At 36.2% G+C, this 72,089-nt stretch overlaps 1 protein-coding gene and 3 pseudogenes across 1 annotated transcript; all 4 read left to right on the top strand.

The window, feature by feature from the left end:
- Positions 1–28,566: 28,566 nt before the first annotated feature.
- Positions 28,567–30,280, top strand: LOC143544024 (UDP-glycosyltransferase 91D2 pseudogene; annotated as a pseudogene).
- Positions 30,281–35,414: 5,134 nt separating this feature from the next.
- On the top strand, positions 35,415–36,896 carry LOC143544012 (uncharacterized). Its single transcript, XM_077036195.1, has 3 exons — positions 35,415–35,529; positions 35,841–36,021; positions 36,101–36,896. Exons 1-3 carry the CDS (start codon positions 35,415–35,417, stop codon positions 36,894–36,896), a joined length of 1,092 nt encoding a protein of 363 aa, XP_076892310.1.
- A 7,166-nt stretch (positions 36,897–44,062) lies between these two features.
- LOC143544003 (UDP-glycosyltransferase 43 pseudogene) lies at positions 44,063–45,614 on the top strand (annotated as a pseudogene).
- A 24,165-nt stretch (positions 45,615–69,779) lies between these two features.
- On the top strand, positions 69,780–71,425 carry LOC143544023 (UDP-glycosyltransferase 43 pseudogene; annotated as a pseudogene).
- Positions 71,426–72,089: the final 664 nt, after the last annotated feature.

Below are 72,089 nucleotides of genomic sequence, written 5' to 3'. Positions count from 1 at the left end.
CTAGCCTTATTCTTTATGATAAGGACAATAGACTAATGTAGTCCCAACTCATCTTTCTCATCACATACGGGATAGGTTCATCCCTTTTAGACCCATTCATTGGGCTATTTTCGGACGAGATCCTCTTTCGATACCTGGCTGAGGTAGATGATATTTAGTTCCCATGACCCAGTTCTCTTGATAGTTTAAATCTACCATGACATAAATACACAATCCCTCTTCTATATAATTGTCACACCCCAACCTACGGGGGAAATGCCGGGGCACGAACTGATTGTCACAGCTCTCAAGGTACTATCATACAATATTTAAATGACAATATCTATTAATTAAATTAAGTTTTCAAATAAATCAAATACAACAAATACATAATCCATAGTCATACAACAATACAACTTATATCACAAATGATCTTGATTAATTATTTTCTAATTTAAATTATTTACTAAGTTTTCACCAACCTGCATTAAATTCTTACGATAACATGCATTTGCGTATTAAATAGAACTTTATCGTCAACACATGTTGAGTGAGCAACACACCAGTTTAAATATACATATAGTATATATATAAAAATAAGTATTGCAACAAGTCATATGAAAATAACAAATTAACCAAATGAGCAAGTATAACCGAGATGTCGAGAAGCACAAAGGCTAACGACTGGCGTATGATCATACTATTATGAGATTATACTGGACCTCTCCGAATGCGGAAGCATATAAAGCAAGTAAACGCATAAGTAAGGTATAAGTTTTTAACACATAAGCCAATAATTGCAATTTTGAGTATAAGTATATATAAGAAATATAATTTACGCATATGTCCTCAAAACGTGAAAAACGAGTAAAAAGAGGGGAATGTGGTACTCACCTCAATAGGCTAACAAAAGTGAATAGATAACAATAAGAATGACGAAAGTGGATCACGCGCGTTGACGATAAGGCTTATAAAGGAAGATAGAATATAGATACGCTAAGTTAATGAACTAGATCGGATAAGCGAGTTCGGTAATTATTATAAAGATATTAAGTCAAGTTATATTCTTTTTAATCATAGTTAATATAATATTTTATTTTATATAAAAATATATATGAAAAATTATTAGTTGCTAATTTACAAATAAAGTTTATTATAACACTTTATTATATAACAATATTGTATAAGTAAAATACATCTTCAAAAATATTTATTACTTTTATAAATCCATTTAAAAGTATGTTATGATATTTAATATAATATATAAAAATATTATATGAATAATATACATCTTTAAAAATTATAAGTTCGTTAAAGCACATAAATATATTTAAAGTTTGTCCTTTGAATATATATATTAAACCAAAAATATGAGTTTTATATATATATATATATATATATATATATATATATATATAAGGATCCTAAGAGAACCCTTTGTAAATTGAGAACTTTAAGAACCATTTTGGATCACTAAAAACACTTTTAAAAAAATATTTAAAAAAATCATAAAACAAAAAATAATACAAAATTTAAAAAAGTAAAAAAGCCAAAATTCTTATATTTCATTCCAGTTTCATTAAAAAAATAGAAAAAACATTGTATTATACACATATGTATAATTTTATTTAATCTTTAGTTACGTAATACACACATATGTACAACATCATTTATCTTAAATTATACACATGTGTATAAAAAAACATGTAAATGTACATATATGTATATATTATACATATGTGTATTTAATTTAGCTGAATCGAGTTTTTTTTATGAAACCGGGATGATAAAATAAGAATTTTGATTTTTTTACTTTTTTGATTTTTGTGTTTTATTTTATTTTATGATTTTTTTTATTTTTGGGTTTTTTGTGGTCTAAAATGGTTCTCATAGTTCTCAATTTCAAAAAGGTTCTCTCATGATCCTGATCCTATATATATATATATATATATATAGTTCAAATAAAAAATAATTGTTTTGTGAGAAGTGTGAGAAAAGCTTTAAAATAAAACAAACCATCTAAATATGACACTATACCATGTAAATAGGAAACAATACCATTATTTAGAAACTACCAATCTCAACCACTAGATCATAGATCCAAGGGTCTAGATCTATTCTTATTCTTCTCATAAAAATATTTTATTTACATTAACCCTACCATATATAAACATATATATATATATATATATATATATATATATATATATATATATATATATATATATATATATATATATATATATGAAACTACCAATCTCAACCACTAGATCATAGATCCAAGGGTCTAGATCTATTCTTGTTCTTCTCATAAAAATATTTTATTTACATTAACCCTACCATATATATATATATATATATATGTTTACATACACGGACGAAAGATACGAGAAACATTAATATTATAGGCCGGTTTTTAGTAAACTAACTTATTTAATAACTATAATTATTAGTATATTTAATACAAAATGATATTAATATGTATTTACCAAAAATAAAATGAAAATGGGATGACAGAGGTTCGAACCCGCGACCTCTGCCCCCATAATCAAGTGAGTTAACTAGCTGTGCTACACCAGAGATGTGCGAGATGTACCGATATCAAATAAATATAAACAAAGGCAGATGCAACTAAATTTTATTCATATAAACCCTAGAATTCAATTGACCAAATCTATTTATGTTAATCAGATTAGCCTTAGGGCTTTTGTTTACTGCATCATCTCGATCTTAAACTTGTATTCAATTACCTTTTGTGATGAACGGAGGAGGGCTAACGGAGTAGAACAGAAGCCGAGCTAAAGGGTTAAGAATAAGCAGTTAGAGATCGATCTAATATTATTAAATATAGGGGTAATGTCGGCTATGATATGAGGATCGTATGCGCGTAATTAGTTGAAATATAACAATAGATTACGTGTTCAATGGGTAATTGGGGTTGACGGTTTGGTTCAAAAAGAAAATGGATCAAAACTTGATATTGTTAACTCATTTAAAGTGTCGGTTAGGCCGCATTTGGTAAATATTAACGATTATGAGATTAAAGTCATAAATTACACAAAGATTCGCTAATCAATTTAATGATCTTTAGATTTGGGTACAAGAAAACCCAATTAGATATGGATATGGGTAAATGGATAATCCAGTTTGAAAAGTGGGTTATAATGTTAATTACAGATTGGACCTTGAAGTTTGAAGTTGAATACATAAAGAAATTATAGTTTAGTATAGGGTAGGTTTTGCCAAAATACGAAGGTTATAATTATATAATATATCGTTAATAGGGACATGAAAGTTTCATCTCCATGGAAAATTCTTGGAATGTGAAGTGTTACCACATGAGGCTTTTTTCCTTTCACAACTACTTTGTCATTCTTTAGAAGGGAACTCTTCTTCTTTAAAATTACACTATTGAAATATGAGATGCTGCTGTTAAAAGCTTCGTTCATATTGGAAGGGACTTTTCCACTACCTCATTCATTGGAAAGGGAATTATTTTTCCTTGGAAGTCTCTCTAAAATGGTGATCTCTTTATGAGATACGTCTTCATGCATAGAAGCTGATTAACGGGGCCCCTCTTGTTTTATTGAAGAGCCTTCAATGACAAAAACCCGCGACACAATGATGCAATGTCAAATTAGTCCCCCATCTCCATGTTGGTGTAGGGAGGAGGTTCCTTCTGAATGTAATTGACCTTTACATGTGTCGTTCCCTTCAAACATTCCATCCCTTGGAGGGGGATTATTCTCCTTCAAATAAAATTCTTGTAACGCAAAAGAATTTTGTAGAATGCTCTCATCTCCACAGGAGGGGCTTCTCGAATACCTCCTCCAATGGAAGGGGATTATCTTTCATTGGAGGAAAATCTTGCAATATGAGATGTTGTTTTAGAAGGCTCTCCTTCCACATGAGGAAGAACTTTTCAAATACTTTCTTAATTGGAAAGTGATTATTCTTCTTAAGAAAGAAAATCTAGAAGAGGTTGTTTTCCTTTGCAGGGAACCCTCGCCCAAATGATACTTTTTTTGCTGGAGGGAATTTTTAAATGCCTCATCCCTTGGAAAGGAAATCTTCTTCTTTCGAAAAGATTCTTGCAATATAGAAAGGGGCTTCAGTAGTGATTGTCTGGGAGGAGTGTTTGTAATGAAGGGATTATTTTGGGAGGAGCATCATTATACGGATTGTCTTGGAAGGGGTTTTGGTATGAAAGATTGTTTATTAAGGGACCTTTTTCTAAAGGAATTATATCACACGGGGTTTTTTCTTGAAGGGTTATCTAGTAAGGGGGTTAGTTGGCTTCATTTTGAGGAGATGGTCTTGCAAGGGACCTTGCTTTTGGAGGAGTTATTTTGCAAGGGGCTTTGTTCTGAATCACAAGAAGGGCATTCATATTAAAGTAAATGTCCCAGGACACCACCTCCTGGCAATGGGCTCGCCTTAAAACTTTTTCAATGTTTGGAATATAAATAAACTTTAATAATGCATGGGCAAATAATGGTTGCCCGGAAAGATGTATGTGTGTGGGTTAAGTCACATCAACTTTTGAAAAATGCAGACTTCCTATCCTCTTACCTTGTTAATCGTGAAGCTTGTGTTTGAAGAGTCCAACACACATCCTTCACCATGTGACCATGTCTCTTCTTTTACAACACAATAATATTAATATAATACTTTACAAAAGTGGCTTCCCAACCTTTTATGATAACAAAAACTTTATAAAGTAGGCCAATATAGGATTTGACCTTACTTTTCTTTACTTCTTTATTCATTTACTTTTTTTTTAGATTTACTGTATTTCCATATAGAAATTCATGCTTTGGTGGTTTGGTGGAACTTCAAGTTTAACGATGGTGTAAAACAATTCTTATAACTTATATGATGTGCTACAGTAACGTAACAAGATAGAGAGAACAAACCAATTATTTTCGTTAGGGGTGGAGATACCGGCAGGGAGTCTCCAGCGCCACCGTAAAAAACACTTTCAAAGATACCGGAAAGGTTTGGTTGTCCCTTTGGATGGAGTCCCACGAGAAGACTTGCCTGGGGGCTGGGCATACTAAATAGGCTTGAATGTGAGTGGATGGGGGCTCCAAAAATGAGCTGAAAGGACTCAAATATGAGAAGAAGGGGCTCAAAGTTGAGCTCGCTCCCTGATTTTGCCAATAAGACGTTTGTAGATCTAAATATTGTTGGGTTTTAACAAGATTATCAAAGTGATAAAATCCTTATTTTACCAAAAACGCAGCGGATATAAGTTTTAAATCTTGTTAGTTTTAGTGTATATAACCAATTCAATACATGCAAAACCCAAACCCAGATCCAAATACGAATTACACACTATCAAACACATGCATGTCACTATAAGTTCATGCATGTTAAACTACCTTTCAAGTAACCAAAGAAGTGTGAAAAGGATGATGATTGAAAGGTAAGAACTTGAATATGGAAGCTCCTCAAGCTAGTATACCCCAAGCTCCAACAAGACACCACTTCTAGCTAGGATTTGAACACTTGATAACCCTTTCTTCCTTGCCTTTCTTCCTTGGCCGAAAATCCAAGAGGAAAAGAGAAGAGAGAAACCTTTGTTACTTGTGTATAATTAATTATGTGTTATGAAAGAAGGAAAGAGAAAGACTTGGTTTTATTCAAAAGCATATTTCTCTCCACCAATGATATCCATTGCATGTCTCCACTACCTCAACTTTAATAATAAAATAATATCAAGTGTAAGAGATTCCTTTACATTATTAGTATTGTGAATTTTGTTTTATAACATAAATATATATCCATATATATATTTATAAGATATAACAAAACTTATTACATGTTGGGTGACATGCTTAGTAACCATTATTCACATGTTGTTATTTAACCAACTTAATTAACAACATGTAATGTTCTCTCATAAAACATAAATCATTCATATGATTTGTTTATTACACAAGTACATTTTTATTTAGAAACCCTTTTTCAAATAACTCAAGTGTCAATATTCATTTACTTATGATCATATCATACATAAACAAATATTCTCGGTGTTTGTCTAGCTTGTTATTGGATATGTCCCGACTTGGATCAATACGTACTAGCCACATCAACTCTAATATGTGTCTTGGGCAGATCAATTCCAACAATCTCCCACTTGCACAAGATACATAGAAGATTGATGCAAGTAGCAAATACCGCCTAACTACGGTTTACTACCCCTAATACGCATGACGAAGTGCCATTCAATAACATCATCCCTTTCAAGTCCCATACTTGAAAATGATTTAGGTGAAACTATCATTTATCCTTTTGCCACAAATGTCATGTTAAATCCAGAGACACAGAGTGATCATTCTCTGTTGATTTAACTTGTCAGGCCTTAGACATTTAACTCTCAACGAATAAGAGGGACAAATCCCATATTGACTACATACGTCTCTCACTATCACCTTGTACTATACTTGAGCTTAGCCTAATGTACTGACACATTTCAGAGCAGCGAAGAACTAAGTCAAAACATAATAGTCGATGAATATCAAGACCCAATATGTATCTCAGGTCGTAGGATACTATGAAGTTCTCCTTTACTCAAATTTACTTATGATCACAAATCCCAAGGATTCCATGCAGTAAAATTGAGAGCGGGTCAGTCCAATATTTATCCCATAAATATCTATGAACCTTGGCAGCAACCCTTTGCTATATTCGTACCTCATGAATATCTACCAATCCAATGTTCATAATAGTCTTACTTTCACATTTGTTCCCACAAATATGAACGATTACGGACGTTTAGAATAATTCAAATTATTCACGGATTTAAACATACTAAAATGGAACATAACTCAAGAACATGACCATAACCAAAACCATATGATTGAGTTAAAATAAAATTTCCAATATCCAAATACAAATTTTGATCAAATCCAATCACTAGAATATCGAAGTCCTAAGGCGCAAGTATGACCCTCATGCTTCGGCCTTTCAAGGAGTTTCGTGAGTGGGTCCGCAATGTTTTGATCAGTGTGAACTTTGCGAATACATATCTTTCCCTTTTCAACTTCATCCCTTATATAGTTGAATCTCCGCTCAATGTGCCTAGTCTTTTGATGTGCGCGGGGTTCCTTGATTTGAGCAATCGCACCCTCGTTGTCACAAAAGATTTCTAGAGGGTCCTGAATGGTACGGACTACCCCTAGATCGGTAATGAACTTTCTAATTCATGCAGCTTCTTGAGCTGCCAATGAGGCGGCGATGTATTCTGATTCATTGGTGGATAAGGATACCACATCTTGTTTTGCACTCTTCCATGAGACAACACCACCATTGAGAACGAAAACATATCCCGATTGTGATCGAGAATCATCTCGATCAGTTTGGAAACTCGCATCAGTGTAACCCTTTACAACGAGTTCCTCCTCACCAGAGCCATATATTAGAAACATATCCTTAGTCCTTCTAAGGTATTTCAATATGCTCTTAACAGCCATCCAATGGCTAGTTCCCGGATTTTGTTGGTATCGACTTGTCATGCTCAAGGCGCATGACACATCCGGTCTAGTGCAAATCATGGCATACATGATGGATCCTATAGCAGATGCATATGGGATACCACTCATTTTGTCTTGCTCATCCTTTGAGCTTGGACATTGAGAAGCACTCAACATCGTTCCTCTTTGAATTGGTACCAAACCTTTCTTAGAGTTTTCCTTCTTGAACCTTTTCAAGATCTTGTCTATGTATGCACTTTGATTCAAACCTATCAACCGCCTTGATCTATCCCTATAGATCCTTATTCCCAGAATACAGGCGGCTTCACCAAGATCCTTAATGGAAAAACAGCTTCCAAGCCAGGCTTTTACACCTTCCAAGGTTGGAATGTCATTTCCAAACAGTAATATGTCATCGACATATAATACCAGAAAGGTTATGATGCTCCCACTGGCTTTCTTATACACACAAGCTTCATCAGCGTTTTTGATGAATCCAAATTTCTTAACTTCATCATCAAAACGGTGATTCCAACTTCTAGATGCTTGTTTCAATCCATAGATTGATTTCTTCAACTTGCATACTTTGTTAGGATGTTGTGGATCGACAAAACCTTCAGGCTGAACCATATAAACATCTTCATTAAGATGCCCATTTAGAAAAGCAGTTTTGACATCCATTTGCCATATCTCATAGTCATAATATGCGGCTATGGCAAACAATATCCTAATAGACTTTAGCATTGCCACGGGCGAGAAAGTTTCATCATAATCAACCCCTTGAGTTTGAGTGAAACCCTTTGCTACAAGTCTAGCTTTATAAGTATTCAAGTTTCCATGCATATCAGTTTTCTTCTTGAAAACCCACTTACTTCCGACGAGTTTGGAATTTAGAGGTGGAGCAACCAAGTCCCATACTTGATTGTCATGCATGGATTGCATCTCAACATTCATGGCTTCTAGCCATTTGTCACAATCAGATTGCGACATTGCATCTCGGTATGTGGTGGGTTCATCCGAATCTACCATGTAGCATCCATCCATGAAAAATCCATATCTCTCAGGTGGGGTGCTAACTCTACCAGATTTACGAATGCTTTGTGTGTTTTGATCAACCATTTGATCATCCTCAACAACCTCTTGTTGATTGCTAGTGTCAACCAAACGTGTATCGGCTTGTAGTTCTCGATCCTCTTCGAGTTCTACAGTTCTATCAGTTCCTTCCATAAGGAACCTTCTTTCCAAGAACTTAGCCTTTCGAACTATAAACACTTTATGCTCGCTTGGATTGTAGAAATAATATCCCATCGAATCCGTGGGATATCCTAAAAATATACACTTAGTGGATCGACATTCAAGCTTGTCAGGGATGTAGATCTTAACATAAGCCTCACAACCCCATACCTTTAAATATGAAAATTTTGGAGCCTTTCCATGCCATATTTCAAAAGGTGTCCTATCCACTTTCTTGGTTGGTGCCATATTTAAAATAAGGGCAGTAGAGATCACAGCGAAACCCCAAAATGATAGAGGTAATGAGCTTCTAGCCATCATGGATCGAACCATGTCCAATAAAGTTCGATTCCTCCTCTCGGACACACCATTATGTTGTGGTGTTCCAGGTGGAGTAAGTTGTGAGACAATCCCACAACTCCTAAGATGTTCTAGAAACGTATCATTAAGGTATTCACCTCCTCTATCAGAACTTAGTACTTTGATTGTTTTGTTGAGTTGATTTTGTACTTCATTTTGGAAGACTTTGAACATTTCAAAGGCCTCATTTTTGTGTCTTAACAAGAACACATACCCATAGCGACTATAATCATCGGTAAAGGTAATGAAGTATCTTTCACCATTTCTTGTCATTGTCTTAAAAGGTCCACATACATCCGAATGTATGATACCTAATAAGTTTTTCGCCCTCTCATTTGTTCCATTAAAGGGCTCTTTGGTCATCTTTCCCAATAAACAAGATTCACATTCATCAAATGAATCAACATTTGATTTCAAAAGACCATTCTTTCGAAGTGTATGAATACGATTCTTGTTTATGTGACCAAGACGACAATGCCAAAGAAAAGTATTACTCAAATCCATTTTGAGTCTTTTGGTGTTAGCTTGGTACAACGAGTTATCAATGTATGAGTCATCATGAATTAATTCATAAATGCCATTAAACGGCATCGCTTTAAAATAAAAGACATTATCCATGAAAACATAAATACCATTATCAACAAACTTAAAGTCATAACCAGATTGTCTTAATATAGAAACAGAGATAATATTCCTAGTCAAACTAGGGGAATATAAAATGTTTTTCAAAATAATTTCCAAACCATTTGGAAGTTTTAAAACATAATCTCCTCGGGCTTGGACGTCAACCTTTGCTCCATTGCCCATGAAAAGACTTATATCTCCTTTCTTCACTTCATTTCTTCTTTTGAACCCCTGCAATGAATTGCATATATGAGTTCCACATCCGTTATCCAATACCCATGTGTTAGAAGAAATAATATTAAGATCAATGTGAATCATGAAAGTTGTACCTGAGGTTTGCCCTGCATCCCTCTTAGCTTTCAACTCCTTGAGATAGGTCGGACAGTTTCTCATCCAATGACCTATCTCACCACAACCAAAGCACGGATCCTCAGCTCTAACCTTTAGCTTCTTTGGTTTTGGTTCCGCCTTTGCCTTTCCCTTGAACCCCTTCTTGACTTGCCCCTTGCCAACGGCAACCCTTGCCTTTGGTTCCGGGTGATGCCTTTTGTCTTTGAGCCACCCTCATTGATCGCAAGAACGGGTAAAACCTTTTTACCCATGCAGGCTTCGGCTGTCTTAAGCATTGCGTGAAGCTCACCAATGCTTTTGTCCCATCCGTTCATGTTGTAGTTCATGACGAATGTCTCAAACCTTTTAGTTAAGCCATTTAGGATCAAATCCATGGCTAACTCTTTTGAGACGGGACAGTTAAGCCGTTCAAGCCGATCAATGTGGCTCTTCATCTTAAGTACATAAGATGAAACAGATTGGGTTTCTTCCATATGACATGCATGAAGCGCTCGAACCGTTTCGAATCGCTCAACCCGAGCTTGAGTAAGGAACATTTCCTTAAGCTGGGTAATCATGTCATACGCCCCATGATTCTCGAAATCCTTTTGGATCTCGGGAATCATTGTTCCCAACATGAGGCAAGAAACTTGCACCGAATCCTCGTTGTATTTCAGCCAATCCGCATAGGCATCCAAGTTGTTGACATCGGGTTCATCGGGAATAGGATCGTCTAAAATATAAGATTTCTTTTCTTGCTTGAGAACAATTCTCAAGTTTCGATACCAATCCATGAAGTTGTTAAAGTTTAGACGATCCTTATCCAGAATGGATCTTAGTGATAGATTATGCACGTGTGGGATAATTGCGTTCGGTGCGTTGTTTGCGGCCATCTAAAAGAATTTTAACAAAGTTCAAATTAGTATTTTCGATATTAATAAAATTTTAATCTTTAATACCCTTTAATGTCTCCAAGACAATTATTGATTAAAATCTAGAACCCAACGTTTCATTCAAATAGTAGTTAGGTGACCTTTATCCTACTATTCGAATTAACAAGGTAGTCAACGTTTGACAATTGCAACCCTTTGCAACTTCTAGTTTTATGGGATCGGTTAAACATCATATGTTTAGTTGGTATGTTAAATCCCATCAACACCTTTGAACGCCATGTTAAGGTGATCCTATAGTCATGGTTTCAAATCAAATCGTCCTACTTATACACACGTGTGAGTTTACTCATACAAGTGGTTAGGTAATCCTAATGCCAAAAGTACTTGTAAAATCACCTTAAGATCACAAGTTTTCTTAAAAGTGCTTAGGTGATCCTAACCCACTATCAAGTCTACAAGTGACTAAGTGTCGTATAAAAGGATGGTGTTTAACTTGTTTTTAAAAGGGATTTTAGTTTTCTAAATTCTAGATTGGAAAACTATTTATTGTACCTTTCATTTGCATGCATTCAAATGTATGGTACTTAGTTGAAAAACCCATTTTCAAAATTCATTTTAATAAAACCCATTTTATTATGAAATCATTAGCTATTAATAAAACCAATTTTTATTACCTAATGATTTCTAAGGAACCAATTTTATGCTAGTTGATTTTAAGTTGTTAAGCAAACCATATTGCAAATAATAAGTAAATCAACCATGCAAGCATAAAATATACACAACCACAAGTTCATAACCATAGCCTCCTAATGTTGACCACACTTGTTGACCGAAGACAAGTGTGTCAAAAAGTCTCTCCTAAGGGACCCAAAAGAACATGCACTTGTGTCGGTGAACTTCCACTTGATTCCGCATCCATATGCTCCAAGTGTTTACTCCCGGTGTTGTGGTCTTCATCATTTTATTTGGGCTTCCATCCATGCATCTTCTTTTACAAAATATATCCTAATACATTTTTCTAGTAAAAGAAATACATCTAATCTACTTATTATTACAAGCCATATGAATGAATAAATAGATTACAAACCCAAATAAATATTACAACCAAATCGAATGAACAAACAACCAACACAATCATTCAACCAAACACAAGGCCATGGCTAGGTTATGAACATCTATTACACATCCAAATATGCAATAATACAAGACCAAAATGGTTCCCCTTTTTGCCTCAAAACTTTCGGCCAAGCTTAAGCAAACCGAAAGTTTCGGGTTTTGTCCAAACAAACTAAACAATCATCCAAATGACTTGGTTTTTCAAGATTACCACATTCATGTAAAGTATAACCTTGAAAAACCATGGGGTAACCAAAACCCCTAAAATTTTCGGCCAAATGGTGAAACCCACCATAAAATCGAAAAATTTTGGGTCTAATGAAGCATGCATTCGTATAAGCGGCTCTTGATGCCATTGTTGGGTTTTAACAAGATTATCAAAGTGATAAAATCCTTATTTTACCAAAAACGCAGCGGATATAACTTTTAAATCTTGTTAGTTTTAGTGTATAGAACCAATTCAATACATGCAAAACCCAAACCCGGATCCAAATACGAATTACACACTATCAAACACATGCATGTCACTATAAGTTCATGCATGTTAAACTACCTTTCAAGTAACCAAAGAAGTGTGAAAAGGATGATGATTGAAAGGCAAGAACTTGAATATGGAAGCTCCTCAAGCTAGTATACCCCAAGCTCCAACAAGACACCACTTCTAGCTAGGATTTGAACACTTGATAACCCTTTCTTCCTTGGCCGAAAATCCAAGAGGAAAAGAGAAGAGAGAAACCTTTGTTACTTGTGTATAATTAATTATGTGTTATGAAAGAAGGAAAGAAAAAGACTTGGTTTTATTCAAAAGCATATTTCTCTCCACCAATGATATCCATTGCTTGTCTCCACTACCTCAACTTTAATAATAAAATAATATCAAGTGTAAGAGATTCCTTTACATTATTAATATTATTAATTTTGTTTTATGACATAAATATATATCCATATATATATTTATAAGATATAACAAAACTTATTACATGTTGGGTGACATGCTTAGTAACCATTATTCACATATTGTTATTTAACAACTTAATTAACAACATGTAATGTTCTCTCATAAAACATAAATCATTCATATGATTTGTTTATTACACAAGTACATTTTTATTTAGAAACCCTTTTCCAAATAACTCAAGTGTCAATATTCATTTACTTATGATCATATCATACATAAACAAATATTCTTGGTGTTTGTCTAGCTTGTTAATTGGATATGACCCGACTTGGATCAATACGTACTAGCCACATCAACTCTAATATGTGTCTTGGGCAGATCAATTCCAACAAATATCATGTAGGCGTTTGCCATTTTCTTCTCGCTTTTGCTATTCGATGCATGCTCTCCGGAGAGTATTTCAATATTCAAAATTTTATTTTATTTTTAAGACTCGCTAGAGAATATTTCAAGATTTTTTGACTTCACGGAATATTTTGAAAAGTTGGAAAAAGATTTCGGCAACGGAAAAACGCCGATGAATCTGAACTGGTTTAATGCTTGTTTATTGAAACAGTGGACAAACAACACCAAGAACATTTTGCCGGCGAGACAACGGTGGCGCCAATGTATTTGACGGTGGTCGTCGCCCAAGCCGGAAGTAAACAATATTGGTATTCCTTTCAGACTTTGATCATCCATTCTTCCAAGATTTTGGTGAGACATTCAATCAAGGTCTCACGGATGGCGTCAATGTTGGAACCCTAGTTTAACCTGTGTGATTAAGCAAGGATTCAGTGACAGTTCTAGATAAGAATGGTGATCAATAATATGAGAAGAGTGATTATTATTATGATGAATCAGTATCTGTATTACGAGATTTGACTCCCCTCAAATATACATCAAGTTTCCCCTTATATAAGATTCAAGGCGACACCCCTTTTATCTGTAACATTTCGGGTTTTTCACTTCATCAGTTGTAACCGTTACCCGACCCATTTACGGGTCCGAGCTTCATCATTAATAAACTTCCCGCATTTATCGAGTTACAAATTATTATTATATTTATATTTAAACTATTTAATTGTGATGTTTTAAACCCAAAATATAAAGTTCTATCCATTTCTTTATCCATCTCCAAACTTGAGGGTTCTTTATGTAAAAATTACTATAATCCATTTCCAAGCCCGACCCATATTCAAGTTTTCTTGTACCCGAATCAAGAAATCAATCAAATTACTGTCCATAATTATTTGTAATCAAGTTGTATTATAGGAAATCGTTTGATTTAGTCAATTCGCGGCCAAACCGACACACCAAAACGAGTAAATAACATCAAATTGATTTACTTTCTTCTATTAAACCTTGCCGACACCATTACAGCCTGGTTGATCATCAAATCGGTTGTTATTTTCTAATTAATTAACAAGATATGATTCCCTAACCCTAACCGTCCTAAGCCCCATATATAATTACATTATAATCATCATTTGATTGCTCGTTCATCACCCTGTAGCCGCCGGCCCTGTTCTTCGTCTTTCTTCCTCTTCTGTTCACCAATCAAGGTAATTTATACTATGGTTGTGATCGCATCAACGTATAGATCATAAGCCCTAAACTGTTTTTGATCAATTGTACGTGGATTCATCAATTCCATTTTCTAGGGTTCTTGACCAAAAGGGACAGAACTAATTCGTGTTTTATAATTGTGGAAACGGGTTTTGTTGCAATAGCTGGGTAGCCCAGCAGGTTAACCTATGAGAACGTGGAGTGGAGGTCTCGGGTTCGAACCTCCTACACCACGTTATTTTTGGAAAAAGATCTTTTAATTATTCTTAATCAATAAACTCATTTTAATAATAATAAATATGATTAAACAAAGTCGTTTCACTAAAAAACTGACTTTTTAATACTTTTTTTCGCTCATATACATATATTTTCTAAGACTCGTTTTCATTCATATTTATATATATATATATATATATATAAAGATACTTAATAACTAACGTTTAAATAAATATATATACATATATAAATCAAGTAACTCTATTTATAAAAAAAACTAAGGATGATATTTTATTTATGTTTTCTTAAAAATAATGGGTTAATAATAAATCCTTACAAACATAATGTTATTATAATATTAAATGGTTATCGTTTAACTCGTATCGTGATCCTTATCTCAAGTATATCTGTTATTCTCTTAGGCTTTAACGTTGTTCGCGTGTGATTCGTTTCCTCATTCTCACTATCTTAATCATCCTCGTCCATCTTTGAGGTGAGTACCACATTCCCCCTTTTTACTCGTTTTCATACGTTTTGGGGACATATGCGTAACTTATTATATTTTCACACTTTATCTATACACAAAAAACTGCAATTGTTGTCTTATGTGTTAACTAATCTCATGCCATACTTGCTATATGTTTATGTGCTCAATGTGAACCGCATTCGGAGAGGTCCAGCATAATCTCAGAAAATTGTATGATCATACGCTAGTCGTTATAGCCTTGTGCTTTTCGACATCTCATTTTATTTGCTCTTTGGTTGATTTGTTAATCTCATTTGACGCGTTGCAGCTACGTATTTTATTATATATGTAAACTGAACTGGTGTGTTGCTCACTCAACCTCGTGTTGACAAACTATATTATTTTCAACGCATATGCAGGTCACCGTTTGATGTGAAGTGTGGACTTAGAAGGATTGTTTTAAGGATTAATGTCAGAAGAGTTTATTTTGAGACTATGAATTGTTATTTGAATTATTTGATATTTTGTTTTACTTTGAATTTCTTTTTGTAACGAATAATGGTGTTATTTGAATTAAATAAATAGATTTTGAATTTTAATAATTGCGTGATAGTAACCTTACGAGCTGTGACAATCAGTCCACGCCCCGGTATTTCTGCCGTAGGTTGGGGTGTGACAGATTGGTATCAGAGCCGAAGGTTTAAGATATGTCGTTAGAGATTGCCTTAGACACATGTTTAGGAGCCATATACGTGGTTATCTGCTTACCTTATGTGTTCTAATTGATTGTTACTGCTTTCCCTTAGTTGATAAGTTTTCTTATTATATTGTCATGCACACACGCACTGCTCCGAGGCTATGCCTCAAAACTTAAAATTTTATTTAAATTTAAAAATCAATATTAGATTGCTTTTTATTTGCGAGAAATTCCTTAAGAATTCTCACCTGTTGTTTTCACTCGTTCTCCTTAGAGCTAGGTTATATGGCATGTCCCTATCATAAGAAAAAGGGGCGAGAAACTGTGAGTTGGGCACTGGCAAAACGATTCCAAGAACCAAAGGTAAGACGCTAATCCTTACCTGGGTGATAACCTGACCACAGTACTCAACCCTATGGACCCGAGCGAGACCCATGAATGCCATGTGACCGACACCCTAAGCTGTCAACCGTAACCACACTAGTGGTTGCATTCCTATATACATTTTTAAACCGAATTCACGGTGATCCGTGGCTTAAATTCGGTAACCTTTCGATTATGGTTTTTACGTTATTTCAAGTGGTTAGTCGGGAATCCCGACTATCCATCTGTTAACTTGTTTCGTATTTTTGTCGGATACTCCGACTACCCATATTTTATTTCGGTAGTTCGTTATTTGGTTTAATCGGTTAAAGACGCTCATCGGGCCGAAAAACCATATTGCATTGATAATTCGTTAATTAGTTGGGACAACCAAATTGCCATGTAACGCTCATGGGTTGTCCAACTCAAATGTTTGTTCGTTAATTGTTGTTGGGCCATTTAAATTGCCATGGAAAGCTCATGGGAGGCCAACGTCCCTAGATGCATTTCGTTATATTTTTGTGAAACTAACCTAACAAAAACTTAATGTTTTCAACTAACTTCTTTTCCCCACAAATATTTACACATATGATCCCCTAACTAATAAACCTTTACTCTTATTTTCCCGTAGAATGTCGTCACTAAGAAATCACTGTCGTCATCAACGCTCATCTGGCTCACGCGACCGCCGCCTAGCTGCTAGAATCACGAAAGAGTTTGCTGCTGCTATGCCTGCTATTGTCACCCAAATCGAAAGCCTCAATTCAAATGGTTCGGCCACTTCGGCCACATCCAACAGCTATGATTTCCATAAATTCTTGAGCACCAAACCTCCATCTTATCGTGGTGAGGAAAATGCCACCGTCTTGCTCCAATGGTTTGAAGAAATGGAGAACATATTTATCCACTGTGAATGTCCGGATGTCAAACGGACCAAATTTGCTTCAAGCTGCTTTAGGGATCGAGCTGTAGTATGGTGGAATGCCCTGAGGAACGACCAAGGGTCGGATTTGGTCGTGGCTATGCCTTGGTAGGAACTAAAGGAGGCGATGGAAAAGGAATTTTGCCCAGAACATGAACTGCAGAGGTTGGAAGCGGAGTTTTGGGATCTTAAGCAAATCGGGGGCGATAACTCCACTTATTCTAGCCGATTTCGCGAACTAAGCCGTATTGTGCCGCATCTGGTAATTCCCGAAACCCGCGGAATTCAGAACTACATTCGCGGTCTCCCTCTCGCTTTTCGTGATGCCGTAATGAGTCATAAGCCATTAACATCGGTGAGGCAATGGACCTAGCTGCCTCCCTCACTGATAGTCACGTTCGGGATGGAGCCTTATCTCGCAAGAATTCCAAGCCCACACCCGATAAGACAAAGACCGACTCCTCTACCGATGCCAAAGCTGAGGCCAAACCCTCCAACAACAACAACCGCTTCAACAAGAACCACCAAAAATGTAAGCCCAACTACCAAAACTACTCTGTCAACCAATCCAACAACCAAGCCCCAAATGACCCTAATGCCACAAACAAGAAAGCTTACTTTGGCCCACATCCCCTTTGTGACAAGTGTAACCGCCATCACCCGGTTCAATCCCGTTGCCGGTTGTGCACTCAATGCCACCATTACGGCCACCTTGCCAATACTTGCCGTGCACCGCCTGGTTCTCAAGTTGTCCAAACCCGGTCTGCACCCCCTACTGCTAGACCTGTTGCTAACCCTGCACAGCCCGGTGTTCCTAATACCTGAGCTTGCTACCACTGCGGAGACCCTAATCATTTCCGTAATGCCTGCCCATTACTCACCCATGCTAACCAAGCCCATGTCATGCCTGCACCACCTTATGTTACCCATCCACCTCAAGCCCAAATATACCATGCACCGTACTACACTGCCCAAGCCTACTAAGTGCAAACCTACCAACCTCAAGCCTATGCACCCCAAACCCATGCACCTCATGTGCCTCAGCTCATGGCTCATCCATCAGCATCAACACAAGCTTCTGCAATTCAAGCTCCTCCTTTGAACCAAGTTTCTCAAACCCCTCAAGGGTCCAATGGTCGTGCGTATATGATGAATGTGAATCAAGCTCAGAGCTCTAGCGATGTGGTGAATGGTACGTTTCTCATTGATAATCATCATGCTTCGGTTTTGTTTGATACGGGTGCCGATAAGAGTTTTGTATCTTTGGATTTTGCGTATATTATTGATAAGCCTCGGGATAAGTTGTCTAGACCTTTTATCGTAGAAGTAGCCGACGGGAATTCTATTATGATTGACTCGGTAGTCAGGGATTGTGTCATAGTCGTTAACAAAGTCGAGTTTCTAATTGACCTCATTCCGATACAAATGGGTAGTTTCGATGTAATCGTAGGGATGGATTGGTTAACTCTTAATCGTGCGGAAGTTGTTTGCTTCGAAAAGTTCATTCGTATACCTCTAAAAAACGGTCGTACTCTTAAGGTTTTCGGTGATACTCCAACGTCTAAGATTAATCTCATGTCGTGCTTTCAAGCTCAACGTTATTTGCGCAAGAAATGTGTCGCCTTCCTAGCACTCGTGGTAGAGAAAGAGCGGAAAGAGAAGAAGTTATCCGATATCCCGGTCGTTCGTAATTTTTCCGATGTTTTTCCGATGATGTCACTGGTCTTCCTCCGGTTCGTCAAGTCAAATTCCGAATTGATCTTATAACCGGAGCTAACCCCGTAGCAAAAGCCCCTTACCGTCTTGCACCCTCCGAGATGCAAGAACTCTCGAGCCAACTCCAATAACTTTCGGACAATGGTTTCATTCGCCCGAGTTCTTATCCTTGGGGCGTACCTGTGCTATTTTTCAAGAAGAAAGATGGTTCATTCCGCATGTGCATTGACTATCGTGAACTCAACAAGCTTACCGTCAAGAATCGTTATCCGCTCCCTCGAATCGACGATCTTTTCGATCAACTTCAAGGAGCCACATGCTTCTCGAAGATCGATCTCCGTTTGAGTTATCATCAACTCCGAGTTAGTGATGATGACATCCCCAAGACCGCTTTTCGAACTCGTTACAGTCATTACGAGTTATGTGTTATGCCTTTTGAGTTGACAAACGCATCCATGGTGTTTATGGATCTCATGAACCGTGTTTATAAACCTTATTTGGACAAGTTCGTTATTGTTTTCATCGATGACATCTTGATCTATTTGAAATCCGAGAGCAATCACAAGAATCATCTCCATACCATTCTTGATTGGCTTCGAAAGGAGCAATTGTATGCCAAGTTTTCTAAGTGTGAGTTTTGGTTGAAAGAAGTTCAGTTTTTGGGCCATATTGTTAATGAAAAGGGTATTCATGTTGATCCTGCAAAGATCAAAGCTTTTAAGAATTGGAAGCCGCCTACGACTCCCACCGAAGTTCGTTCTTTTCTCGGTTTGGTGGGTTATTACCGTCGTTTCATTCATAACTTTTCCAAGATCGCATTGCCCCTCACCGCTTTAACACACAAAGGTAAAACCTTTATGTGGGGGTTAAAGCAAGAAGAAGCCTTTGAAACTCTTAAGGACATGCTTTGCAATGCTCCTATCCTTGCTCTTCCGGAAGGAAATGAAGATTTTATCATTTTCTGTGACGCTTCTAAGCAAGGTCTTGGTTGCGTTCTCATGAAACGAGGCAAGGTTATTGCTTACGCTTCGAGACAACTCAAGGTTCACGAGAAAAATTATACGACGCATGATCTCGAACTTGGTGCTGTCGTATTTGCCTTGAAAATTTGGAGACATTATCTCTATGGTACGAAGTGTGTGGTGTATACCGATCACACGAGTCTCCAACACATTTTTGACCAAAAAGAACTCAATATGAGACAACGTCGATGGACCGAGTTACTTAGCGACTACGAATGCGAAATTCGCTATCATCCTGGAAAGGCGAATGTCGTGGCCGACGCTCTCAGTCGTAAGAAGCCATTCAAATCGATACTTCTTACTTGTGTTCTTGTTCAAAATGATCTCGAAAAGCGTGTTCTCGATGCTCAACACGAATCCGTCACCGAAGGCAATATGTATGACGAGATGTCGTGTGGTGCCGAAACCCAACTTGAAACTAAACCCAATGGTCTGCTTTACTTTCTGAACCGCTTATGGATCCCCAATCGTGATGATCTTCGCACATTTATTATGGACAAAGCTCATAAGTCACGATATTCCGTACATCCCGGTGCGGATAAGATGTACGCCGACCTTCGTTATGTCTATTGGTGGCCTGGTATGAAGAAATATATCGCTTTGTATGTTTCTAAATGTCTCACTTGTTCCAAAGTGAAAGCCGAGCATCATCGACCTTTTGGTTTACTCGAGCAACCTCCCGTCCCCGTGTGGAAATGAGAAGGTATTGCCATGGATTTTATCACTAAGCTTCCTTCTACCCGCAAGCAACATGATGGTATTTGGGTAATTGTTGATCGTCTAACCAAATCTGCTCATTTCATTCCCATCAAAGAGACTTATTCTGTTGATCAATTGGCGCGTATCTACGTTGAGAAGATTGTTTGTCATCATGGAATTCCGTTATCCATTATATATGATCGTGATGGTCGTTTTACTTCTCGTTTTTGGAAGTCGCTTCAATCCGCTTTGGGTACTCAATTGGATCTTAGTACTTCTTATCACCCGCAATTTGACGGTCAATCCGAGCGAGCGATTCAAAATTTAGAGGATATGCTCCGTTCTTGTGTCCTCGATTTTAGAGAGAATTGGGATATTCTTCTACCGCTTATCGAGTTCTCTTATAATAATAGTTTTCACTCTAGTATTGGTATGGCACCTTTTAAAGCGCTCTATGGTCGTAAATGTCGATCTCCGATCTGTTGGAACGAAGTTAGTGAATCTCAAATCACTGGTCCCGAACTAGTTCAAGAAACGACTAATCGTATTGCTCAAATCCGTCAAAATTTCCTTGCTGCTCGTAGTCGTCAAAAAGGTTACGCTGATAAGAGACGTAAACCCCTTGAGTTCAGTGTTGGTGATTTTGTTTTACTCAAAGCTTCCCCTTGGAAAGGAGTTGTTCGTTTTGGAAAGAAGGGAAAACTAGCTCCACGTTTCGTTGGTCCTTTTGAGATTATTGATAGAGTTGGTCCTGTTGCGTATCGTCTCAAACTTCTTGTTGAACTCTCTAATATTCACCCGGTGTTTCATGTTTCTAACCTCAAGAAGTGTCTTGCCGAGGGTAATCTCCATATCCCTCTCGATGAAGTTAGCATCGATGAGTCTATGCATTTCGTTGAGCAACCCGTTGAGATTATGGACCATATAGATAAAGTTAGTAAGCGAAGCCGCATTCCTTTGGTTAAAGTTCGTTGGAATTCTAAGCAAGGTGCCGAGTTTACGTGGGAGCGTGAGGACCAGATTAAACTCAAGTATCCTCATCTTTTCGTTGCTAATCCTCTAATTTCGGGACGAAATTCCCAAAAGTAGGGGATACTGTAACATTTCGGGTTTTTCACTTCATCAGTTGTAACCGTTAACCGACCCATTTACGGGTCCGAGCTTCATCATTAATAAACTTCCCGCATTTATCGAGTTACAAATTATTATTATATTTATATTTAAACTATTTAATTACGACATTTTAAACCCAAAATATAAAGTTCAATCCATTTCTTTATCCATCTCCAAACTTGAGGGTCTTTATGTAAAAATTACTATACTCCATTTCAAGACCCGGCCCATATTCAAGTTTTCTTGTACCCGAATCAAGAAATCAATCAAATTACTATCCATAATTATTTGTAATCAAGGTGTATTATAGGAAATCGTTTGATTTAGTCAATTCGCGGCCAAACCGACACACCAAAACGAGTAAATAACATCAAAATGATTTACTTTCTTCTATTAAACCTTGCCGACACCATTACAACCTGGTTGATCATAAAATCGGTTGTTATTTTCTAATTAATTAACAAGATATGATTCCCTAACCCTAACCGTCCTAAGTCCCATATATAATTACATTATAATCATCATTTGATTGCTCGTTCATCACCCTGTAGCCGCCGGCCCTGTTCTTCGTCTTTCTTCCTCTTCTTTTCACCAATCAAGGTAATTTATACTATGGTTGTGATCGCGTCAACGTATAGATCATAAGCCCTACACTGTTTTTGATCAATTGTACGTGGATTCATCAATTCCATTTTCTAGGGTTCTTGACCAAAAGGGGCAGAACCAATTCGTGTTTTATAATTGTGGAAACGGGTTTTGTTGCAATGGCTGGGTAGCCCAGCTGGTTAACCTATGAGAACGTGGAGCGGAGGTCTCGGGTTCGAACCTCCTGCACCACGTTATTTTTGGAAAAAGATCTTTTAATTATTCTTAATCAAAAAACTCATTTTAATAATAATAATAATGATGATTAAACAAAGTCGTTTCACTAAAAAACCGACTTTTTAATACTTGTTTTTGCTCATATACATATATTTTCTAAGACTCGTTTTCATACATATATATATATAGGGGATGGTTCAAGAGAGAAATGATATTATTGCAAGAAATACAAGAAATGAATATGGACCACTAGTTTTGTATTAAGTTTTAAATGCTTAAAGCTAAAGAGTTAATGGCCATTTTCGTCCCTGTGGTTTACTACTTTCGCCACTTCAGTCCAAAATTTTTAATTTTGTCAATTTAGTCCTCATAGTTTTAAATATTAGCCAATTACGTCCCATCCGTCTAACGGCATCCAGCTATGCCGTTAGTTTAAGGGTATTTTTGTCTTTCTCCTTTTAATTTTGAGTTAATGGTCATTTTAGTCCCTGTGGTTTGATATCTTTGCCAATTCAGTCCAAAGTTTAAAAATTTGTCAATTTAATGTTCAGTTTAATTCGGTTTTTTTTATTTTTTTATGTTTTTTGTTTATAACCCTGAAGAGCATAATTCAAGCCCAAAACCATCGAGCAACCTCAAATGATGGTATGCGTTTACTCTGTTGACAACAGTAATCATACCCCCCCTCCCCTTATATTTAGTTTCTAGACATTTCCTAAAATCTTCTCCATGGTGGAATTCAATGGTAAAGTGGTCAAGGTAATTCCCTGAAACCGAATTATACAGAAAAAACTAAAAATTAATTTTTTTGATTAATGTATAATAGTTGATTACGACCCAGATTTTCGTTATGATATGTTAATCTCTAAACCCTAAATATTATGCATTCATCAAAGAAACGATTTTTAGTTTTTCCGTACAATTCGGTTTCACTGAATTGCTTTGACCACTTTACCATTGAATTCCACCATGGGGGAGAGTTTAGGAACCGTCTAGAAACTAAATACGAGAGGAGGGGGTATGATTACTGTTGTCGACAGAGTAAATGCAGACTTGTTTTGGGCTTGGATAATGCTCTCTAGGGTTATAGAAAAAAAACTGACTTAAATTGACAAAATTTCAAACTTTGGACTGAATTGGCAAAAGTATCAAACCACAGGGACGAAAATGACCAATAACTCAAAATAAAAAGGAGAAAGACAAAAATACCCTTGAACTAACGGCATAGCTGGATGCCGTTAGACGGATAGGACGTAATTGGCTAATATTTAAAACTATGAGGACTAAATTGACAAAAATACAAATTTTGGACTGAAGTGGCGAAAGTAGCAAACCACAGGGACGAAAATGGCTATTAACTCAAAGCTAAATAAAGAAAGTATTAATCATTCTCTTTGTTCAATTAATATAACTAATAAACCATAATACTTATTTACTTAATTAATATAATTAATTAAATTATTATAATTGAAAAATATTAAAAACTCATTTATTTTATAACTTATTTTTTGTGTATTGAATTTTTATCCTACACAAGTATAATTTATTCGTACATTAAAATTTCTTTCTATCCAAAACTAATTTCTTCCAACTCAATATATTAATATCCATCAAAACATACTTACATTATAATGAATAATACCAAAAAACTATTTTACATGTGTTTGCATTAAAAATCAACAAAAAACATACAACTTACACAAAAATGTATAATCTACACTTGTTCTAAGAATAAGACAACATATTACCTACACACGATAAACATATAACCTACACACAAATCTATCATCAATAAAATACACACGCACACGAAAACATATAACCTACACACGAAAAACATATAACCTACACACGAAAATTTTATCTTACAAAAATACAATTTGTTCATACTTTAATTTCTTTTTATTCAAAACCAATTTCTTCAAACTCAACATATCAATATCCATCAACACGTAATTACATTGTGATGAATAATACAAAAAACTATCTTACACATGTTTGCATTAAATGTCAATAAAAAATATACAACCTACACAAAAACATATAACTTACACTTGTTCTAAGAATAAAAAAACATATAACCTACATACGAAAACATATAACCTACACATGTGTAGGATATGTGTATCTTTATGTAGTTTATATAATTGTTGATGTCGAATTACATATGTAAGTTGTATGCTTTTTGTATGTTGTACGTCTTTATCGTTCAAAACAACTGTAGGTTATATAAATTTGTGTAGGTTGTATATTTATTGTTTACATTTAATGGACACATTTGTATGATATTTTTTTATTATTATTTATTACAATAATTTATATTGGCATACCAATTGAAAAAAATATATATTATGTTTTGATATTTAGTGTTAAAAAACATGCTAACAAATTGAGTGAAAATTATTTTTTTTAATATAAAGAATAGTATTATATGAATAAACTGTATTTATGTTGAATAAAATGAAGAATGTGTAAATAAAATATAAAACTAAAGTAGTGCTTTTATCTTTTTAATTATTATAGTTGAATTAGTTAGACATATAAATTAGAGAGAGATTTATTATGGTTATATTAGTTGTATTAATTGGAGAGAGAGAGAGAGGGTGCATTTACTGTTGCATTTACATCTTTTTTATATATTTTTAAATATTTAGAATCTAAAATAAAACTAGTGCCTCATATTCAGTTTTCTCATTTTTTGCAATAATTTGATTTATTTCTTGAACTTAGACATATATATATATATGTATAAAGATACTTAAAAGCTAACGTTTAAATAAATATATATACATATATAAATCAAGTAACTCTATTATAAAAAAAACTAAGGATGATATTTTATTTATGTTTTCTTAAAAATAATGGGTTAATAATAAATCCTTACAAACATAATGTTATTATAATATTAAATGGTTATAGTTTAACTCGTATCGTGATCCTTATCTCAAGTATATCCGTTATTCTCTTAGGCTTTGACGTTGTTCGCGTGTGATTCGTTTCCTCATTCTCACTATCTTAATCATCATCGTCCATCTTTGAGGTGAGTACCACATTCCCCTGTTTACTCGTTTTCATACTGTTTTGGGGACATATGCGTAACTTATTATAATTTCACACTTTATCTATACACAAAACCTGCAATTGTTGTCTTATGTGTTAACTAATCTCATACCATACTTGCTATATGTTTATGTGCTCAATGTGAACCGCATTCAGAGAGGTCCAGCATAATCTTAGAATATAGTATGATCATACGCTAGTCGTTATATCCTTGTGCTTTTCGACATCTCATTTTATTTGCTCATTGGTTGATTTGTTAATCTCATTTGACGCGTTGCAGCTACGTATTTTATTATATATGTAAACTGAACTGGTGTGTTGCTCACTCAACCTCGTGTTGACAAACTATATTATTTTCAACGCATATGCAGGTCACCGTTTGATGTGAAGTGTGGACTTAGAAGGATTGTTTTAAGGATTAATGTCAGAAGAGTTTATTTTGAGACTATGAATTGTCATTTGAATTATTTGATGTTTTATTTTACTTTGAATTTCTTTTTATAACGAATAATGGTGTTATTTGAATTAAATAAATAGATTTTGAATTTTAATAATTGTGTGATAGTAACTTTACGAGCTGTGACAGTCAGTCCACGCCCCAATCCGCCGTAGGTTGGGGTGTGACATTATCCACCGGGTCTTTGACTTGGTCTTTTATCCCGCGGTTTCTTTACTTCCCCTCAGGGGGGAGGCAGCCTATTAACCGCTGGATCTTGCTCTTATCCTTTGGACCATGTGTGTCTTGGACCTTTCTCCCTGTCAGGCCAACAATGACCTCACCTCCTATTGACCAAGATTCTTGTCTTGTTATATGTTCTCTTTCTTGGGCTTGGACCTGTCTCTTGGGTCAATAACTTATTTGTAGCTTTGTAGGCTGTTATCCTATTTCAAGAGCCTGATTCCTATGTAGGCTATTCACTTGTGAACACGTCAATTAGGGCTATTTAAATTATCATCATTGTAATGAACTAATGACACTCTTTTTTGTAACCATAACATCATAATTAACCCTATAATTATTATTTGTAGAAAATCAATATAGATAAAATAATGATGATGAATAAGTCAACCAAACCGACCCAAATTAATTTTAGGGGTGTGCATAAAACCGAGTTGACCAACACATAACCGAATTAACCAAATTAATCTACCAATCTAACCGAACCAAGCTAAAAACCATGGGCCAGTTTTCACTTTTTTTTAACCGATATTAGCAGGTCGGTTATGGTTATTCTTATTTCCATAACTGACAAAATGAACCATCCCACGATTTTGTAAACCACAGTTAACCAACGTATATGATACTAAATTAGTAAGTATAACAAATTGCAATTTATGTACAAGGTTAACAGAGAAGGAGAATAACTAACAGATCCTCACCAAGAGTGTTCCAATATATGAAACCATGTAAGCTATTAAACATCTACCATTATTATTGGTGAGATGGATGGTCACTATTACCATAACAAATGTCCCATATCCCCCTTATATTAAATGCGAAGTCTGATTGGGTCATTTAACCATCATACAGTTATCTTATTTGAATTTTTTCATCATCTGTCGAACTGAGCTAGTTTCATTCATGTTGAGGTTGCGGTTAGATATCTGGTTCCTTCAGTTTTTTGTACTTTGCCGAGCTGGCTTGTTATATTCTATAAGAGGCTCGCTTGACTCACCAGCAACATAAAAGGCCCGTTTGAACTCAAACAGTCAAACACGCTTTCTCTTATAAAAGCGTATGGCTGACAAAATAGTGATTATAAGTCAACACAAAACGAACCAGCTCGAGTTGACTGGCAAGACAAAATAGTGATTAAAGTCAACACAAAATGACCAGCTTGTGTTGACCAGTAACCTAAAAGGGCTCCTTTCAACTCAAACCAATTATCTCTTATAAAACGAATAGTTGACAAAATAGTGTTTATAGGTCAGCCCAAAGCGACCCAACTCGTATTGACCAGTAATGCAAATAAATATGTTTCAACTCAAACCCGTTTTTAGTTTCAAAATACGAATAACTGACAATTGACACGTGAAAATAAATGTTATCGGAGTGAAAAATGTCCAATCTCAAGTACTTCACAATTAGGGTTGTTTGAAAAGGTCTAGCTTGCTAGAAATTGGCTCGGTTTGTAAATAGCCAAGGTAAGCTCAACTCGTTTAAATTGAAAAAAGCCCCAAATTTAAATCCAGGGCGGCTCAATCATTTTCGAGGACCAAAGCCAAATAAGAATCCAGGGAGCTGTTTTTTCATATTTCATAATTAAAAACCTAATTTTTCAATTTTAAAATGTGGTTATATAAAATAAGTTTACATGTACTATTTTAGGAGCTAAATGCTTATGTGGTGACTTGAAAGCCTTGTTTTCACTTCTTACTCTTCGAGTATGAAATGTAAACTACTTTTTGATATAGGCATTGCTTAAATGAACCACCTACTTCTTCAAGCCTCACAACTTCTTCATGTCCAGTCTGTTAGTTTCTCCACCCAAATCAATCAATCATACAATGGAGATCCATCAATGACAAAAATGTTATCAGTACAGTTTGGAATGGTGAGATGTATGCGAACCTTACCTCCAGTGATGCCCTCTCAAACAAAACCCCATAGCATTGGAATATTTTTGAAGGTTATATATGACCCAATAAGACAGATTTGGATACAAAACGGGATTTGAACTACGTGTCATACGAAAAGAACGATGGGTGGGATTTTGAGAAGGATCAATCTCATTTAGCCATGTTATATATAAAATATAATCTCTTTTATTAGAAGAGGTAGATAATATAACCCTCTATTGAATAGCACTTAGAATTCAGGGTCTTAACTCTTAATGGTATACCTAACATATCGAGAAATATATATGTTAGAATTCACGGCAATGGTCTTAATGGTATACCCTAAAATTTTCAAGAGACGTGACAAAAGAAAACGACCAAGTATCAACAATTAGAAATTTTTTTGATAGTTGCTATAAGCCTAAAAAGTCTCTAAAAACACATGAGAGCTGGAAATATTTCGGCAGGATACCACATTAATCCTGGTCCCCTCCATGATACACGTAAACTGAATCGATGCAAATTTTCTTTTCTGGTTGAATAATAATAACAAATGGGAATTCAAGATCTCACTGTATAATTCCAAAGAGAAACTAAGCAGACTCAACCGCCTTACTGATTACATCAATGGCTACCTCCGACTCCTTGGACGGCGGTAAACAGCTTCATGTAGCGGTGTTCCCTTGGCTTGCTTTCGGTCATATCCTCCCGTTCCTTGAACTATCCAAATTTATAGCCCGAAAAGGTCACAAAGTCTCTTTTCTTTCCGCAACTAGAAACATACAACGTCTCCCTACACTTCCTTCTCATTTGTCACCGCTCATAAATCTTGTTAAACTCAAACTTCCGCATGTTCAAGAACTACCCGAGAATGCAGAGTCCACCATGGACGTCTGCACCGATGATGTTCATTACCTCAAGAGAGCTTTTGATGGTCTTCAGCAAGAGGTCACTCGGTTTCTTGAGAAAGAGTCTCCTGACTGGATTATTTATGACTTTGCTCCCTACTGGTTGCCGTCCATCGCGGCTGGCCTTGGAATTTCGCGTGCCTACTTCTCGATTTTCACCGCTTGGTTCATTGCTTTTTTGGGACCGTCACCAGACGACTTGATAAATAGTTCCGATGGTCGAATAAAAGCTGAGGATTTCTTGACACCACCGAAGTGGGTTCCCTTTCCTAGCAACTTATGCTACCGGAAGCATGAGGCTGATTCGATGGTGCGCCATTATAACGCTGATGATTTAGAGGTTTCAGATGCATATCGAATGGGGATGGTTTTGAAGGGATCCGAGTGTATGTTTATGAGATATTGCTATGAATTTGAACCCCAATGGCTTACCCTTTTGGAGAGGCTGCATCAACTACCCATAGTTCCCGTTGGGTTAATGCCACCCAAAACACCCTCTAACGTCGGTGACGAGAAAGATGAAACGTGGGTGGCAATCAAGAAGTGGCTCGATGATCAACCAAAAGGTCGAGTGGTGTATGTGGCATTAGTAAGTGAGTTCATGGTGACCAGAAGCCATCTGGTTGAGTTAGCTTTGGGTCTTGAGCTCTATGGATTGCCATTCTTTTGGGCTCTTAGAAAACCCGCGGGTTCTACTAACGCAGACTCGATTGAGTTGCCAGACGGGTTCTTGGAACGAACTCGTGACCGTGGATGTGTGTGGATGAGTTGGGTGCCCCAGATACAAATACTGAGCCATGAGTCGGTGGGTGGTTTCTTGACACACAGCGGTTGGAGTTCAATTGTGGAAGGGTTAATGTTCGGTCACCCTCTAATACTGCTACCGATTTCGTGGGAGCAAGCCCTGAATTCTCGAGTGCCAGCTAACAAACAGGTGGGAATCGAGATACCAAGAAATGAGGAAGACGGCTTCTTCACCAAGGACTCGGTTGCCAGATCGCCGAGGTTAGTCATAGTTGATGATGAGGGGAAGATCTACAAGGGAAATGCGATGGAGCTGAGTCGAATATTCGGAGACACTAAACTGCAAGAAAAGTATACAGACGATTTCGTAGACTATTTGGAAAAGTAGGGGCGTGTTGTTGCATGATCAAATGTTGCATGTTTGGAATAACAAGTATTTTGTTTTCATGTTTTGCTGGTCTCATAATAACAAGTTTGGAATGTTGAATCACTGTGTTACTGTTTGTAGACTCATGTTATTTTTGTTTGTCAATAAAATGCTCATCTTCATGTCATCTGTTAGATCTTTTACCATTCACATAATTAGACAGCTACTAATGCTTGTTATAGAATAATACATTTAAAAGTTTGTATTATTTATAAAGTATTATAGAACTAAAATTATAAAAATATTAACAAAGTTACACAAAGAATTTTGTTAACCTAAGAGTATACAATTCCGTCATTTGATGAGAATAAATCGTGTTAATTATTTGAACGGGAATCCCAAAAACAAAAACAAAGTTACACAAAGAATTTTGGATTTGGTTTTTGAATGCTCAAATGGAGGTAGCGCCCGAACTCGAATTGTTAATTTTGGAACCGAAGCCATTCGGATATCGAATTCATATTATATGCTAAATCTGGTTTTTCTTTCGCAATTTCATTCTAGTTGGTGGTTCTTCAACTCAAGAATTCCATGCTGAAAAGCAATCCACTCTCATATCAAATTCACCAATACTATTGTGATGGATTCGTAAATTTTTTTTCCTGGTGAAATATGTTTCGGTCATAAGATGTCTGGGAAACTTTCCTTTCCTTTTGGGTCGGGTACTCAGGTTACTATAAGATATACAGTTAATTAGTGTTGAAAAAGTCGGTCAAGTCAGCTGAAAACTCGGTGAGTACTCGCTACTCGGTAGAGTACAGAGACGATTTTCTTCGACTTTGGTTTGGATCTTGCCGGTTAAACTCGGTGAGGTTTGATTTTCCCTTTTTTCACATATTTCGTTGTTTTAACTGGTTCTTGGATTCTCGTTGTTTTTTCACGGAGATACCATGGAAGGAGACTTAAACTATTACCCTATTAAAAAAAAAAAGAATACCAATCTTTAAATATATTAGTATTTAAATATGCACTATTTTTTATTTATGTTGACATTCATGTATTTTTTTTAGATATTGGTAACTTACGATATTTGACATATACATAATTTTCTAAAAATTAATTTATCATAACTTATCATTTTCGAGTACTCACCGCCTAGGCTAAGTACTCACAACTCTCAATTCGATCGTCTTTGTCGAGCCTAGCGACTTATGCAACATAGCATACCATGGTAATTATATAAACTATTATCAAATTCATATAATCTTATTTAAAAGTGAATTTGTCTAAACGAATATTGTCTTTCATTAGGGACAATGACGAAGCTTGAAAGAAAATGTCAGAAACCAGACTCAGTACATATTAAAAAAATCATAAACTGGAGGTCATACTCAAATTTTCGAACTAAAACGAGTAAATTTACACAATTGATAAAGAAAAATAGGGGGGCTAAGGGAACTCCCTTGATTGGAGACTCATATGGATGTTAGAAAGTTTGACCGAATTCTTGAATGACAACCTTCTCAATTCCCAAACAATTATTTTTTTGGGAAAATAGACCATTTGAAAAGAGAGAAAATTGAACCACTAATAATAATATTCTCAAAATAGACCAAGAAATTTGGACCGGAGCGACGATATTCAAAAAGATTTGAATTTTGTCTACTTGGTACAAATTTAAAGTGAATCACGTATTTCCCGTTCAAATTTTAAATAATTTCGTCTTCCAAGTCCAAATTTTGAGAAAAACATTTTGTCATATTCTCTAACACTTTTTTCTCTCTCATTCAACCTTTCTCTTCTTTTTTTCTTCATCATCTTCTTCTTTTTCATCACCGACAAGAAAAAGAAAACCCGTCAACGGAAAACGGTCAAGTTCCAGGATTTCTCAGCGGTGACCGATAATTATTACTATGATTTCTGTAGTAGAGATGAAGATGACGAAATTGACGATGAAGCCACTCTGTTTTCATTGAAATCTTTCTCCTCGGACTCGTCAAAAATCACAACTCGCCATAGATGATGATGAAGAAGAAGAAGAAGAAGAAGATGATGATGATGATGATGATGATGAAAACAAAAGAAGAGGGGGGTTGAAGGAGAGAGAAAAAAAATGTTAGAGAAGAGGGCAAACATTTTATTTTCTTAAAATTTGGACTGAAAAGACGAAATTATTTAAAATTTGGATGGGAAATACAAGATTCACTTTAAATTTGAACGGAGCAGACGAGATTCAAATCTTTTTAAATCTTGTCACCCCAGTCCAAATCTTTTGGTCAATTTTAAAAATATTGAAGATTAATGAGATATTTTAATTTTCTCTCTCTTCAAATGGTCCATTTAGGAAATTTTCCCCTTATTTATGCCTTCATACCGGAGCCACTATAGGAAAAGTTTTAAGAGAATCTCCAACGGGAGCATCTTTGGGGGTCCATGACAGATTTGAAGGATGTGACAACCATTTTGACGGAGAGAGACTCGGGGTGTGCTAGTCCAGGGTTGTCTTCGAAAATTGTCAAAATATTTTGAGCGAGGGCGAAATATATTTTGGACCTTAAGTAAAAATGAGTATTTTGTTGGGTTTAAACAATTTAATTTTTAAGTGGGTTTACTTGTTTATGATTTGAGTTGTGTAAAAACTTTTTTTTATAAAAATAGGCTTAAAGATGTCTTAAATGAAAGTAGGATCCACAACCTTTTGGTTGAAAGTCATACCATTTGCCACTAGATCAAATTTGCCATGAAATTGAGTTTAAACATTAAATGTATATATTGTTTTCTATAAAAATGCATATAAATTTTCTCAAACAAAACTTACAATTTTTAAAAACGAAACACAAAACTTAAAACGATAAGGAAGGAAGTTAAAGAGAGACTTAAGTCATAGTTTGACTTGCGGGAAAAATAATCTTAATATTCGTTGCAATCCAAGTTTGATTTTCTACTTCTAATCTATATGGTTTCTTTGTTGTTTGTTTAGCTTAGTGATTATTGTTTTGTTTTAACTTAATAGTCTGCACTTGCCTTTTGCAGGAGTTACAAGAATATTTGTATGTCTTTACCCAATAAGTTGTTGTAGGGGTGTTTACGGTCTAGTTTGACTGGTTTTTACTAGAAGTTTTAGCTGAACCGCTCACTACGGTTTTGATTAACAGAAAACTAAACTGGTTGGGTTTGTTGGGTCAATGAGACTAGCCAAAACAGTTTGATTTAGTTGTGTAGACCATTTTGGTTTTAACTGAAATTCTTAGTTTGTGTTATGCCCGGCAAAACGGTCCACCTGGATTTGTGGCGGGTCGAAACGAATTCGCTTCAAAATTAGTTGTTTTCAAAAAGTGTCTTTTTGCTTCTAGTCAATGGGTTGGGTTAGAATAGGTTTTTAACAAAGATGGATTCAGATTGTTTTGAATATTATTATTATATATAACAATTACAAACTTTGGTGCCGCTAAGTGTTGATTGGGCCACTTGGCGGCACCGTATTAATCCTTCAAATTTGGTTTTGTTTGTTTTAGTTCCAATAATGTGTCGAATATAACGAAACTGATCAAATTCGCGTAGACTTACAACCTCAACGCCGATTTTACCAACCGACGCCACCCCTTTATTCCACCTCATTTTTTTGTATATTTTTCCGTTTTAGCTCTGTTATGGTGCTACTGTAATGAAAGTAACTGAAACCAACCTAACTCGTGTCGGGTTACCGCCTCAATGCCCGGGATCGATACCGTTTGGGTTTTACCACAGTCCACAGCCCTGTGTTACCAACCAAATAAACATGGAATATTTTTTATGTTACTTTGTCGAATTTTATTTTTGGGGTTTTAACGTTCAGGTTTTGCCAGCGGTTTCTATCCCGTAACAATCGTAACCGATAATGTCTAAATTCGTTGTAGTACTTGGGTTCTATCAACACCCGGAATTCAATGCTACAGTTTTACCAGCTGCCCTTTAGTGCCGCTAAGCCCCCAATGGACCACTTGGCGGTGCCATATTGGTCCATAACATTTTGTTTTTTATTTGGTACTTTTGGTACCGTAACGAAAATTGAATGAATGCCAATTTTTTTTAATTCCGATATCGTAAATAACGTGACGGAAACCGACTGAGTTCACGTTGATTTGCCGAATTTTGTTTTAATTCCAATACTGTAATGAACTAACGAAAAACCACTGAATGCCATTTTTTTTGTTTTAGTTCCAGTAACATAAGGAATGTGACAAAAATCGAGCGAATTTTCGTAGACTCGCCGTCTGAGATCGATAATGCTCATGTCTTCCCAACGTCCGAGTTTTCCTACCGACACCACCTTGGTCCACCTCAAATTTTATATTTTTTTCTATTATTTTTGGTTTTTAATTTCAGAAGCATAACACACTTTAGTACTTAACTAAAGCAGACCGAATTCACAATGATTTACCACCTTAACGCCCAGGATCAATGACGTTTGGGTTTATCATCGCCTGGGTTTCATCAACCTGCTCGGCGCGTTGTTTTAACTAATCTAAATTAGGGTAATTATAAATATATTATTATTAATAATAAATGTAATTAAGTTAATAATTCATGCAGTAAAATTTATATATGAAAAATAAAACAGAGTTAGCTTTATAGTTTTTTTTGGAGGACCGGATGATAATAATAAAATAAATTGGGTGGCATGGGTAAATGTTATTGCACCGATTGAGTTTGGTGGTTTGGGTTTCAGTTCGTTACGGGAGGCAAACTTGGCTATGTTAGCTAAGTGGCGGTGGAGGTTCAAAATAGAAAAACACGGAATTTGGAGAAAGGTAGTTTGGGCTTTCCATCATACATCTAGGTTGTGGCTCTGATGCACGGAAACGGATCTAACCCGCCGTACCCCGTCCCGGAAACTCGCCGGGGACGGAAACGCCCACGGGGACGGCTATGAAACGTTTCTTCGACGTTTTCTAAGATTTGGGGACGTTCGTTGACCGTTTCCATAAGTCAAAGGGTGTTTCCATACATTTCCAGAATTTGGGGACGTTTTTTAAAGGTTTCCGCAATTTAAAGGGGCAATTCTTGTAATTTAAGGAGTTATTTACGTAATCCAGAAAAGAGTCGATTCATATTATCATATATCCCAACCCTAATACCCTATTCAGATTCAGTCACAGATCTTCATCAACAATCATCTATCATGATTCATATTCAATCCTAATACCCTATTCAGTTTCAATCACAATCATCTATCACGATTATGGCTAGTTCTCAAGAAACACAAGGTCAAAAATCTTCATCAACACCAGCGGCATCAACTGATGAACCGCCATTGTGGGAGTTTGTAACCAAAAACGCAAAGCAAGGTACAGGAGGTACTTGGAAGTTCACGTGTAAATTTTGTGGCGACAATCGACAAGGCTCATATTCAAGGGTTAAAACACATCTACTTGGGATCAAAGGTAATGATCAATTGATCATATTGTAATTTATATTGTATTTTACAGATTTTTGTTTCTGTTACTAAGAAAAATACTAGAAAAAAATACTATATTGTGTTTGTTAGTCTTGATGAACTTCCAGCCTTGGCGGTTGGCACATGATGCTATCAAGCACTCTATCCAGATGCTTTATTTGTTTTGCCATCTGTTACTAAAAACGAACTCTGTGTTTATCATTGCTTTAGGTGTTGGGAATTCTGCATGTAAGAAAACAACAGTGAGTGACAAAACTAAAATGAGAAAGCTAGAAGATGCTTATGAAGAGAAGAAAGACGCATCAAAGGCGAAAGAAGTTGGGTTGCCTTGTGAAGCTAATCTCGGTTTAAAGAAAAGAAAAACTATTTCAAATCCTATAAAGAGCATCTGGTGTGGAAATAAGGGACCAATTAGATCAATAAATAGCAAGGATGTTCTATACCGGTGGTTTACCTTTCAATCTTGCAAGGAATCCACATTTTCAAAGGGCCTTTGAGTTTGCAGCTACCAATAAAATTGAAGGCTATATACCTCCTAGCTATAATAAGCTTAGAACCACCTTGTTACAAAAAGAAAAGGAGAATGCGCACAAGTTATTGGAACCAATCAGGTTATCATGGAAAGAAAAAGGTGTATCTATTGTCAGTGATGGTTGGTCTGATCCTACTAGAAAGCCGCTAATTAATTTCATGGCTACTTCAGGTAATGGTCCCTTATTTATAAAAGAGGTGAATTGTTTTGGGGAGTACAAAGATAAGTTTTTTATTTCAAATCTGATGAAAGAAGTTATAAATGAGATTGGTCATGAAAACGTTATGCAAGTCATTACTGACAATGCATCAGTTTGTAAGGCGGCCGGAGAGCTTATCATGAGTGAGTTTCCTCACATCTATTGGACATTGTATGCTGTTCATACACTGAACCTTGCGTTAAAGATTTTTTGTTCACCAAAAAATGCGGAAACCAATGAAACAACATATGATGAGTGCCACTGGATAAACGATATTCACTTAGATGCTATTGCGATAAAAAAATTCATTATGAACCATGGCATGAGACTCTCTATTTTCAGCAAGTTTACACCTCTTAAATTGCTTTCGATTGCTGATACTCGCTTTGCCTCTATTATTGTGATGCTCAAAAGATTAAAACTTCTCAAAAGACCTCTTCAAGAAATGGTCATAAGTGAAGAGTGGCCTACTTATAGAGAAGATGGCACGGTGAAAGCAAGCTTTGTTAAGGAGAAGGTTTTGGATGATGAGTGATGGGATAAGGTGTCATATATTCTGAGTTTTACAGGACCTATATATGATATGATAAGAGTTTGTGACACAGACAAACCATGTTTACACTTGGTTTATGAAATGTGGGATTCAATGATCGAGAAGGTGAAGGCCGAGATCTATAAGAAAGAAAGATGTCCACTATCTGCTTGTAGTATCTTTTATGATGTTGTCCATAGAATTTTAGTGGCTCGATGGTCGAAGAATAACACTCCTCTTCATTGTTTAGCTCACTGCTTAAATCCAAGGTATGTGATTTAATACTACATGTTTGATTTCTATTATGAATTTAAATTTTTACTTGTGAATGTTGTAGATATTATAGTGATTCTTGGTTGCTTGGGGATTCTGAAAGAGTTGCTCCACATACGGATGGAGAAATTTTAGTAGAAAGACATAAATGTTTTAAAAGATTGTTTCCAAATAAAGATGGGCATAGTAGAGTCTTGGAAGAGTATGCTTTGTTTTCAATGAAGGATGGTCCTTTTCAAGATTTAACATGTATTAAGAAGATGGATGAGATGGAACCCAAGAGTTGGTGGGCTAACTTTAGTGCAGGAACTCCTCTTCTCCAGACTTTGGCTTTTAAATTACTAGGACAACCTAGTTCCTCTTCATGTGCTGAGCGTAATTGGAGCACCTACGCATTTATTCACTCTCTTAGGAGTAACAGATTGACTACTAGTCAGGCTAAGGACTTGGTTTACGTACACAATAATCTTCGACTTTTATCTAGGGCTCCCAATGATGACTTGAAGATGTGGGATATATTGGTGGAGATACCTTTGACTCGATGAAAGATGTAGGCTTTTTACAGTTTGCGGATCTTTCACTAGATGAGCCGGATCTTGAAAACGGTTTGATTGATAATATTTGATTACCTTTGCTTTAGAAGATGTATGAATTTTGAAAGACTTATGAATGATTATCATCGAAGATGTATGAATTTTGAAGTTTACATCAACGTATGAATATATTTTGGGCTTTGTTGTACATTATCTATAATATATATTTATTTTTTATGTGTATTTATTGTCGTACCCTTGCCATACCCGTTTCTTGATGTTTTGAGTTTTGTCGTTTCCCGCACCCGTGCCCGTTTCCCGTTCCCGTGCAACATTGGGTTGCGGTTACCCCTACCGGGGAGAATGTTGTTTACGGGCCCTTGGAAACAAATATCTGGTGTTCAAGCCAAATTCGAAGGTTTAGGCGTCAACCTTGGGACAACGTTTAATTGCTAGGTTCGGAACGGATGGAACACGATGTTCTGGCTTGAGACTTGGAATGGTAATGAACCGTTGTTCACTCAGTTTCCTTTAATGTTCCAGCTTGAGGTGTCTAAAAATTGTCTAGTTTCGGACAAGTTGACTATGTTTGGTGATGAGATCTGTGGAACCTGGGAGTGGTCTAGAGAGCCATCCTCTAGTGAGGAAATCATGGAGTTGAGAAACCTACTGTTAATTTGCCAAAATGTTAGACTTGGGGTGGGTAAGGACCAGTAGGTTTGGTTATTGGATGAGTCAAATGAGTTTTCTTTTAGAAGTTTAAAGAAGGTTATGAACAAGGAGATAGGGGCTATTAGAGACTAGGGGTGGAATAATTGGTTCCTAGAAAAGTTTGTATCCTTGCTTGGAGGGCTGAAATGAGAGATTACTGACCCTCGTCTCGTTAGCTAAACGTAATGTGGCGGTACCATCGATCGTTTGTCCGGCCGATTTGTGGGGAAATTGAGGAATTGACGGAGCATATTTTTGTGTCGTGTTCTTTCGCACAAGCAACGTGGCAAGTAATCTCACAGTGGTGCAAGGTCACGGCCTTTTTCGCTTTTAGTATCCGAGATATCTTGAAGATGTATAAATATACAAGGCTTCCCAAGAAGAAAGCAAAATGTTTTCATGCTATTTGTCTTATTACAATGTGGTGTATTTGGATGGCTCAGAATGGTGTGGTGTTCAACCGATAACCAAATCAATTGAGTAATGTGATGGGAAATATTAAAGCATTAGGTTACTTGTGGGTGCGATTGAGATCGAACATGTTGGCATTAACATGGGAAATATGGTGTTCTTTTGATGTTAATGTGTAAATATAATCTTTGGTTTTTGATGTTTTGTTATGATGGATTTGGTGGTGCCTTTTTATTTTGGGTCAGTTAGCTTCTTGATATTTCGTGGTTTGGTGTTGAATAAAAATTTCTTGTTGATCGTTAAAAGAAAATTCCATCAAGAAGCATTTGGTTTACTAATTAAACAGTAAGTTTGACTCTATTGGTTTTACCTTTATTTTCATATATTATTATTATTTTTTGAACGGTGACTTTCACAGTTAAGCTAGCACTACGCGACCAAGTCGTGTCCCACCACCCCACTCGGGCCAGCTATGTTGACATGATCGGGATCCACGCTGGCATCCAAGTTTGGCTTGGCGTTCCCGGTAAAACCCAGTTTGCTCACCCCGCCCGAGGCACGACAGGTTTTAATGCTCTGGAAAAATCCGGTCGGAATCAAGATTCGAACCCGGGACACCCTGGTCATCCATCATGTTCCTGGCCATTGGGGAAGCCCCTCTGGTTTCATATATTATTTATTGCTACATGAATTTTTGACTTAATTAATATTTATTATTATATTAATAATATAGTTTATAAACTCACATTTTTTGTATTAATCAATGATTTTAAAACTACCCATTTTGATTTAAGCTTATCTTTCTTAAACCTCATTCTCATTCTGGCCGTAGCAAGCAGGTATTTGAAAGGAACTCATTTTGACCCAAACTCTTTATTACCCGTCAACCCACCTATTTTGCTAAGTATTTATGATAAATAAAAATAATGATCTTTGACCTTTTTTCTGCTCTTAGATGAAAAATGTCTAACTCGGGGTTCGTGGTGCGTTGAATCGTTACAGAAAGAGATGGAACATCGGCAATTAATAGATGTTTACAGGCGTGCACAATAGTGTTTTATGATATAGTTTTAGAAACGATCAATGACTCAAAACACTTTATGATTAATCAAAGGCGATAAACTGAACCATAGGTTCAAGAACAAAGTTCTTATATATTAAACTTTATCAAAAACTAAAAAATTAAATAGCATTTAACCCTATTTATGCTAAATAACTATCTTACTAAACAAGAAAAATAAATATTATGAAACTTGAATTTTAAACAAATAATAAAAGATATTAAAAATCCGAATTCAAACAAGGAGATATCATATATTATATAAGGGGTGTTCAAAATTTGATTCGAATTCGAAACATTCGAAATTCGACTCGATTCGAATTCTAATTTGAAGATTTGAATTCGATTCGGTTCGTATTCGACTATAGCAATCGAATACGAATTCATGATTTTTTATTCGATTCGATTCGAAATTCAAATTCAAATTCAAATTATATAGTATATTAATATATATTTAATTTATTAATTTTGGTCAAATCCGTAAATAATAAATGTCCAAAACATAATAATTAATCCCAATAACCCATACTGATATTTCTTAATTTTGCCAATACTTAATTTTAAACTTATTATTATCTGATATTGTAGCTACTTTAAACTTATATTTATGTGTTTTACATTGATCCATGATTATGGTTTTTAAAGTTTTTGACATAGGTGAACTTGAATCCATTCGAATTTATTAGAATTTGATTCGAATTCGAGTTTCAAATACGAATAGAATCGAATTTCGAATATGGGATATAATACGAATCGAATAATCCAACTTTTAAACGAATACAAATACCAAAAAAAATAAATTATTCGAATTATTCGATTCGATTAACTTGAAAATTCGTTATTCGATTCGATGAACACCCCTACATTATACTCACCACCTTCAAGAAAAACTCATCATCGAGTTTTGCCTCCGGGGTCAAACAGAACATCAACCCACTTCTCAATTATTTTTATTCACGAAATTTCTCGCTTGGTTTTGAATTTATACCACCAGCCCACCAGGACCAAATGGAGCATTAAACCGTTGCTTGTCCCCAAGGGAGGAACATTGTAGGGGCGGGGAGGGGTTGTGGCGCCTCCTGATTTTGGGTTCAGAAGAAAGTTATACAGCTTTGAAAAACAAAGGATTTAAGTTGGATGATGCTTCCGGCCGATGACTGTAATATATGGGAATTCTATGGAAGAAATATAAAGTGTGAAGAAGATAAGGAAAAGATACATTTATGACTTGTAAATTACTTTACATCCAACTATACTGTACTTATAATATATTTTACTAACTAAGAGTTACTTTTAATATATTTTAATATGAAATGATGTAACACTGTAAAAACCAAAGTTCTAACATAATGATAATGAAAATGAATGTGTTAATGAAAAAAAATGTATTAATAATGTTTTTTGCTTTACTTTATTATGAAAAAAATGTATGTCGTCCTTCTATAAATATGGTAAACGATTATATGTATACATTATTTTTTTATAGAGATATGTTTTCCTCAAAACTATTTTAGTATAAAAATAAAGATTTTATCGGTCAGTTTAATATGTATTATTGACTATCTATTTAATTAATCATATTATCATTTCGTTAGTTTGATTATGATGTATATCGGTGAGTTTAATGAAAAAATTGTTTATTTATTATGCGTTTGAACTTATAATTAATCTAATATTTCGGCCCTCTCTGTGTAAATATTCAAGTTCCGTCACTGCTTGTCCTCTATTAGTTTGACCCACTTAAAGAGTCCAGCTCCTACACGATAACCATGTTGTAAAAAGTAGACTTCGTCGCATTCTTTTGTAACATGAGCACCTACTACTACTTTTATGTGACTATTAACAAACTTATGAAATAAATCCCTATTCCCCATATTGACTTGATATGCATAGTTCAAACCACCGTAACAAAATCCATGAGTTCCACGTGTATTATCACCTACATCCTTAACGCAAGCAACTACGATTGTTTTTTCAACCGGCAAATATTTTCCTTTTTGAGTGTCCCAAGGAGTTTTAGTCGAACCTCCTACCAAAGAAAATACATTTTCATCCGGTATAAAATTTAAATGATGAAGACTAGAGATGAGATCGGGACCGTACCGGTACCGACCGGTCCTGGTTCCGAAAATCGCGGGTTCATGGTACCGGTACCGAAATATTCGGTTCGGTACCGGTACAGGGATTTAAGGTAAAATTTCGGGAAATTTCGAGAAATACCGGTCCCGTACCGTACCGATACCGGTACCGGTACTGAAACTCAACACGTTGGTACCGATTCGGTACCGACGGTACCAAATTGGTACCGATTTCGGTACCGGCACCGGTACGGTACCAGTACCAGTCCCGAATTTGCCCATCCCTAATGAAGACTTGCCATATTTTCCGATTGGATTTCTATATTAGTCGGTAAAATGATTTGACCACCATCACCAACCGGACTTTCACATGATATACCATCAGAAAATAGTTTATTCCTAACATTTTCAACCACGGTAAATCCACTAATTGATGCAATTTTAGAATCGATTAATTGATCAAGACATTTTATGATTAATCAAAGGCGATAAATTGAACCATAGGTTTCCAATAATAAAGAATCAAAAACAAAATAACATTTAAACCTATTTATACTAAACGACTATATCTTACTAAACAACAAAGATAAATATTAGAAAAACTTAAATTTCAAACAAATAATAAAAGATATTAAAAATCTGAATTCAGATATTGAGATATCCTGCATCACTTCAACTTCATACTAACAAAACAAGTGTAATTTTGTCAATTTGGTGATCAATATAAATGATCCAACCAAAAATTTGGAACTAGGAATCTCTCTGTGTAAACCGAACTGATACAATCAAATGTTCAAACATTTTTTTTTTATTTTTATTCTAACATTTTAGACAAATCCCACATTTGTCATAACATGAGAGATGTTGGGTTTGTAAGTGCTACCAAACCTTAAATATAACCTACGTGTCTTTTGCCCATTGACTATAAATGAGAAAATAACTTCACAGTTAAGTGGGTTCAATTGGGAGCAAGACTACGACATGACAACATGTGATCTCCGGGTGTTACAATTATAAAACTCATTGACCAATGGGTTAGCAACATATCACCGTCAACGTCGCATGGTCGCCACCTTGACACCATCTTGTAGTCGTCGCCACCACTGTACACGTCGTAGCAGCCTCCACAACCATCATAAAAAAGCAGTGTGGAAACCTATTTTGAATTTTTTTTCCGTAACAATTCATTACAACTCAACTCTATTTTGACTACAATCTATGTTAACGTCAACTATTTTTAAGAAAAAAAAAACGAATAGCTTTGAGTCTTTGACCCAAACTAATATTATTCAAAAAAACATATATTAACACAAACTTGTTTTGACTTGTCACTTGAACCTACTAAGTCATTGAGTTTGATAGGTTAAAGTTTAGTAACCACCAACACATTCGAGCGTGAATGTGATATAAGAAGGGACTAGCGTGAAATTTAATAATGAGTATAAAAATTTGTCTTTTCAAATACTGAGGGTTTAAGTCCCTTGATAATAATATGTAATTTAGAAGTAAGGTTATAAAGTTAATTAATAATGTGTAACTTAAAAAAAAAACTAGTTATGTAAAGTAAGTATAAAATTATACAAAAAGTCTATGTGATATGTATATCATGAATTGAGTCACTGCGGTATCTCATACCTACGTTCCCGATCCACGATGTACATACACTACAAAAACCTCCTCTTCTATTTTACTTTTTCTTTAGATTATTAATATTGGCATTATTGATAGCATTAGAATAACTTTTAGAGATGCTTCCTTATGAGTCAATAACAATGATTAAAAATATAGTCACCTTAATGTTGGCCTTAGTATTTTGTCGTAGTTTATAGCAATTGGGCACTTGTTTAATTGTAATACTAATCGTTTTGTATTTATTTACATTATCGAATCATGTTTAATTATTTATAAGGATTGCTGAAATGAAAACAACACATAAATTAAAACAAAATATTTTTATAATATACTTAGATTAATGATGAAAGAGTTTTTTAATACCATACTTTAAAAAAGTCACATGTACATCAATCAGTATATGTAATTTTGTGTATATCAACATGTTATTGAAGAATCATATCTAAAATAAACAAGTAAATCACTCTTTGTTTGAACCTTCAAACTCCACAAGGCATGAAACGAGCAGAGGTAGCAATAATCGCCTCACCCGCCATGGGCAACCTCCTTCCCGCAGTAGAGTTCGCAACCCGCCTAACCAACCACCATCTCCACCGTATCTCCGTCACAATACTCACCATCTCCATGCCTCAGTGGCCACTAGTCCACGACTACATCCAATCTCACACATCAACCGAAAACATCCGCTTCATCCACCTCCCTGCGGCCGACACACCCGAACCAAACCAATACAACGCACGCATCGAGTTCACTTCATTATACATACAAAACCACAAACACATAGTCCGACAAACTCTCAAAACCTTAACTCAGCAGGCTCCACTTGTCGGGTTCTTTGTTGACATGTTTTGCACTTCAATGATTGATGTGGCTAATGATCTAACCATCCCTTGTTACATCTACTTCGCATCTCCGGCTGCTTATCTTGGCTTTGTACTCCACCTCACAACTGAGTTAGTTGACTCAGAAACTGAGTCAACCGAGTTAATCATACCCAGTTTCATAAACCCGGTTCCATCAACCGCGCTTCCATTATTCTGCATCAACAAAAATGAACTTGGATACTCATGTTTTGTAAATCACGCAGCTCGGTATAAAGAGACCAAGGGAATAGTTGTAAATACGTTCCAAGAGCTTGAACCCTACGCGCTTGACTCTTTGTGTTCTAAATATAATCATTTACTTTTGCCGCCGGTTTATCCTGTTGGACCGGTTATTGATCATGCTGGACCGGCTAAGTGGCACTCTAACCGTTCCATGCATGAGAAGGAGATTCAGTGGCTAAACCAGCAGCCGGATTGTTCAGTTGTGTTTTTGTGTTTTGGGAGTATGGGGAGTTTGAACAGGGACCAGGTGAGAGAAATAGCAACAGGTTTGGAGCGAGCTGGCTACCGGTTTTTGTGGTCTTTACGTGAACCGCCGAAGAGGAGTCTAGAGCTTCCTAACGACTATGAGAACCTCGAAGAAGATTTGTTTTCAGATGGGTTTATTGATCGAATGGCTGATAAAGGGTTTGTGTGTGGGTGGGTATCTCAAGTTAGTGTGCTGGCACACAAGGCCATTGGTGGGTTTGTGTCACATTGTTGGTGGAACTCGATATTGGAGAGTATATTTTACGGTGTACCGGTTGCCACGTGGCCTTTATATGCGGAGCAACATATGAATGCATTTGAGATGGTGAAAGAGCTTGGATTGGGTGTGGAGATCAAAATTAAGGGTAGTGATCTCGTGTTGGCGGATGAGGTGGAGAGATGTGTGAGGGTGTTGATGGACCGTGGTGACGGTGAACTGAGAAAAAAGGTTAAAGAAATGAGTGAAAAGAGCAAAATGGCCTTGGTGGAAAATGGATCGTCTTTTCAAGCTTTGAAGAGTTTGGTTAATGTTCTTGTATCTGAAGTTTAAAAACTAGGTTCGATTTGTTTGATAGTCTATGTTATTACATAAACGCGATGATTTGATACCTACTAACGCACGTCGTGTAATCGTATTTTTACACTGTATATTTATAAGGCAAAATAGGCATACCCTTTGTATAAATACTCAAGACTAGCTAGGTCATAAGGTGTAGTCACCGAGGAAAACCAATGCAAATTCACTTAAAAACCTCCCAAAAATTCAACACAAAAAAGACATCCATGTTCAATTTCAACTACCAATGAGGAATTTTGTGGTCAGGTGCTTTAAAAAAAGATAGTGGGTGAAGTTGTTTTGTTTCGTTTTTCTATCCTCTCATTTTCAACTCCTCTATTTTGACTACAACCTGCTTAAAACTTTTAACCTATCCCAAACTAATATTAAAAAAAACGATTCATTTTAACCTGAATTCATTTAATTAGAAAATCCGTTCTAATAGGAGCTTGTTTTGACAAATCACCTGAATTTGTTTGACTCGCCTGAGTTTGAAAGGGTTTTAACAATTTGGTAAATCTTTTTTATTTTGTAATAAACGGTCAAACAAAATAGCCAAAGGTATATATCGAATGCATAGTGATAAGTAAGGAAAATATAATCAAAATCATCTCGTGATAAATAAGGAAAATATAATCAAAATCATCTTATTCTATACTCCCCTGCAAGTTGGAGCATGAAGATCATAAATGCCTAACTTATCGAATAGAAACTTCAACTGTTTAGCACCAAGAGCCTTCGTGAGCAAATCAGCAATCTGTTCCTTAGAGCATCTATAACAGCAAACCTCTACAAACCATTATATCAATACCATATCATATTTCAAACTTTTCTCAAAAACCTCACTTTATTACAACAAAAAACCTCCACAAACCCATCACATAATATTAAAATAATATATATATATACACACACACACATATATACATCTATACTATATATAATACACCAAACAAGGGCAAATTAAGACACTCATTTTCAAGTAATTTACAACAAATAAAGCATGAGGTACATGTGTTAGTAAGGGTAAACATGTCTTTTAAACACAATCCATTCAAGTTACAAGTTTGGTCCCTCATCTTTAATCATATTATGTTTTTAATTTAAATTGTAAACTTACTTCCCACCCATGATTTTTAAACGACTATAACCTTTTCATACGTTAATATTTTTATAAACAAATTGCACCATAAAAATGAGCATTTTATTCTCTTTAATTTGGATATAATATTGTTGTAATTTTTTTTCATTTTAAATAGATTAATATGTTACGTAAGGGTGTTCAGTGTCGGTTTTGATGGTTTTTAAGTTAAACTTGTGAGTCCAACCGTTAATACTGATTTTTTGTCGTCCAAAACCAAACTCAACCATTGAAAGTTGAAACCGAATCGTTACTAACGGCTTGGTTCCAGTTTGGTTTCACAGTTTAAACTTTAATAATAAATTTAGTTTAAAATAATTAATAATTTTAATGTACCATCAATTTTAACTAAAAACCAATATAATATGATATTTGAGATAATCATAAATAAAAAATGATAATTTTAACCCTATAAATGGTAAATATTAATGGAAGATCTAGAACGTGAAATAATACCAACAAAGATTATAAAATGAATCATATTGAAATTAGGTTAATTTACAGTCTTTTCTGGTTTCATATGGCCGGTTGCCGATATAAACCGCGAACCAATACGTTTTGAAAATTTTGAAACCGACCAACAAACCGAAAGTAAAAAAGAAAAAGAAAAAAAAGTCAAACAAATGACCGATTTAAACGATTTCAAGGTTTTAACTGAACCATAAACACTTATATTTGTACGTGATTAACAGGTTCAAACATCCGCTGCATCGCGCGGGCACCCGTCTAGTGTTATATATATGTGTGTGGTTGAGAGAGTGTTCCCCACTTTTTGCCACCTATGATGTTTGGATGAAGTTTGTAGTCACAAACTTTGTGAAGCAAACTTGTAGCCCACAAAAAGAAAAGTTGATATCTCTCGTGTTTGAAGCCATCCACATCGTCCAAACTTCACACCCCATTGTGGATGCTCTTAGCATCAATGTGTAATGGCTTAATATCATTTGACTCCACACGTTCTCTAACAAAATAGCAATCCATTTCGACGTGCTTCATCTCACGAAAACTGAATTATTTGGTATATGTTTGACCGCTACATTATAACAAAATAATTGTGTCGGACCGGTCTTGTAGACATCTAAATGTTTTAAGAGTCATCGAACCCATAAAACTTCACTGACTGTCGATGCTATTGCCCGATATTTAGCTTCAACGAAAGACCTAAACACAACTTATTGTCTTTTATATTTCCAAGAAATAGGAGCCCCTCCTAGAAATAAAACATAACCGGTTCGTGATCGTCTTGTATCTTGACAACCAAACCAATCCAAATCAGTATACCCAATAAGATTCACCCTACTACTTTTTGGAAGTAAAATACCTTGACCCGGAGTGGACTTCAAGTATCTTAGAACTCTTGTAGCCGCTTTCATATGATTATGTCAAGGATCAGCAACAAATTGACTTAGAACGTTAACAAAATAATTAATTTCAGGTCTGGTGGCTTGTAAATACAGAAGACGACCCACTAAATGTCTATACTTTCAACCATCAACACGCACTTCGTCATCGTCCATACTAAGTTTGGTGTTCTGTTCCATAGAAAAAACACTTGGTTTACAACCCAACATACAACTATCTTCCAAAATGTCCATCACATGCTTTTAACCGAGGAGAATACCATCTTTTGTCCATGCTACTTCGATTCCTAGAAAGTACTTCAGAACACCTAGGTCTTTTGATGTTGAGAAATCTATCAAAAAAACTCTTTGTTTCTTCAATTTTATTTGAGTTGTTACCCGCTAAAATAACATCATCTACATAAATAAGAGCTGCCACAAATATACTTGTTGTTTTAAATATAAAAAGTGAGTGATCATACTTAGATTATTCAAAGCCAAGCTCGACCAAAGACGACGTAAACTTTTGATACCAGTTTCTGGATGCCTGTTCCAGCCCATAAAGAGACTTATTTAGCTTGCAAGCCTTTGTTTCTTTTCATTTGTCAAAACTTTGTGTGATCTTCATGTAAATTACTTCGCCCAATAGTCAACATGCAAAAATGCATTATTGACATCCAATTGATGAATTATACAATTCTTCATTACCGCAACTTCCAAGAGTGTACGAACGGTGACAAGTTTTGCCACGGGGGCAAAGGTGTCATGGAAGTCAATTCCTTACATTTGAGTAGAACCATGTGCCACCAACCTTACTTTATATCTTTTTATCTCCCCGTGTGGTTTGTATTTCAAGTTGTACACACACTTTGAATCTATGGCTCGTTTTCCCTCCGGTAGATCCTCAAGGGTCCACTTACCATTAGTCTCAAGTGCTTTGATTTCTTTCTTCATTGCCTATGTCCAATTTTCATCCTGAACTGCTTGCTTAAAAGTCTTTAGCTCATCATTAAATTGAAGGATGTAAAAAAAAACTTTATGCGAATTAGAAAACTTATCGTAAGATATAAAATTGGCAATAGGGTATACCTTTGAGAACTGGTGACTAGATTCGGGTTAAGTTTGGTCAATAGACGGTGGGAGATTCACAACATAATCATTGAGTCGAGCAGGATGAGTTCTTGTTCGTTTTTCCCTTATGGGCTCTTCAAGCTCTAGTTCTAGTTCTGTTTGGGTGGCGGGGTTGGTCACATTGGTTTGCCCAATGTTTTCTGTTTGGGCCATGAGTTCTTCAACTTGAGTTGACCTTTCATTTTGTGGCAAATTGTCACAGTTCGTATCATTTTGCATGACAACATCATCTTCATGCATATTCTTTTTCATGTCATTGTTTGGGCTATGGTTTTTTGCCATTCTCTTCATGTATATTGCTCGTGTTTTAATGTGGACTTTGATCATCATAATATCATGTTGGAAAATCAAAAATTTCTGGTTCATCTTTCTCTTGGCCAATGTCTTGGTCATGAGGAGATGTGTTTTCAACAAACTTCACGTCTCTAGGCACAACTATCTTGCCATTCTTTAAATCGTAAATCTTATAACCCTTGGTACCCCATGAATAACCTAAAAATATTCTTGGTCTCCCCCGTTTCTCAAACTTGTCACCCCTCGTTTCAATGCTACGTTAATACGCAAGGCACCCAAAAACCTTTAAACTTTCATAATCCGGTTTTTGTCCATAAACGATCTCATAAGGGGTCTTATTTTCAATGACTTTTGAAGGAAGCCGGTTAATAATATAGGTTATCGTCATGATGCATTCTCCCCAAAAACGTATGGGCAACTTAGCTGCAAATTTCATAGCCCTTGATGTTTTGAGGAGATGGCGGTGTTTTCGCTCCACCACTTCGTTTTGTTGCAGGGTATGTGGGCAGGTGGTCTCTAGAAGAATACCATGCTCGGTGTAAAATTTGAGCATTATGTTCAAAGTAAATTCACCGCCATTGTCACTTCTAATTCTCTTGACAACCTTATTAAATTGTGTATTAATCATTATGTAAAAACCCTTTAAACAATCACTTGCTTCAGACTTGTGTTATAAAAGTAACACCCATACAGACCGACTAAAATCATCAACAATGGTTAAGAAGTAGTTGGCACCTATGAGTGAAGGGGTTCTATACGTTCCCCAAATATCACAATGTAAAAGCTCAAAACAACTTCGGGTTTTTATTGAACTTATTGGAAAAGGTAATCTGGTAAATTTGGCCCTAGTGCAAGAATCACAAAACGTATCATTTGTTTCAAATAGTCATTTTTAACAAAATCCAAAAGACATTTTCCATACATAGCATGCATGACAAAGACGCTTATGCCATAAATCACTAACAGTTGCCATTTCTTTTCTTGTGCTTCCCACTATGCTCATCTGATAAAGTCCTTGCTTGCATTTACCTACCCCAATCAACCTTCTCGAGTTTAAGGCATGCATCACACAAAATTCAGGGAAAAACGTTACAACATACTGCAAATTATTCGCTAAACGACTGACAGATAAGAGATTGCAAGTAAATGTTGGTACGTGTAAAACATTCTTGATTCGAATTTCGTTGAGTAGGATGCATGACCCTCTTCCTTCTAATGAAATGGAAGAACCATTGGGTATAGTAACAAGCAACTCAAATGTGTTTTTCTGATCATTATCAAACCAATCACGCCTATGAGTTATGTAACAACACGGATTTTTGCAATTTATAGCACCCGGCCCATTTCGATGTTCGGAAATTTTTGTCGCGTTTATCGAATTAATTTATGGCTATAATATTATTCTTAATTATTTACATATTTTATATTAAAAACTTTCAATATATGACAATTTTAACCCTAAATTAAACTTTTAACCCCTAATGATTCCATCTAAAAACTTCAAGGGCCATTTAGCAATAATCTGAATCTATTATTATATCCTTTAACTTTTGAATCCAACCCGGATACCCTTTAACCCGAACTCGCAACTCGTTGACCCAGTTTGTAGCTTGGACCTCAATTATCGGCTTAAACTTGGTAATTGAATCAACCACTTCGTTAAACATGCCATAATCAACATCGCCGACAACTTAATTGGAGAAAGACGATCTCTTTGATACGTTATAACTTATATAACAATACTGTCTGATGTGGATTACGAATACGTCACTTAGGGCCTGTTATAATGCAATTAAACTCGTTCACATCACCTACAGAAGCCAACGATCATTAACCCTAACTTGAATCATATACAAATCGGCCTGTTGTATCTATCTCGTTCGCGTTCGTGGCCGGTGGCACCAATCAGTCGTTCATCATTAAGTCATCGATATTGCAGGTACTCAACGTATGCAACTCAATCGTTATTAGTCGTATATCAGAAGCCCTATGCGTAATTTAATAAACATTAACGAATTGATCGATTTTGGGAATTAGGGTTCTTAGGGTTATGGGTGCAGGGCTTAACTGTTTATATGATATTATTTCTGATCCTTAACCAAATATTCAATCTAGACCAGTTGGTTAGACCTGCCTGTGTTTCTTCTTGAGCCGCCCATTGGCGGGGGCTCGAGTCCCGGCCATGGCAGTTTTGTTTTATTGTCATGTTTATTTTTGTTTTAATTGTTATAATGGATTCTTAAGGTTTATAAATTTAATACTAAATATTAAATAAACTTTATCTTATAAAAAACCCGACATCATTAATTTATGTCCTTTGTCGGAATCTCGTTAAAAGCTCTCGTTTACATACATATATATATATATATGTATGTATGTATGTATGTATGTATGCATTATAAATATATTTTAACAATAATAGTAAACCTTATTCTTTTATTTAAAACCTAACGCTCTGATTCACATTTCGTCATCAATGAGCATCTTTATAAACTTGTTAATATATATATATATATATATATATATATATATATATATATATATATATATATAAGAGGCGTATCAAATATATTTTCGCTAAAAGATTTAGACAAAATATTTATTTAAATCTTAGTACTAATTATATTTAAATATCTACACATTATTATAATTATCTACTCATTTATATATTAGTAACTTATTTATTTAAATAATTAAAGGTATGTTTCAATTAAATTATTTTATTTAGTTTGTATATTTAATTATTTATTTATATTTTACTATTACAACCATATCTTATATCTTAATTATCTAAATTATTTAAGTATTTAATATTATATCATGGGTAATTATCGGGGAATTTATAATAAATAAGACTATTAATAAAAATGACCGTAGAATTTAATCGATCAATTAATAAACATCTTAATCCCAAACATAACTCAAATCATATTGAAATCTTAATTTCTTAAATCGTGTCATATTTTTTATAATTAATTAATTTTATATTTAACTAGGAATCCTTGACGGTATATCCCGAAGGGTTTATCTCACTCATCATCTTCATTTGTATTTCGTTCATCCGATCAGGTGAGTATCTCACTCCCCCTTTAAACTCATTTTTAACCGTTTTGGGGACGTATGCGTTCTATTTATTTTCTTACTATATAGTACTCAACTTGCAACTGTTGTCACTTGTGTTTAACAATTTATACCTTACTTGTTATGTGCTTATATGCTTTATGTGAATCGCATTCGTAAAGGTCCAACATAATCTCATTATGGTATGATCATACGACCGCCGTAGTGGCCGGCTGTGACATCTGCCCCGATCCGACCCGACCCAGGTACCCGTTTCTCTGATCCGATCTCTTTCTTTTATGATTTAATATTTATTTATACTTATACTTTATTTTTAATAATAATAATATTTTCCTTCCCGCCTCTTCCTCTTTTTTCCTTTCCTCCGTCCCGTCCCTCTTCCTCTCTTTTCCTTCCCGCCTTCCTTTTTCTCTCTCTTGTCGCCGTTCCGCCTTCTTTTCCCTCTTGTTGCCGTCCCGCCTCTTTCTCTCTTGTCGCCGTCCCGCCCTTAAGCCTTGAACCCCTTCTCTTATTTTTGTTTGTCCTTTGTTTCTTCCCGCCTAAGGTTGTCTGCGCAGCTCCACGCGCCAGACTCCTTACAAGGAAGCCTGCGCGAAGACCTGTTGTTCCTGCGATACGCGAGGCGAACTGTTCTCGCAGCGCGCTAAGAATTGTAGTTCTTCTCGCAGCGCGCTAAGAACTGTAGTTCTTCCCGCGACGCGCTAAGAACTGTAGTTCTTCCCGCGGCGCGCTAAGAACTGTAGTTCTTCTCGCGGCGCGCTAAGAACTGTAGTTCTTCTCGCAGCGCGCTAAGAATGGTAGTTCTTCCCGCGGCGCGCTAAGAATGGTAATTCTTCCCGCGGCGCGCTAAGGATAATAGTTCTTCCCGCGGCGCGCTAAGGTTTGTTCTGTCAGCCTTCGCCCTCGCGCGTGCGCTCGAGCCTTCTCGCGCTTAACCCTTTGAGTTTTCTTCTGTTTAATCTAGCCGTTTGCTTTTGTGATGTCTTATCTTCTGTGCTGTTGACCTAACCTGCCTTATGTCTGAAAAGTTACTTTCGGCGCAGCATGCGCACCAACCCCATTGGTTGATAGAAAGAGTGACTGACATTATCTTTGGAGATCTGCTTTTTCCATGCTTGACCAGTACCTTTATCTGACCCGCCCATGCTTTTACTGTTACCTGTCAGCTTTTCCTTATTTCCTGCAGCTGCCATATCTTTTGATATCTTTTGCTTTTGGAATCTTTTGCTTTTTGGAGATCTTTTCCCCTTTTCTAGGGATTGTGTTCCCTAGGGTTTCCCTATAAATAATAATGTTATTTTCCTAACACCACACACACAAACACTTATTTTAACCTCCTCCTTGATCTCTCTGCCGCCTCCCTCTCTGCCTCCGTCTTCCTCCCTGTTCTGCCCTGCTTTTCCGGTAATATATATATATATATATATAATAATTTGTTTAAGTTACTTATTAATTATGCTAACTTATAATCAAGACTTAAATCAAATCATTAAAACAATAATCTTTAATTATAGGTTAACTTGTGCTTGTTTAAAGTTGGTTCTTGCTTTATCTTACACCGCATCGTTTATCAAGTGAGTAATCTCGTACCTAATCCCTTTTATTTTTAATGTTTTGGGATGTTCATGTGTTCATACAAACTTAGTCTTAAACTGTTTATGAACTTTAGTCGCGCAGTATCCCATGTGTTGAGGACGTAGACTTGGCTGTTTATTTGTATGTGTGGATCATTAACCGTCTTGTCGGTCTATTCCGCAGTTCTCATGGTACCATTAGATGAACACGGGAGAACAATCGTTTATGATTTTCTCTTTTGTTTACACTTGCACAGTCTTTCTTGTTTGTGAGCTCAATTGTGAGCACTGGCAGTCTATGAATCTTAGAGTTGGTCCCGATCAGATTACACCCTTGTTGAAAACCAGACATACACATGTTGCGCGCAGATTTATTGTTATCTATGTATTGTATTAAACTTGATTTCTCACCAACACGCAAGTGTTTGACGTTTTATTTTAACACATGTTCAGGGTTGCAGTAGCTGTTTTGGAGCTTGTGGACACGTAGGAAGTTTTCTTTATTTTGGACCTAGATTAAAATGTATCAAGACAAGTTATTGCTGTTCGATTATTATGATTTATAATATATTGATTTATGATGATTTATGTTATCTTATGTCTACTTTGCGCGTGCGCGAATGAATGTATTTATTAAATATTGACACCCAATAGTGTCACGAGTAATGAAACAATATGTGGCGCCCCGATGTATAATCCGCCTTTGGTCGGGGTGTTACACCGGCGTCCGACACATTGACAATGGTTTCACCGACACCTCATTTTTTGTAACCAATGCCCATTCGCATGAGCAGCAGTTTAGCCCTTTCTTTATGGTTTGATTGATTGTTTATATGTCTGGTTAAATTGCTTACCTCACTTGACACAGCTTGCTCTTTTATTTATTATTATATAACCCTGAAAATCTGGTGTTTTACTCACTCACCCTTGTGTTGACAAACTATATTATTTTCAACGCATATGCAGGTCATCTTGTGTTGTGAAGTAAGTGGAATTGGAAGATTATTTAAGGACTTATACTATAAGAAAATTTAATGAGACAATTAATGTTATGATTTTGATTTGTTTGTTTTGGGATATTGTAACGAATAATGATGTTACTTGAAATTATTAAATAGATATTTAAACTTATGTTGTTGCATGATAGTAATCTTGTGAGCTGTGACAATCAGTTCACTCCCCGGCATTTCCGCCTTAGGTTGGGGTGTGACAAGTTATGCGATCAGTAGCACCCGAATTCACAACCCACTTGCTACTAGTATCGAATTTACATTGTATGTTGGCGGTGGGTGGGACTTCGGTTTTAACTGGTGCGCTTTTAATTTCAAACATTCCAAAAAAATAATAGTATTGATTGGTGTTTAAACCGGGAATAGGGCTATCATAAAAAAACTTGTTGTCTTTTTTTTATAATAAAAAAACTTGAATAAAGAATTAAACAATTGTCATGTCATTTCTACAGTAGCAACAAGCAACAAAACAACAATATCTTCAATAATTGAGATTCTTCTTCTCCCCACCCAATTCAACATTAGCAGGTAGGCATTCGAACTCTGAAGTCAAGAAAAATATATAAAAACTAAACTTCACAATCGTCAATTTCCGTTTGGAATGTCGAGATCAAATCAGATCCAGGGTTTGTGATGTAATAAAAGAACTGATGAGCGGATACAAATCTTGAAGCAACCGGTTGTGTGGTGGCAGGAGCTCTGGTGGCGGCGGCGGTGACGGGAGTTTAGGGTTTAGATTTGATCGAGCGGTGGGATACCCGCTCTGATACCATAAACAATTTGGTAGATCTTTATTATTTTGTAATAAAATGTCAAACAAAATAGCCAAAGGCATATATCGAATACATAGTAATAAATAAGGATAATATAATCAAAATCATCTTATTCTATAAGGTCACTGTTTAGTAAAACATCGATACTGATGCGTGCGTGCGTGTGGTATAAAATATAAAAGGATGGAATGAGTTGCTTTTGCACAAGATCGTGTTTTAAATTTATAAAAGTGATTTCTACAAAGACTAAACACACACAAAATAGTCAAGTGTACCTATCGTATATGTAGAATAGTATTGATAAGAACCAAGTATCAATCCGTGGACACAAATGTTTTTAATAATGAATCGTTGTTTTACTTTAATCGGAAGTTTTAATCATTTTGAGAGTTAATTTTTGAACTTTTTATAAAATGTAAATTACTTATATATAATATATAGGTGACCAAGATAAGAAATTCTAAACGAGTTGTTCAATTATGCGAAGGTTACCATATAAGATCAAGAATCCACTCCATTTTAGCATTGATGATTGATATATAAACATGTGGTAGACTTGCCATAATAATATATGATAGATAGCTCCTTAAGCCTTAAGTGAGCATCTTTGGCACGAAGGAGGTAGCATGCGCATTTTAAAGTCCATCCTTTCTTAATGTCATGCCACCTCAAAAATGTCAATTTAAGTTGGCAAGTAGTTTCGTAAAGTAGAAAGATTAGGATTGACTTCGATCTCAAATACCAATTCTAACAACTTCGGGTGGTTTTAGTTAACTCACACAACCTCCCCTTGGTTGATTTATGTAGGTTATAATTACACATTCCATTAACATGTGACTTCTTTAACTAATTTGATATCCTAAGCAAAGCCATTTTTGGATTACCAAGGTTTAGAGAAATACATCATAACTTATATCTCATTATTTCTAAGTACAGTATAAGGATCCATGTTTCGATAATGTATCAAAGTATTTCTATCTTTCAAGAACATGAATAGATCATGAACGATTGCCAATAGAATTGACAACCACCAACTTGAATTAGTGATTTAAGATGGTGAAACATTTCTCAGCAAAAGATAATTGTAATATAACCATGTACTTTACTAGACTAACCCACATGTTTTATATAATCATCAAGTAAAACAAAGATTCTTCATAGATTTTAGATGGTAAAAGGAGTTTAGCTCATAATGAGCATGATGACAAATATTAGGATGACTGATGATAACAAATACATGATTAAATTTGGAACAATCTAACCAAATGTAGATGAATCTTCCTCCTTAATGGTGATAATGATGGATGATGATGATGGTTGATGGTGATGACCTCCAAGCCTTAAAACTCTCCACTAAGTCTTCTATGTGAGTGTTAGTGTGTGTTTTTATAAGTGAAAACTGGATAGAACTCTTTTCAAGGCACATCAAATGAGTGCAACATGAGCCACTATTTATAGGCATTCTGGAGTGTGAGGCACGGCCCCGTGCTTGATGGGCACGCCCCCGTGCATTTTTATGACATGTGCCAGATTCTTTTTGTTATTTCTGAAAATTGACCAGAAGCACGGAGCACGGCCCCGTGCTTCCAAAAGCACAGCCCCGTGTTTCCAAAAGCATAGCCCCGTGTTTCCAAAAGCACAGCCCCGTGTTTCTAAAAGCACAGCCCCATGTTTTGCTGTTTTCTTTGGTTTTTCTTTGTTTTTTCATTCGTTTCTTCGTTTGAGGCTTGGATTCACCTGAAAATACATTTTAACATGATAAGTAGTTATTTTAACTATATTATACGATAGAAGTTGCAGTTTTTAGAGATTATTTGATGCTAAAAAGATGTATATTTTTATATACATCAAACATCCCCACACTTGAACCTTGCTTGTCCTCAAGCAAGCTACTTATAAATATTCTCTAAAATAGCATGTCAGGACTATAGCTTAAACATCCCCTAAAAGAGTTCCAAGAAAATGGGAACAAAATAACCAACCTTAAATCATAAGAATATATGAAGTGATATATAAAAAGGCGATTTGTTTTTATGAGCTTTCGTTTATGCAAAACGTCACGTTCTCACAATGTTCATTCACTCTCGGTTTTATATCTGATCATACCTATGATGTATGTATATGAACACTCTTAGTCAAGATGTAACTTGTGAAAATAAGCTTGTAACAAGTTCAAATCTCCACCTTTGTGAAGGGTTGCATAGATTAGAAGGTAATATGGGTTGGTTTTGGGTAGGGATTTGGTATTTGGTGGTGGTTCAAGGGTTTTAGGTTAATGAGGATGGTAAATACAACTTCTGCTGATTGTCAGGAGTCTTAAGATGTCTTCAACGGATGGCTCCTTTCTCCCGATTGCTATTTTTTTTAACTAGTGACTCTTTTAAGGTCAGATCGTCAAGACCAGTTTTGTCCAGGATGTGGATCAGTTCTTCCTCAATCATGCTCTAAACATAACTCCCAACTTTAATGGATCGTTCGGCTTTGAGCCTAATAGCCCCCACCCTCATTAGTTCGGTATATTCATGTTGAGACTGAGTTTGACTTTTTCTACATCTTCCTTCGTGGGACCAGTTTCCGCAACCTAAGCATTGTTCATATCTTTTTGCTCTTCTCTTCATTGCGTTTTTGGAAATTCCACAGAATGGTGGCCTTTGTTCATCTTGGCGCCACTTTTTCCTCACCTCATTGCTAAAGAGAAAGATTCTCTCCCTAAGTTCTAGAGGCAACCTAGGTTTTTGCGAAATGTATGCAACAAAGGAAATTGAAATCGAAAGAATGCATTTCCAGTTCTTTAGGGTCTGCCGGTAAAAGACCAGTGTTGTATTTTACCGGTAAGAGGGATAAAGTGGTATGGTAAGGTGTTTTATAAGGTTTTTGGGTTTTGTAATTTGGAGAATGGTTTGATGGGATTGTGACAATATTACCTTCTTCCTTATACAACGCTTCGTGCTTTCTTGAAATGAATTATTGCGACAAGTTCTAATTCACACGAAACATATGACTCACTCAAAGCTTCCGAAAAGAATATTTATACGGCATGAGGTTTATCTCACAGTAACGGAGGAATTGGGTATAAACACCATACTTTGCATAAATTTCTTCTCAATATTACAAAACTTCTTTTTACTTTTTCACTTTTTTTGGTTATAATAGATTTGTGGTTGGTTATTTGCAAAAAATTTCTTGGATATGCTTTTAGTTTTGTTATAAAAATAGTCTTTGTTTGCTACAAAAATTTAGTTTATTAGAGAATCTTTATAATTAGTTGAGCAAGCAATTGGTCAAGTAATTTCCCTCCCCACACTTGAATATCACATTGTCCTCAATGTGAAAAGATTCATAAAAAGATTAATAATAAGATTTATATAAAGTATGGAGGGTAAAATGGAAAGGAACTTCCCTACGGGCCAACGAAATTTTGACAGAGCGTCCCCTGTTTTTTTGTCAATTTTCCTGTAGTGTAAACGCAAACAAACATCCAAGGCATAATAATACTGAAAATTATTATTATTATTATTATTATTATTATTATTATTATTATTATTATTATTACTTGTTTATTTATTTTTATTTCTATTTACAATGCCTAGTTTAATCAGGGTCTTGGACAGACCCTAATTTCAATATATTCATTAGTTCTGGTGGAGGATTAGTACCTCCGTGACGGTCTCGAATGGTCCATAGATGTATGGTTTTAATCGATGTCCATTAACTTTGAACTTGTGGCCGTCAGAATTTGAAATCTCAACTGTCCCATAGTTGAAAACTGATTCAACTATGTGTGGACCTATCCAACGAGATTTCAACTTTCCCGGGAAAAGACGTAAACGTGTGTTGTATAACAATACACGATTGCCAACTTGAAATTTTTTGTTTCCTTTTAAATGGGCGTCGTGTAAACGTTTAGTCTTTTCTTTGTAAGCCCAGGAATTTTCATATGCCAGTGCTCTTAGTTCTTCTATCTCGTGAATTTGATCTTCTCGGTTTTTACCGGCGGACATTAGATCAAAGTTCACTGCTCTAAGAGCCCAGTAAGCTTTGTGCTTTAGTTCTACGGGTAGATGACATGCTTTCCCATAAACAAGTTTGAAGGGTGTTGTTCCTATGGGGGTTTTGTAGGCTGTCCTAAAGGCCCACAAAGCGTCATCTAATTTTTCTGCCCAATTTTTGCGATTCATTCCTATGGTTCTTTCTAGGATCCTTTTAATTCCCTGATTCGAGACTTCTACTTGCCCACTAGTCTGAGGGTGATATGGTGTTGCCAAACAGTGGTGAACTCCATATCGTGCTAAGACTTTGTCCATTAAGGTATTACAGAAGTGGGTACCTCTGTCGCTGATTAGGGCTTTTGGAGTACCGAATCGTGAAAACAACTTTTTCAGAAATCGTACAACTACTCGAGCATCGTTAGTTGGAAGAGCTTGTGCTTCTACCCATTTAGACACGTAGTCGACTGCTACAAGGACGTACTTATTTCCGAATGAGTTAGGAAATGGGCCCATGAAATCTATTCCCCATACATCAAAGACCTCACAAAATTGAATGCCCTTTTGAGTCATCTTATTTTTGGCTGAGATGTTTCCGGCTCTTTGACAAGCATCGCTTGCTTGGATCAAAACATGTGTGTCTTTGTATATGGTGGGCCAGAAGAATCCTGCATCAAACACTTTTCTGACCGTATTGGTGGTACCGTGGTGTCCACCAGTTAGTCCTTCATGGCAGTATTTAAGAATTTCTAAGGCTTCCTTGCCTGATGCACACCTATGAATAACCTGATCGGCACCTATCCTAAACAAGTAAGGGTCTTCCCAGAAGTAGAACTTAAGGTCGGAGAAGAATTTCTTCCGCTGTTGATGAGTGAGCTCTTTCCTTAAGATTCTACATGCTAAATAGTTCGCGAAATCGGCAAACCAAGGACTTTCATCTTCCTCCTGCATGACTGCTTGGATATGCATGAGAACATCATCTGGAAAATTATCATTGATAATTTCCTCGTGGTGTCCATTTGAAGCTGGGCATTCTAAGCGCGAAAGATGGTATGCGGCTACATTTTCTGCTCCTTTTTTGTCCTTAACTTCAATGTCGAATTCTTGGAGTAGTAGAATCCATCGGATGAGTCTAGGATTGGCATCCTGCTTGCTGAAGAGGTATCGTATGGCGGCATGGTCGGTGTAAACTATGGTTTTGGAAAGAATTAGGTAGGATCAAAATTTTCAAAGGCGAAAACTGCTGCTAATAATTCTTTTTCTGTTGTGGTGTAGTTTTCCTGTGCATCATTAAGAGTTTTACTAGCATAGTAAATTGGGTGAAAGTGTTTTTCTTTGTGTTGTCCGAGTACGGCTCCAACTGCAAAGTCACTTGCATCGCACATGATCTCGAATGGAAGGGTCCAATCGGGTGTAGTTATGATTGGTGCGTTGACAAGTTTGTCTTTTAATATGTTGAATGATTCGACACATTCTTCAGAGAAGACGAATGGTGCGTCTTTCTCCGGAAGTTTGGTCATAGGTCTAGCAATTTTGGAGAAGTCTTTTATGAAGCGGCGGTAGAAGCCTGCGTGTCCTAGAAAACTTCTAATGGATCTGACCGAAGTTGACGGCGGAAGTTTGGATATGGTTTCTATTTTGGCCCTATCAACTTCTAGTCCATTTTAAGAAATCTTGTGACCTAGAACAATGCCTTCTTTTATCATAAAGTGGCATTTTTCCCAGTTGAGCACTAGATTTACTTCTTCACACCTAGCTAACATTTTGTCTAGGTTTTTCAGACAATGATCGATGGAGTCTCCAAAGACTGAGAAGTCGTCCATGAAAACTTCCATAGAGTTTTTGATCATTTCATGAAAGATGGCTACCATGCAACGTTGGAAGGTGGCTGGAGCATTACATAATCCAAATGGCATTCTTCGGTAGGTGAAGGTTCCATACGGACATGTAAAGGTGGTTTTCTCCTAATCCTCGGGAGCGATGGGTATTTGAAAGTATCCGGAGAATCCGTCAAGAAAACAGTAGAACATTTTTCCAGATAATCGCTCAAGCATTTGATCGATAAAGGGAAGTGGAAAATGATCTTTTCCTGTTGCGTCATTAAGCTTCCGGTAATCAATGCAAACTCGCCAGCCTGTGATGGTTCTCATTGGTATCAGCTCGTCCTTCTCGTTCATTACGACCGTCATTCCACCTTTCTTAGGTACTACTTGAACGGGACTAACCCAAGGTGAATCAGAGATTGGGTATATTAATCCGGCATCAAGCAGTTTGATTACTTCCTTCTTCACCACATCTTGCATGTTGGGATTGAGACGTCTTTAATGTTGGACCACGGGTTTGTATTCTTCTTCCATGAGAATTTTGTGAGTACAAAAGAACGGACTGATACCCTTGATATCCATGATCTTCCATGCAATGGCCTTCTTATGGTTTTTGAGAACCTTAAGAAGTTCGTCTTTCTCTTCTTTAGAAAGGTGAGAGGAAATAATTACTGGGATTTGAGAGTCTTTTTCAAAAAAGGTGTATTCGAGATGGTTTGGTAGTTCTTTTAACTCTAAAGCTGGTAGTTCTTCGATTGATGGTTTTGATTTTTCATTACATTCAGTGATCTCATAAACTACTTCTGATGCTTCCTGATAGTTATTGACAGTATTGAGATTATCGTTTTCTAAATTGGGTTTGGTAATAGTGTCAGTTAAGATTTGCGTTTCTAATGAGGTATTAATGGAAGATTTCCGCACATAGCAACTCACGATAGAATCGATGATGTCGACATAGTATAATGTGTCATCGTGATGTTGCGGATATTGCATGGATTTTCCTATGTTAAAAGTGACTGCCTCGTCATTGACCCTGAGAGTGAGTTTGCCTGTGCAAACATCAATAATAGCCTTTGTGGTGGCTAAAAAGGGTCTTCCTAAAATCAGAGGTACACTTTTGTCTTCCTCCATGTCTAGAATCACAAAATCTACTGGGAAAACAAATTTGTCAATTTTGACAAGCATGTTTTCAACAATGCCCCAGGGATATTTAACAGATCGGTCAGCTAATTGAATGCTCATGCGGGTGGGCTTTGGTTCTCCTATCCCTAGTTTTGCAAAAACCGCATAAGGCATTAAATTAATACTAGCTCCTAGGTCAGCTAGGGCATTGCTAACAGACAAATTTCCTATGAGACAAGGGATAGTAAAACTCCCTGGATCGGTCATTTTTGGCGGCAGCTTGCTTTGAAGGACAGCTGAACATTCTTTACTCAAGGTGACATGCGATAGCTCCTCCAGCATCCTTTTGTTGGTCAGCACTTCTTTGAGAAACTTTGCATAGTTCGGCATTTGAGCAATGGCTTTGACGAAAGGGATGTTGATGTGGATTTGTTTGAAGAGTTCTAAAAACTTCCCGTACTGAGCTTCCAATCTCTCCTGTTTCAGCCGTCCAGGGTATGGAATAGGTGGAATATAAGTTTGGACTGGCTCCTTGGGTTGTACGGTGCCCGTTGGAATCAGTGTTTCTTGTGGCTTGTTAGCGGCTTCCTTTTCCGTAATTGGTTCTGAATTTGGTGACGCAACTGTCGTTGTACCGCTTCTGAGTGTAACAGCGTTAGCTGCTGCATTCGGGTTAGTGTTTGTGTTGCTTGGAAGAGCGTCGGGTGGTCTTTCTGATAATTGTCGGACAATCTGTCCGATCTGAGTTTCTAGATACCGCAATGATGCTTGTTGACTTTTGAGGTCGGCTTCATGTTTTAACAATACTCCGCTGATATCAACAGCTCTTGAGTCGGCCTTCTTTTCTGCTTCATTTGTTTTGGTTAGAAGTTGGATTAACATCTCTTCAATCTTTGAGTAGCTCGGGTTTTGATAGCTACTAGAACTTTGATCTTGGAATTGCGGTTTAGGCTGGAAGGATTGATCCATCAATGTTTTCTCGAATCCGGGTAGGCATTGAGTGTTACCTCCGTCTTTCCAGCTGAAATTCGGGTGGTTCCTCCATCCCAGATTATAGTTATTGCTAAAGGCGTTGTTCTGTCGAGCGATGAAATCGACTTCTTCCATGGACATGATTACTTGTTTACAGTCACTCGTCTTATGATTTCCTCCACAAGTGTCACAGGTGAGTCTGGTTTTTGATAGCTCAGCTTGAAGTTGTTCGAATTTTTAGAAAAAGCTTCAAGCTGTGCTATGACAAGAGTGTTGGAATCGACGTGGTGTATTCCTTTATGGGTAGGTGTAGATCTTGGTGGGTTGTAAGCAAAACTCTTTTTTGCGGCCTTCTCCAGGACTTCAAATGCTTCGTTAGGTGATTTGGATCCCAGGTCTCCACCAGCGATTTGGTCGATGGCCTGTTTGTTTTGACTGGATTGTGCGTCAAAGAAAGTTCGTACTTGTAACCATACGCTCAGTGCATGGTGTGGGCATCTTCTTAGAAGACTTTTGTATCTTTCCCATGCTGCGTGTAACGACTCATCGTCATCGGTCCGGAATCCGGTAATGCTGGCTCAGTATTTGACAGTTTTATCGGGCGGAAAATATTTGAGGAGACACTGTTCAACCATCTGGTCCCAAGTGGTGATGGAACCAAAGGAAATAGATTCTATCCATTCTAGGGCTTGGCCCCTCAGAGAGAAAGGAAAGAGTTTGAGTTTGATTTGATCTTCTGAACAGTTTTGGATTTTGAAGGTTTCGCAGATTCGTAAAAATCGAGATATGTAAGAAAGAGGGTCTTCGTCGAGGAGACCATGAAATTGAACTAAATTTTCCACCATATGAATGGTGCTTGATTTGATTTCGAAATTTTTGGTAATTTCGGGTGGAGCCACTCCATTGCCATAGCCTTCGAGAGATGGCTTGGCGTACTGGCTCATGTTCAGCTCATTGTTCTGGGCCACCATCATTTCTTCGGTTTGATTCTCTCCTGATGTGGTGGCGTCTACTAATTTGTCTTGATTGCTTCGGCGGTTTCTGCTGTCCGTTTACGAGTTCATCGATGAAAGAGTCGTTCCGGTTCAGAAATTGGAGAAACAAGCTCAGGCTCAAAAGTAGAGGACATACATGGGACTAAATCAAAATTAAACACTAAAGTAAAAATTAGCTAAAGTTAAATTATAGGTTAGTCTAATATTAAGCTATGAGTTAGGCTAAGCTATTTTAACTAAATTAAGGTCTAAATTAATTAAGCTAAAGTAAGATAAAGGTAGAAATAGGCTAGCCGTAAAATTATATATTTTAGTATTTAGTAAAAAAATAAAGATAAAATAAAATAGAAGTTAAAAATTTGTACAATTATAGACAATGATTAAATTAAAACTTAGATTGTTCTTAGAAACGTACCGTGTCCCCGGCAACGGCGCCAAAAACTTTGATGCGTGCGTGCGTGTGGTATAAAATATAAAAGGATGGAATGAGTTGCTTTTGCACAAGATCGTGTTTTAAATTTATAAAAATGATTTCTACAAAGACTAAACACACACAAAATAGGCAAGTGTACCTATCGTATATGTAGAATAGTATTGATAAGAACCAAGTATCGATCCGTGGACACAAATGTTTCTAATAATGAATCGTTATTTTACATTAATCGGAAGTTTTAATCATTTTGGCAGTTAATTTTTGAACTTTTTATAAAATGCAAATTACTTATATATAATATATAGGTGACCAAGATAAGAAATTCTAAACGAGTTGTTCAATTATGCGAAGGTTACCATCTAAGATCAAGAATACACTCCATTTTAGCACTGATGATTGATATATAAACATGTGGTAGACTTGCCGTAATAATATATGATAGATAGCTCCTTAAGCCTTAAGTGGGCATCTTTGGCACGAAGGAGGTAGCATGCGCATTTTAAAGTCCATCCTTTCTTAATGTCATGCCACCTCAAAAATGTCAATTTAAGTTGGCAAGTAGTTTCGTAAAGTAGAAAGATTAGGATTGACTTCGATTTCTCAAATACCAATTCTAACAACTTCGGGTGGTTGTAGTTAACTCACACAACCTCCCCTTGGTTGATTTATGTAGGTTATAATTACACATTCCATTAACATATGACTTCTTTAACTAATTTGATATACTAAGCAAAGCCATTTTCGGATTACCAAGGTTTAGAGAAATACATCATAACTTATATCTCATTATTTCTAAGTACAATATAAGGATCCATGTTTCGATAATGTATCAAAGTATTTCTATCTTTCAAAAACATGAATAGATTATGAACGATTGCCAATAGAATTGACAACCACCAACTTTGAATTAGTGATTTAAGATGGTGAAACATTTCTCACCAAAAGATAATTGTAATATAACCATGTACTTTACTAGACTAACCCACATGTTTTATATAATCATCAAGTAAAACAAAGATTCTTTATAGATTTTAGATGGTAAAGGAGTTTAGCTCATAATGAGCATGATGATAAACATTAAGATGAATGATGATAACAAATACATGATTAAACTTGGAACAATCTAACCAAATGTAGATGAATCTTCCTCCTTAATGGTGATGATGATGGATGATGATGATGGTTGATGGTGATGACCTCCAAGCCTTCAAACTCTTCAACAAGTCTTCTATGTGAGTGTTAGTGTGTGTTTTTATAAGTGAAAACCGGATAGAACTCTTTTAAAGGCACACCAAATGAGTGCAACATGAGCCACTATTTATAGGCATTCTGGAGTGTGAGGCACGGCCCCGTGCTTGATGGTCACGCCCCCGTGCATTTTTATGACATGTGCCAAATTCTTTTTGTCGTTTCTGAAAGGTAGGCACGGCCCCGTGCTTCCTGAGGCACGCCCCCGTGCTTTTTAGTGACATGTGCTAATTGTTTTTGTCATTACTGAAAGGTAAGCACGGCCCCGTGCTTCCAAAAGCACGACCCCGTGTCCAGCTGTTCACTGTTTTGTCTTTCCTTGTAGATTTTTTTGTCTTTTCTGAAAATTGACCAAAAGCACGACCCCGTGCTTCCAAAAGCAAAGCCTCGTGTTTCCAAAAGCAAAGCCCCATGTTTTGCTGTTTTCTTTGGTTTTTCTTTGTTTTTTCATCCGTTTCTTCGTTTGAGGCTTGGATTCACCTGAAAATAAATTTTAACATGATAAGTAGTTATTTTAACTATATTATACGATAGAAGTTGCAGTTTTTAGAGATTATTTGATGCTAAAAAGATATATATTTTTTTACATCAATACGTCATTCGTGAATGTGACGCCATAGGCATACCTAAATGCCCAGGGCGTTAGGGTGCTTTAGCAAAGTTTAACGAACGGGACACCACTCACCTCATGGGTTAACACGTTAGAGGCAAGATGAGTTCAAATGTTAACAGACTTTAAGTTCTCTGCAACTACATAAAATATTTAAGAATTGTTTTTAGATTAAATTGTGAGGGGTTAAGTGGGGTTAAACTATTTCTTTTAAGTGAGATAAAGTATAAAAAAGGGATAAAATGGGTGATGAGTATTCTCTACGTAGAGTTAATGGACATAAATTTATACCCCGTGACGTGATATGAAACCAACATGAAATCTAACAAGGACGGGTAATAGCTAAGTTATATTAAATTAATATCAACATATTAACAAAATTAATTACATTATACATATATTTTTTTCTAAACATACTACTTGCTTCGGCACACTTACTATAGGGTGCTGGGTTAACTAGGGATGAGCATTGATCACGAGTACCGAATAAGTACCCATGTTGTACCGATAGATTAGGTATGGTATTTGGAATTTTCATGAAATTCGATACTAGTATTTACGGTACCGGTGCAGGTGATGTGTGCACGGCTCCCTTCCCAGAGTAGGGTCGGGGGCTGTTACAGGAAAGGTGTTGGTATTGGCTTTGGTTTGTGTGTTGGGTATGGCGGAATTTTACAGGCTTGAAGTAGTGCATGGTTTGTTGAATTTGGATTTTAGGTATGAAGTGCGATTCTATTCAACGTGGGGATGGGTTGCATGGGAATTACACTGGAAGGTGGTTTTATTTTTGAAGAATTTGGATTTTTCAATGGACATAGAGAGCCAATTGAACAGTTATGGGCATCGACATAGATAAGGGTTGTGGTGGGTTTTTATTAATTGTGGAGATGTTGGCCTTTGTTTGTTTGGCTATGTTATCCTCGAGGAGGTGCCAGAAATTTTGGTGAGGACAACAATAAGGTTAGGGGTGATTTGGTTCATGATGGTAGTGAGGGAGTCAAAGTTGAACTTGGCTATGGTCGGCCATGGCCATGATCAAATCTTCAAGAGACGAAGGAGGCATGGGGACAATTGATGAAAACACCAAACTGATAGAGACCGATTCGAGATGGTCAATCCGATAGACACCTAAAGTGGGTTAGGCTTCAAGAATAAGAGAGAAGAAGAGAAAACGATTTGGGACAAATATTCTGATTATTTTTCTAATTCATTTCTCAAAAGAATATTATAATTTATATGAAAATAAAGACATAAAAATAGATTAAAATAAATAATAAAGAAAAAAAATAAACAATAAGAAAATCTAGTTAGAGTACGATAAAAACTAAATAATAAATTAACTTAATTAATATATTATGATTCCTCAAGGAGGTGCCAGAAATTTTGGTGAGGACAACAATAAGGTTAGGGGTGATTTGGTTCAGGATAGTAGTGAGGGAGTCAAAGTAGAACTTGGCTATGGTCGGCCATGGCCATGATCAAACCTTCAAGCGACGAGGGAGGCATGGGGACGATTGATGAAAACAACAAACTGATAGAGACCGATTCGAGATGGTCAATCTGATACACCTAAAGTGAGTTAGGCTCCAAGAATAAGAGAGAAGAAGAGAAAACGATTTGGGACAAATATTCTAATTATTTTTCTTATTCATTTCTCAAAAGAATATTACAATTTAAATGAAAATAAAGACATAAAATTTGATTAAAATAAATAATAAAGAAAAATAAATAATAAGAAAATCTAATTAAAGTACGATAAAACACTAAATGATAAATTAACTTAATTAACATATTATGATTCAATTCCCCCAATGACATCTAAAAACAAGTTATCATTTTATATGACTAGATTTGACCAAAACCTAAATTTCAAATGCAGATTAATTAAGGCTTAAGAGATCACCTCCGAGTATAAAAAAAATGGACCCGATATAAAATAATCCTAGTTGGGAGTTTGGACACTGGCTATCTTAGTGAATAACGTTGATATAAATCAGTGTGACTATTATTTAATGGCGGCTTTCGTATTTTGTTGTAGTTTCTTCTGTTTAGATAGCAACCGAGCACTTGTTTAATTGTATTTCTTAAAATGTTTTGTATTTAGTTACATCAACTCTTTAACGAATCATGTTTAGTTATTTTATAAGAATTACTTAACTATCAATAATAAATAAATAAAAATACAATATTTTATATATATTAGACTTAATTAAATTAATGATCCCGAAAAGATTTGTTTAAGTAAACTTGAAAAAAAAATTGAAGTATGAACTCGACTGGTCAAGCTTTGTGCCTCCACAACTTGAAGCGCAAGAAAAAGAAATATATCAAATGCAAATGGTAAAATACATGTTGGTTATCAAATCACATTTTCTCGTGTTTGGTTGCATGAAGCAACCTTTAATGTTGCATGAAGCAACCTAATCAGTGAAACCACACTCCCCATGCCCCCAAGAAGGAAAGTTAGATTCACACACGCATATTTCCTTCCCATCTATCCGGACAGAATTATTAGAGGCTCTAATTGTTGATCTTTATTTCAAGTAACGGGTCAGTTAAGAAATTCACAGATACTTTTATTAACAGAAATAAAATGTCGAAAAGAACATCCCTAATCAACTCGTGTGGATACTTAAACCCCGGAGCTCTATAAATATAATTTTTTGCTTTTTAAAAAGGGCTGTGCCTTGATGTAAAAAACAAGATATTTAATCTTCAATTGTTTCTTGTTTAGATCTTTTATTATACGATTCAGTAAACGACACAGGGGGATGGGATTTGCCGGCCAATGTATCAATGATGGAACCATATAGAATAATATATCCGAAGCTAGCTAGCATCTAGCATGTCATGAGGAGATTACTCTTATCTAAATCAAACAAAACAAACAAAAAAACTTAACCCCTCATCCCTTGTTTGAACCTTCAAACACCACAAGCCATGAAACGAGCAGAGGTAGCAATAATCGCCACCCCCACCATGGGCAACCTCCTTCCCGCAGTCGAGTTCGCAACCCACCTAGCCAACCACCATCTCCACCATATCTCCGTCACAATACTCACCATCTCCATGCCTCAGTGGCCACTCGTCCACGACTACACCCAATCTCACACATCAACCAAAAACATCCGCTTCATCCACCTCCCTGAGGCCGACACACCCGAACCAAACCAATACGACTCACTCATCGAGTTCATTTCATTATACATACAAAACCATTAACACATAGTCCAACAAACCCTCAAAGCCTTAACTCAACAGGCTCCACTTGTCGGGTTATTCGTTGACATGTTTTGCACTTCAATGATTGACGTAGCTAATGATCTAACCATCCCTTGTTACCTCTACTTCGCGTCTCCGGCTGCTTATCTCGGCTTTGTACTCCACCTCACAACCGAGCAGGTCGAAGAGTCAACCGAGTCAATAGTACCGAGTTTCATAAACCCGGTTCCATCAACCGCACTTCCATTATTTTGCATCAACAAACATGAACTTGGATACTTGTGCTTTGTAAGGCATGCAGCTAGGTATAAAGAGACCAAGGGTATAGTTGTAAATACGTTCCAGGAGCTTGAACCCTACGCGCTTGACTCTTTGTGTTCTGAATATAATCATTTACTTTTGCCGCCGGTTTATCCTGTTGGACCGGTTATTGATCATGCTGGACCGGCTAAGTGGCACTCTAACCGTTCCATGCATGAGAAGGCGATTCAGTGGCTAAACCAGCAGCCGGATTGTTCAGTTGTGTTTTTGTGTTTTGGGAGTATGGGAAGTTTGAACAGGGACCAGGTGAGAGAAATAGCAACAGGTTTGGAGCGAGCTGGCTACCGGTTTTTGTGGTCTTTACGTGAACCGCCGAAGAGGAGTCTAGAGCTTCCTAACGACTATGAGAACCTCGAAGAAGATTTGTTTTCAGATGGGTTTATTGATCGGGCGGCAGGTAGAGGGTTTGTGTGCGGGTGGGTGTCTCAGGTGAGTGTGCTGGCACACAAGGCCATTGGTGGGTTCGATCATGTCACATTGTGGGTGGAACTCGTTATTGGAGTCTATATTTTACGGCGTACCAGTTGCCACGTGGCCTTTATACGCGGAGCAACATATGAATGCATTTGAGATGGTGAAAGAGCTTGGATTGGGTTTGGAGATTAAAATTAAGGGTATTGATCTGGTGTTGGCGGATGAGGTGGAGAGATGTGTGAGGGAATTGATGGACGGTGGTGATGGGGAGTTGAGGAAAAAGGTTAAAGAAATGTGTGAAAAGAGCAAAAGGGCCTTGATGGAAAATGGATCTTCTTTTCAAGCTTTGGAGAGTTTGATTAATGTTCTTGTATCCGAAGTTTAAAGACTAGGTTCGTTTTTTGTAATAGTTTATGTTATTACATAAACGCGATGATCGGTCGTGGGTGCAATAGTTTGCTAGATATGAAAACCGATACCTATTAGAGCATGTCGCCTAGTCATATTTAAAACATGTATTGTTTAATTGCGGGTAATTAGTCTTAAGTTTGAAATCAAGTTGATGATGGTTGGATGATGGATGTTTCCTACTATTATTGACACATGATAGATTTTTTACATCAAACTTAAATGCTAGTCCAAGGTATAGGGCCAAAAAGACCTACTTTTAGAGCCCAACGTTTGTATATGCTCTTGTTTAGACCATATAGTGTAATCATCTCACATTTCTTGCGAAGCAGATTTGAACAATTGGTACCTCGTGGAATATCGGGCTATCGCTTGCGGTGAACTGGTGAAGACGTGCAGTTGCTGATGTTTAAGCTCTAGGTTGTAATATCGTGAGTGGTGATGGATTAAAGGTGACCTAAATTGTTAAAATGATAAGATATTTTTAACTTAAGGCGTATACATTACAATTATACATTATTTGATAGGGGTGGGATCTAGAGAGAACTCATATTAAAGAGAGAACTAGAGAACTAGTAAATAATTAATTTTAACTATTTTTAGAAAAATATCTTGTGATTTCTTTTTCTTTCCTCCTTCTAATAAGATGATATTGTTCCTAAAAAAAAACCTTGTCGGTGTAGTACTGTAGT

Source organism: Bidens hawaiensis, unplaced genomic scaffold (assembly GCF_021521415.1).
Source record: "Bidens hawaiensis isolate Kalapana, Puna unplaced genomic scaffold, B.hawaiensis_p1.1 tig00013425_1, whole genome shotgun sequence".
In the NCBI taxonomy this organism is placed as follows: Eukaryota; Viridiplantae; Streptophyta; class Magnoliopsida; order Asterales; family Asteraceae; genus Bidens; species Bidens hawaiensis.
This window is presented reverse-complemented; position numbering and strand designations above follow the sequence as displayed.

Excerpts from the sequence above, each read along its gene's own strand:
- LOC143544012 (XM_077036195.1), top strand. The coding sequence starts at position 35,415 with ATGGCTAGTTCTCAAGAAACACAAGGTCAAAAATCTTCATCAACACCA. Across the intron at positions 35,530-35,840 it reads CGCAAAGCAAGGTACAGGAG|GTGTTGGGAATTCTGCATGT; the intron begins GTACTTGGAAGT and ends TCATTGCTTTAG. Across the intron at positions 36,022-36,100 it reads AATCCTATAAAGAGCATCTG|GAATCCACATTTTCAAAGGG; the intron begins GTGTGGAAATAA and ends CAATCTTGCAAG.